The following is a 68,176-nucleotide window of genomic DNA, read 5'->3' on the forward strand; positions in this document are numbered from 1 at the left end:
AGACCTGGATGATCTTATGATCTTATGATCTCAGATCTTATGATCTGGATGATCTTATGATCATCCAGTCCAACCATCACCAATACTTCCCAGTTAAATCACATCCCTCAACACAACACCCAAACTTTTTGTGAACTTCCCAGGGTTGGTGACTCTACATGAGAGAAAAGGGCACTCAGATAAGGGATTCTGCATTTGCTATTAGCAGAGGTGGGATGAGACCGAGCACTGCCCCAGCTCCTGGGATAACACAGAAGGGCTGAGACCTTCCATCTGCTTCCACCCAGGGTCACACAGCAAAGCCGACCCTGCAGGAGTCTGCATCATTCTTTGCATGGCATTGCTAAGAGGAAGATCCCCCCCCTACCCTTGGCTCTACACTCCAGCTGCTGTCTGCCATCTGTAAAGCCACCACAGCTCTCCTACTGGAGTTCCCATCTGCACAGTGACAGCTTGGTTTCTTCTTACTGTCAAAGCAGCCACAGCCTCAGTGCTTCTAAAATCTCCCCTTTTCAGCTGATTTCCTCTTTCTAGTGGCTGGGCAATTCCTCCCTCTCACAGTCATCCCTCTGCCCCACTCTGTGCCCACAGACCCACAGAGGGCACACAGAGCCAGCCCTGTCGCAGCTGCTGCTGCTTCACATCTGACAGTCTCAGGAGCTGAGATCCAGGCCGAGACAGCACTGCCCAGACATGGTTTGTAGGACGTTTGTGAGAGGAAATAGGGAGGTTTGTGATTAAACCTGCCCCCTAAGGAGGAAGGCAATGCTGCCTGCAGCCCCAGCAGGCATTACAAAACATCCCCATTTACAGGAGGGTTTTAAATAGCACAATTCAGGAACTACAACTGCACAAATTCCCGCATGCCCTGCAATAAGTTTGGGAATGGACAAGGTTCTACCACCTGTGCAATGCCATAGAAATAACAATCATCCACCTGTAAACCTCCATCCTCTCCCCTGCTGCACAAAGGGGAGCTCAACAGCAGTGCACAAATGTCCCAGCAATGTCTGAGCACTGCTCTGTGCATCCCAACCTGCTCATCCCATCCACTCCTGGCTGGGCAGCAGGATTGGGGTGGCACACTGCAATGGGCACAGAGGAACATGGAAGCCCCACACATGTGAGGAAGGGGCTGGCTGTGCTCCACACTCACGTTATCAGACGTGATTTACCCTTCTGTGGGGAGCCTCTGCTCTTTCCCAGCTCATCCTCCAGCGTCTGGGACTCCAGGATCTCATTCAGGCTGTTGTTGGCTGCGGGGCAGCTCCATGAAGAGCCGCCCCTCCACCGACCGGCACACAACAGCCGCTCCCGCGCACTGCGGCTCAGCCAATCGGAGCCGGCGGAGCTGCCGCTGCCCGATGGGACCCCCCCCCCCACATATTGACCCCCCAGACGAGGAAGAGGAGGAGGAGAGCGACGAGGAGCTGCCGCAGGAGCTGACATTGGGGCGGGGGGGCAACGCGGGGGGGGGGTCGGCAGTCGGGGGTGGGGGAGGGGGTGGGGCAGCATTACCCCCGGACCCCGTGGACCCCCCCCCCAGCCAAAGTGCTGCTCTCCGACCCCCGCGGGCTCTTTGTGCAGCCGCTGCCCTCCAGTTATAGGACCCCCCCCCCCCCATATTGCGCTTTGCTCACCCCCACCCCCCAACTCCGGAACCCCCCCCCCACTCACCACATCGCCCCCTCCCCCCCCGGGTGGGGTTATGGGGGGTGGGGGTGGGGTCGACGATGTGCTGTAAGCCGCGCCGGGGTCGTGTGACAACCCCCCCCCCCCATCAAGATGAATGGGGAGCTGTCGGGGGGGGGCTCAGCCGTAAGGATAAAGCGGGGGGGTTAATGATGGGGGGGGGCAGCTATAGGGAACGCAACGCAACTAATCTAAGCCCCCCCCCCCACATTAACACCCCATTGTGTGTGGGGGTGGTGGGGGTGGGGCACACAATAACCCCCCCAAAGGCCAAACAGCCCCAACCCCCCCCTCAAAGCCGCTGCCTTACGCTGTGCCCCCCCTGCATGAAGGGGCCCCCCCCATCGATACAGCCCCCCCCAATCCCATCTATAGTTGAGAGCTATGCTTTTTGTAACCCCCCCCTTTTAAAGCCCCCCCCCCCCCAAAGTTGTGCACGTTGTGCTGCCCCCCATGAGCCCCCGACCCCCCCCCTTAAAAGATGGGGTGTGGGGGGGTGGTCTCGGACCCCCCCTCCTTTAAACGATGGGGGGGGGGGGGATTGTCACTGCCCCCCCCCACCAAAATGGACACCCCCCTTTTAAGGGATGGGGGGGGGGTGAAGGTGGTCTCGGCCCCCCCCCCCATTAAAACGGACCCCCCACCTTTTTAAAGAATGGGTGGGGGTCAGTTACGGGCCCCCCCCCGGCGCTGTGTGTGTATGTGGCCCCCTCCCCGTTTTGCCCCCCCCTGTGTCGGAGTGTGCTGGGAAAGGATCTCTGTGTGGAGATTGCTTCTACTAGAGGTAGTTCTATAAGACTGTTATATAGAGCTGTGCAGGGGCTGTAAATCTGTCTGCAGAGGCTGATGATCAGTTCCAAGTGTCTGCAGTCAATGCGCATGGACAGAGCCCGTCTCTGGAATTCCCAGGGAGCGTGCACCTTGGTAAGCACAAAAACCCCATGAGCAGCTGTGTTGGTTCCCTGAAGATGCTTCCTTTGACTTTAAGGATAGCAGTGCATTAACACACCAAAGGCTTTCCTTTATTCCTAGTTCTCCTATCTCCTATCAACCTCCAGCTACCACTAAAGTGATACAAGTTCTGTTTCTGTGACAGAGACATGAATATCCTTATCTTTTGATATCTCACATGTGCAAGAGGCAGAACTTTCTGTAACAGATTTGAAGCATAGAAGTGCTTCTTCCAGCACTCATGCAAAGGGAGAAGTAGAAATGTCCCTATGATTTAATCTTCCATTTCTAATTGAGATCCCAGACTTGCATCTCAAGAGCATTAAGACATCCATGTTGTTCTTCCTCAGAACCAGTCCTGGCTGTGAAATCCCCCCTAACAACTGGTGAAGCTGTACCTGGAGGGGATGCCATGTTTACTATTGACCTTACAACAATGTGTTGCAGCACTTGGTATCTCAATGGTAAAGTCTTACAGGAAAGTGAGACCTGCATCATCAAGAGAACCCAAACTACTCCCAGCCTAATCATAAAGAACGTCACCAAGAACGATGATGGAGCAGAAGTGAAATTTGTTGCCAAAAATGTTGATGTCAGCACCAAGATGAGAGTGAGAGGTATTTGCTTTGATCCTTCTCCTTTCCTCTTACAGTCAAGGCAGAGTTGCTGTGATCTGATGATTAGAACTGGGGCTGCAGGCATTCACTGACTGTACCAAATGCCTGAAACTGCATCCCATGGACTGACGTGAGTCCTGGTAATGACCTAAACATGATAGCACTGAGTGTAGGGTAAGCCAATCTACCCAGCTGCTTGGTATGTGAACCAGATTGCTTCATGCCAGCTGATGAATGTCTGCAGTTCACAGCTATTGGCCAGTGCATTCAGTCACCATGTTTACCACTGCATCACCATAGAGCAGTATTTTCAGCTCCAGGTTCAGATAGCCTTTCTGATTGCACTGGAATAGTTTAGAAGTAGGGGAGCAATCATTCCAATAATATCTCTATCAATCAGCTTTGCATGACAAAATATTACAAATAAACATTCATTATGGGAGGACTTGTTTGTCATTGGGTGGAAACCTCTGCAGAAGCATGTTTAGAGCATTATTAATCAGTAGAAGGAGATGTTTGGTTGATTTTTACTTAGTAAATCCGGCAAGAAGACCAAATGAAATATCTTGAATTGCTCAGCACTGACACAATGATGAGTGCAGGAACAGAAGGTGATACTTTTTCAGAGATCTTGCAGCAAATATTGACCACGTTAGCCTGATATAAATTGAAATAACGAGGCCTTTGCTCCTGACAGGTGCTGCAGTGAGATTTACCAATAAGAGCAAAGATGTAGAAAAGATCTCCGCTCGGCTGCATGTGGAGGCCAAACTGCAGGCTGAGCTTTCAGACACAGGCGCTACTGTGGAGTGGATGAAGGATGGGAAGGAGCTCAAGGCCAGTGAAAAATATGAACTGCACATTGTGGGGAAGAAACACACCCTGAAAATTCACAGCGTCTCAATGGATGATGCTGGAAGTTGTCAGTGCATCTGTGAGGGGGATAAAATGCTCTATCAGCTTTCAGTGAAAGGTATGTGACAGTCTGGGCTGTCCTCTTCCTGCCCAGGGCCAGCAGACTGCATTCACCTGACTCCCCAACAGTCCAGCTGTTGTCAGACAGCATCTGGGCTGTTTTCAGTGGTGTTTTGACTTGAACTGGCCAATCTGCTTTGTAGAGCCATTTGATTTCTGTGTTCTGTCCTATGATTCGTCCTTAAGATATAGAGGAAATCAAGGGAAAGATAGGAAAAAGAGCATCCCAGCCTTCCTGCTCTTCTGTCAGGGTGGCCACAAGAGATGATGTCAACAGCTCTTTTTGTAGCAGTGATCCAAAATGTAGAAAACACCTGTGAAGAGTCACAGGAACTAAATTGATGGAGAGCAGAACTTCCTGCCAAGGCTTGTCAGCTAGTCTTAATTTTGCTTTTCTTCTCTCTCTTTGTCATGTTAGCATGATATTTCATACTGGCAGGTCTGTCCACAGAATTAACTGGCACAGGCTGCCCAGGGAGGTGGTGGGATCCCTGGAGGTGTTCAGGAGCAGTCGAGATGTGGCCCTGATGGATGTTATCAGGGGGCATGGTGGGGTGGGTTGAGGTTGGAATCAAAGGAGGACCCCCATGTATTTCATCAGGAAGCACTACTGGTAATAAGAACTTTGGAGCAAATCCTGGTAGGGCCACACTCAGCTGGTTCAGTCCAGAGGCTGTTTCTCCTTACTGCAGTATCTGCAGTGAAAACCAGCAGCTGCTTTTGTGTGGCTGGGCTCACATCCAGCAGTGGTGAGGGAACTACAATGATAAGAGACAGTTCCTGAAAAAATGAATGAAATTTGACTGTATGATAGGATGGAGTTAAATGTATTGACAGGATCTCAGTCATCCCAGTGTCCATCAGCTGGCTCTCGAGCTCCTAAATACAGGCATTCTGTAGAACGTTGTTGAATTTGTATTATACATGCGTGTTCTTGGAACTGCAGAACAAATGCATGCATAATCCAGACTTTGATTTTAGCAGCTCTGACTGCGCTGTCTCAACAGACCCAACTCAGTTGTGTGCGCTGTTTTGAAATGATATGTTAACAAGAAGTTGGAAAACAAGCTCAATTACCCTCAGTAAAATAGGACCGTGGACTTAGGCTTAAACTTTTGGCTAAGACAGTGGTGAGATTTTGAATCTTTGAAGTCAATTATTCCACTGTGTGTTAATAAGGGCCAGTTTTATCATCTAACTTTTGCACTCCAATTAATTTCCATAAAGGAATTCTGTTTTTCTTTTCAGTCCTAAGTGATATCTCCATCTTTTAGGCTCGATTTGTTTGCCAGGGGGTTACAGTGCAGTAATAGATACCCCCTCCATTGATTTCCTCCTAGTTTGCTTGTTCCAATTCTTTCCTCAGTTTTCCTATTTTAGACATTTTCTTGAAGCCTTGGGCTTCTTCCTTTGGCTCTGTCCCCTGTACAGTGTATGTCCTTCAACTTGTGGAGATAAGGTAATCTGGTACATGGTTTATAAAAGCTGCCAATTTGCCAGCTTCTGAATTAGAATCTAGCAATTAGAACTAGGATTAAACGTGTACGTTTGGTCTTATGATAAATGAATGCCTCATGGTCACCAATGTCCCTGCAGTTCTTTACCATCATATGTATTTTGAGTGTCCATATTTTGTTTCAGCACTGGCAAACTTCGTAATCAAAGAGACAAGTGGAGGAGTAATCAGGGCCGTTGCTGGAAAACAAGCTGAATTTGTTTCTGAGACCTCTGAAGCCAATGTCATGGTGAAGTGGTACAAAAATGGCAAAGAAATCACGACCAGTAAGAAATTCACAATGGAAGATAAAGGGAAACTGCATAAGCTCATGGCTTCAGCTGTAACGAAAGAAGACGAGGGAACATCTGCAAAATTGGAGATGACACTCTGATTTTTGATTGGAAAGTCTCAGGTAAGTTTGTGAGGCAAACATGGGATCACAATCCATGTAAAGCACTTCAGACTTAATTCATTTTATTTGTCCAGCCCTGTGGGTTTCCAGTATTTAGGACAAAGATTGCATAGCTCTATTGAAGCCATTCTGATCTTACTGTTGTCCCTATGCAAATCCACAGGATGAGCAAATAATGTAACTGTGTTGTGATGAATTCAGGACAGCCTTAGCTCCAACTGACGCTGGAGTCACGACTTGAGCCCTCACATCTGGGCTTCATTCTTCCAGTTCATGAATTGCCTCAGCGCTTACATCATCTTTAAACCTCTGACTGAAATGGTCTTAAGTTCTTAGCATTGGAATCCTGTCTCCTCTTTAGACAAATTAAACTCCATATTTGGAGAGTTCAGTGTCTCCTGCTGTACCCGAAGGATGCTGTGATCTCTGAGGTGTCTCCCTGAGGTGCTGTAGGCACAGCCATTAGCTCATAGTACAAGTAAAGCACTGTCAGGTCAAGCCTGGAGGAGTAATGCTTGTCACTGACCTGTTCCTGTTCAGGGTGGAGCTGGAGGGTAAAATAACACAAGAAATTGTCATTGAAATTCAATATCAGTGAAATTCAGCTGGCTGCATTCACAGAACCTGGCATTGAGATCTGTTTTCTGTTTTATATCTTGAGCCTATTTTCCATAACCCAGTCCTCATTTATGAACTGAAGCTCTACTGAAAGCCTTTCGCTGTGTATGCTCATGCTGCAGTGCAGCGCTTGTGACCTCTAACAGCATATTCACGTTCCTCTGATCACAGGATCCTTAAGGTTGATTAAGACCCTCTAGTCCGACTGCTCACCCATCACCACCGTGATGCTCACCATCAGCTTAGCTAAAAACTCAGCAGAGATGATAGATCAAGCACAACACTGGATTTGGGATGGCTAGAGATTCCTAAGATATTGAAGGATTGCTTGCAGGTGGTATTGGCTCAGGTATTCACCCTGCATCCCACCTCCTGTTCTGTTTGGTTGAGAATCATGCATTCTGCAATTTCACTTTGTAATTCAAAGACCCTGGCTTTATCTGTTGAAAAACTGATCTAAAACAAGCCAAGAAGACTCCGTTGGAACTGGTTGATGCAGAACAAAGGCATCCCCAAAGGACAAGTTGCACTGTTTGATGAACATTATCGGATGAGAGCTAAGCTAAGATTTAAAAAGTTCTGGGGCTGTCTCTGAGCATCAAATACAGAGGAAGCCTGCATGATTCTCTGAGAATGGATACCTCCTACTTTGGTGTAGGGTTAAGGGAACACTGGCAGTAACTCCTATCACAAAATGTCACATGGCTCAGACAAAAAAGCCATCAAGAGGGCTTAATTAGGAGCACCAAATGGTCGCAAGATGGTCTTAGGGCAGGGAAGTAATCTATCTATGTGACATTGATTGGTGCTATTAGTTCTTCACAGCTTGACTCTAGAGGGACTGTTCTTCTTTGGTCACCTAGTTTTAAAACAATAGATGTCTCCTGTCTATTACAATTTTTAACGAATTATTTGTTCACTGATGCCATAAATGTGCCTGGCATAGCAGTTGGCTTTGGTATATTCAGTGAATGAAAGCAACAGTTGTTGCTCTAAGAAATGCAGTACTAAGCTAGGTCTGCCTGTAGCTGACAGCCATCAGCTTGCTCCTCAGGCAGGTTCTGTCTGGATGGAATGAAGGGCATGAAATACTGATGTGCTCATCAAATGCTGCTTGTTAGCTTAGAGATAAAGTGTTGAATAGGTTTGTTCATGTATTGCAAACACGTTACTTAGCTACCTTCATTTTAGATTCAGAAGAACATGTGCAGAATACAGAATTGATTAAAAGAAATAAGAACTGTCTGCATAGAACTTACTCTTTCCTTACACAGGAGAATCAAGCAGATGTTTGTATGTGAGTACCTCCAGAGGTGAAACTCGATCACCCAAATGTAATGAGCAGAGACATTACAATCAGTTCTAACTGTATCTTCATGCTGTGCTGAATAAGCCTGAGTCAGGATGTAAACCACTTTCTCTTTTTTTCTTCAGATGAAGCCATTAATTCTGTCAACAAGCCCAAAACGACTCCAGAAATATCAGTCAGTCCTTCTGAAGACCTGGAGCTGGTGTGTGAGGTGTCAGCTGCAAGCGGAGCTGTCGTATGGAAGAAAGATCAAACAGAGGTGAAGCAGGACCAGAGGACAACCATCATCTCCCAGGGGACGCACCTCAAGCTCATGATCAAAAATGTGACCCTGAAAGACCAAGGGAGCTACAGCTGTGAAACAAAAGATGACAAAGCAACATTCCAAGGGAAAGTCAGAGGTGAGAAAATGCTTGAAATCCTGGAGATAAAGGAATGCTTCATTTGGTGTGTCTTGCATTTGGAGGATCAACTTACAGCCTCTCTGGTGCAAAACACTTTGGCTATAGGACTTTCTTGGTCATCTAGTATCATAGCAACACTTTTCTACATGTGCTTTTCCATCGAGGAATGAATTACTGCAACAAACCATAGGCAAGGAGGGTAACTTGTGCAGCTCTTGTAGTCAGCTGGTGTCTGCAGGGTTACAGTGCAAGAGCACACCAGGCATGCAAGGAGTGAGAAAAGGGGAGGTGTTTGAAGAGATCTGGTTACAAAATTTGAATGACACAATTAGGTGGAAAATGCCACTAATCAGACTCATAAATGGCCTGGGTTGCAAAGGCCCACAGTGCTCATCCAGTTCCAACCCCCTTCTTCCTATGTGCAGGGTTGCCAAGCAGCAGCCCAGGCTGCCCAGAACCACATCCAGCCTGGCCTTGAATGCCTGCAGGGATGGAGCATCCACAGTCTCCTTGGGCAACCTGTTCTAGAGGGCCGTTCCCTTCTGATTTACTGGAAATGTAGAGAGACATGAGAAGAAAAAAAGAGAAGGGAGGAGGTTCAGCAGTGCATGCAGGTGTTCTAAATCTCATGTCCAAATCTGCTATCAGACTGCGAAATGTTTAGCTTTGTGATATGATGTGATATGATATGATATGATATGATATGATATGAAATGATATGCTTATCATTTCCCAAGGCAAAATAGAGGGGAAAGTATTTTCTTGTCTTAATGAGGCATCATGATGGTCCCTGTGAAGGGCAAGTATAGTGAAAATGGGGAACTGGAGTTAGCTCTGCAGCAGACTACAGCAAAATGGTGTGACTGTTGTGATGTCCCTGCAGAGAAAGAAGACCTGTTTACAAACAAGGACAAGGTACAAGAGGAGGTGAAGGCTGTACTGACTCGTACTTGTACTGACAAAATGCCACGCTGAGCTGCGAGGTGGCCCAGGAGAAGACGGAGGTGAAGTGGTACAAGGAGGGGAAACTGATCACCTCGAGCAAGAAGTTCAAGGTGGAGTCAGAGGGCAAACAGCGTCGGCTGGTGGTGAGCCAGGTGGAGAAGAAAGATGCAGGGGAGTACAGCTGCGAGGCTGCTGGCCAGAAACTCACCTTCAAGATTCATGTAACTGGTAGGAAACACATTTTGGTTGATATTCTTTGATTATTCCATAGTCTGGCTGTGGAAACGTCTGTGTGAATGTGTCCTCTTGATTCTGCCATGAAACTGTTTTGGGGAGGATGAAAAGAAATGCTTACAAACGTGCAGCTAAAATGATTATTTGTTTTTAATAGTGTTTCATCCAGCTCTTCCCCTACGACTACTTTTATAATGAGCTGTCCATAGATGTCCAACTGTGATTTGTACAATGTGCAACACTGCTCTACCAGTTGATATTTCAACAGTAGTAGTTACAGATCTCTACTGTGGCTGCACTGAGAAGGTTTGGTTGTCGGTGTCCTAAGAACTGTTAGTCAGAGGCATTGCACTTGCCTTTGGCTTGTTGAATCCCACGTTGACGACCATTCGTTCCATGTTCTGTAAATGTAATGACCAGTCATGAATCCATTGATACCTTTCTAATTGTACGTTTCTCATTAGTCTGAGGGTTTAGAACAGAGGCAGATCTCTCACTCCAGCTGCAGTAGGGATTGCTCTGGTGTCAGTATATTTTGCACAAGATCCGGTACATTTTAACTTAGACTCCAGATAGCCATGGGCACATCAGCTGCATTCTGAGTGACCATTAGTGAGCTGGCTGATGACGAGGGTTTGTCTTCTGTTTTATTTGAAGCTGCACTCTACTGGTTTTTGCTCGTAAGTCAGCTTGTTCTCTGTTAACTTTACAGTTCTCGTCTTGTATTCTGAGCTGATCAGGACTGGGTATCTGTTTTCTCCTCTTCTTTCTTATGGCAGTGAACACATTGGAGCTTAATCCTGGTCAAGGTTTGGCATTTGGTCAGCTATGTGGAGGAGCAACTGTACTGGGAGTCTACTGCCTTTCTGCTCACACAGACCTGGTGTCCTTGCAGGGCATAGCTTGCGTTCTGTTCCCTTGTAAAGGTTGCAGTCTTTGCTCTCTCCATCTTGGGGCATTCTGCTCCTTCAGTCCCTGGTGTGCAATATATCTCTGCTCCTGTAGTAGACAGTTTTGCTGCTGCCTGCGGTGTAGACTCTAAACTATCAGCTCTTACTATTCCCAACACCACGTGGATGTGATTCTGGGGCCTTTGGATCTGTTCCGTGAGTTGTGTAGCTCATGCTTTTGGCTCAGGAAACTGGCAGTTTCAGCAAATAGTGGATTACAGAAAGGGTAGATTTGGGAGGTATCTGTCAGAGAAAATGAAATATGAACGATGACAGAAAGACTATGGCAACAGCTGGAATCTACCAAGTTAATCCTCAGCAGCCAAAGCCAGCCCACGTCTTATTGCAGAGGTGTAGGGAGAAAACACAGCAATGTAGTGCTTTTACACTTGAATTTTGCTAGCTGAGGGCTATTATTAGCTGTTTGCCTCAGAAACCAAAGGTTTTCTGTTCTCTTTCAGACCGGATGAGCTCATGGCTGCACAGGGTAATGTAATACCTCCTCCTCTGCCATACGTGGAGAGTGCTTGCCTAGCTACCGTTGCTGTATTTCTCATGTGTACCACTGTAACATGACGTGCAAGTCCAGCCCTCACTGCAGAATGATGTGGTGTGAAAGTCAGGAGGGATTATGAGTACTCTTGGAGTGGTTGGCTCTTTCACTACAGAAATCCTCATCTTACTAGCTTCTCCCAAAGTGCAATGGCTTTCTGAGTCTTAATTTCTCCTCTTCCCATTGCACTCAGAAAGCTTTTCAGGGTTCCTCTACCCCAGGGTTCCACTGGTAGCACAGAACAATCCCATTTTAAGTACATGTTGAATGTTAGGTGTTGAGTGTGACGCAGACGCATTATGGGACGCAGATTAGACCTTCTTGCTTAAAAGAAACAAGTGCTGCACACCTTGGAAACCTATAGAAAACTATAGTAAAAAGGGCTGATTCTGCCCTGATTCTGATTCTGCTGATTCTGATATCTGCCCTGATACTGATTCTGATTCAGTATTTGTGGTGCACGCTGAAATCCTTATTTGAAGTGGGCCAAAGCTCCATTGCATTTGTGAGAAGTTTTGCATCACCTGGTTGGTCTAGGCCATGTTTGTTGTCTTGCTAATAAGCAACCCTTCTGATCTTCATCAAATCATTGTGGTTGGAAAAGACCACAAAGATCCCCACATCCAGCCTCAACCCATCCCACCATGCACACTGCCCACGTCCCTCAGTGCCACATCTCCATGGTTATTGAACACTCCCAGGGATGGTGACCCCACCAGCTCCCTGCAAAGCTGTGCCACCACATCACCATTCCTCTTCAGAAGAAGTTTTTCTTAACATCCAACTTGAACCTCCCCTGAAAATCATCATTCAGAACAGGGGCTGTTGAAGATGGGCGGAGAGAATGATGCTTCTACAGTCAATACAAGCAGGGAGATCAAATGTAGAGTGTATCAACTGCATTCTTGCATTGGCTTGCTGCCCTGCTCCCTCGCCTTCAGTGGACTGCAGTGCTGGTGGTAGAGCTGTGGTGTGAATCCTGGGATTGCACGTACTGCAACGGTCAGCAGCACAGGAACTTGAGCTGAACTTACCCTCCTGGGCAGCTGCTGCCACTCAGAATTCAGACAGCATGCAGAGGAGAAAGCCATGAAGGAAGGGAAAGGGATGGCAGCAGAAGGCTTCACAGAGTGACAGCGGGGAGGAAGGAGATAGGGGACAGGTCATGGAAGGGTTTGCCATGACTGCTGGGGAGCAGGAGCCTTCCCGGTCACCTGAGCTGGGTATGCCTGAATATGCTTTCATGAATGATCTGAATGAGTGGTCTTCCATGTCTCCACTGCAAATAAAAGGCAATGTCAATCCCCCTCACACCTGCTAGTCCTGCATTCATGCTTGGAGCCTCTGTCTTGGTATCAGCATCAGGACCCTGGGATCTTTCCTGGGACCCAAACAAGCATAGGAAGCTTATTCAAAATTGCTCTGCTGTTAGAAGCTGGCTAGCACTAGAGAAGTCCATGATGTAAGTGCGTCAGAAATATTCTGCACTTTTTCAGCCTTTTGTAGGGCAAACCATGGAATAGAAATGGAAGCCCATTTATTTAGGGTTTATCTGTTCTCCCACGCCTCAAATAGGAAGTAGCATGAATGCTCTCAGCAACCAGTTGTTGGTAAAAGGAGAATCAGATAAAACAGTCATTAAAGTAATCAATAAAAGATTCAATGTATCAATCGATCCCACTTAGCAAAGTGATTATCTGAATCCCCTTAACTGAAGTGTGTATGCCTAACTAATTACACTTGATATCTTTCTGATGCTAACTCCGTTTGTTGACACAAAGGGTAAGGTGGGCTTTAAACACTTTCTTCTATATGTGTTAGGTATTAAGAGGAGATGACCTCAGCCAGTTCTCTGAAGAATCAGGGGTTGCTGAGAGTAGAAAACCATGCTTTATGCATAAAACCGAGCTACAAAATCTAATGTAGGCCAAGTATTCACCATATTAAGGGCTATATCATTCCCATAGGGTAGAGTCAAAAGATGGTTTTCTGTTCTTAAATTTCTATGGTTTCCTGATTTTGAGGTCTTCACTTCATAATTGAGCTGTATTTGGCTGATCTCCAGTGCAGAGTGGAGCAATATCAAAAAGACAGACAGATGAAGATCTGTCATTGTCTTCATTAGAAGAAATCTGAAAATTAGGAGTCCGAGCTGATAGTAAAGACTACCCAGAGGGATGGGATGACCACAGGGACTGTGCTGAGGATGCATTATAATGTGTGATAAACACTGTGAAGCAGAGTTGCTCCAGGAAATGGTCCAATACAACATAGAAGCAACTTTTAATGTCTTCCAGTCACAAGTTGCTCATATCTAATGTATATTTTACCCAGTGTTTTCCAGTTCCAGAAGCAGAGGATGCCTTTATCAACAAGCAGAAGGTGCAGAAGGAGGTGAAGGCTGCACCAACAGAAAATGCCACGCTGAGCTGCGAGGTGGTGCAGGAGAAGAGGGAGGTGAAGTGGTACAAGGAGGGGAAACTGATCACCTCGAGCAAGAAGTTCAAGGTGGAGTCAGAGGGCAAACAGCGTCGGCTGGTGGTGAGCCAGGTGGAGAAGGAACGTGCAGGGGAGTACAGCTGCGAGGCTGCTGGCCAGAAACTCACCTTCAAGATTGATGTTACAGGTGAGAGAAATTGTTTCGAATGTATTGAACCCCCCAACAAAGAAGGAGGGGAAAGTTAAGTGGTTTGACACATTTAACCCCAGCATTCAGTGATGTAGACGGTGCTTAAATTCTGTTTAATTTGTGTACATTCCTGTTTGCCTTCTGAAGCTATGAACACAGAGGACTTGGGTAGCCTCAGCTTAAGACAGGCTGGAAATAATTGGGGAATTTCCCTGGGGATCTCAAGTAGATGCAATGATAGCAAAATGAGAAGTCAATAATTACAGGGGAAATTAAAGAATATTAAAGATATCTTCAGGGCACAAGCACACCCCTGCAAATGCTTCTTCCTAAATAGTCTCAGAGACAGCATTTGGTCACAATGCTGGACGACAGCATTGGTGGTTTCTATTAAATTAAAGAAACCTGCAACTAAAAAGGTTTTCCCATATTGTCTTTTGTTTTCTTCTCTATAGCAGGTACAAAAGAAATGCTTAAAAATAGAAAGGCTTCAAGCTGGTGCTTTTCTTTCCAAAATGGAGGAAGACAGGCGTTCATTTATTAGGAGAGTCTGATAAGAAAGTGGAAAAAGGCTTTTTACCAGGGTCTGTAGCAACCTAAGAAGGGGCAATGGTTTCAAAAGTGAAGAGGGTAGACTCAGTTTGGACATGAGAAAAGTTCTTTATGATGAGGGTGGTGATACACTGGAACAGATTGTCCAGTGAAGGTTGTGGGTGACTCATCATTGGGTGTGTCCAAGGCCAGGCTGGATGGGGACCCTGGGCAGCCTCATTTAGTGAATGATGTCCCTGACCACGGCAAGAGGTTGGACTGGATGATCTTTAAAGCTTCCTTCTATACCCAAACCGTTCTATGATTCCATAGGGGAAACCATTTTATTACTGCATCTGAAAACTCAGGAGATATTGGAACTGTTTTCAGAAATAAGTAGGTGAGAAAAATATATTTCCTCACTATGACTTAATCACAAAAAGAATTTAACCTTGACCCTCACCTGGCTTTTGCTGGCAAAGCAACTTACAGCTGTCAGCTTGTTTGGACAATTTAATGCCTGTCCCCTTGTATGAAACAGACTTTTCAATGACTGCGTATGCTGGTGTGCTGCTGGACAGTGGGGAAAGGGGTGTTTTTTAATTTTTGAAGATTTTGGAACATGATACTGGTGGAAATGAAAACAAGTTTAGGGCTATCTAAGCTGTTTTGGTCTGGCAGGGAGGAAGTTCTTCACTGGCAATTGATATAGTTCAGATGTTGGCATTCAGTTCTGGATGGGAGATCACAATGTGAACCACTGATTGATCAGCTGAGGCAAGTGTGGGGTCAGCTGTGGGAGCACAGGTGAAAGTTATGTAGCTGTGCTCCCTGGAGGGGTGGAGTTCAACTCCACCTCCTCTGAGACCTCATTTAAGGGCTGACCCTCACTGAGGCAGCTTCTCTTGGAGATCGCTCACCAGGGAGGATTGCCTCAGCTCTGGTGAGTTCCCTTTTCCTTATATCTTCTGTATTTCTACCATTTTGCTTGTAATTGTTATCCTTGTTAGTACCAGCATAGTTACTGCCAATACATTTGGCGAGCCAGCCAGGAGCCACTGACTGGTGGCTCCTGGTAAGGGGTGTCTGGTAAGACAGGTGTTGTCTGAAATACAGCAGAGATCACTAAGGTAAAATCTAGTTTCTATTATACTGTGATCCAGGTGCAGTAGTCTGTGCTGAGGTTTTTCCCCTATACTTGATTGCCTGGGTTTGTAGCAAGTATGTGGTTTTAGTATGGCACCAAGACCTGTTTCAGTCTGTCTGTAGAATAATAATTACTGATATATGTACAATGGAAGCAATATTCAAGATATTATTCAAATCTCTCCAGTGCCTGAGATCCCAAACTGTAATTCTTGTTCACCGAAACATTTGACTAAGATAAGTATGTGCAGTGAGGCTGGAGTGCATGTTCTATGTGCAGCCTTTCGTGGCAGGAGAAGCAGGAACTTCTCCTAGTAGTACACTGCCTTTTTCCTATGCCTTTATGTTGGAGGCTGCATCTGGATAGGTGAGTCTGCTACTCACAGTAAGAGACCTGGTAGAGCTGACTATTCCCAGAGCTCAAAGTAAGATAGATATCTGCAAATCACGCACAAAGAACAAAGGACTGCGTTGGTGAGCATATTTCCTTTGTGCCTTTGACAGCCACAGTTGTGGCAATGGTAGAGGCCATGAGGAGTCTGTTCAGGAAGCCAGGAGTACTGTTCTGGGTCATGAAAAGGCAGCCAGTGGTTTGACTATCACATGTTTATGTGTTTTGATGTTTCACAGTGGGTCTTAAGCAAAAGGAACTCAGGTTTTGGTTGCCTGCAGGTCAGATGTTCTTTTGGGTTCAATATGTTTGCATAGTGACTTGCAACCATGGGACTGGTGTTCAAGGACCCTCTTGGTTCCTTCAGTTCCTAGGTTCTTTCTTGCCTAGATTTGACACTTTGTTTCAACAGAAGAGCTGATATTCTCTATGAAGGCTATTAGTTTGGGCACAAGTGGTAACCTAAACCTGTTCCAACCTGTACATACAAACCTGCAAGATGGTCTCATTTCAGTCCTTCTGTTTTTCTTTTCTTCCCTCAGAGCCAAAACCTGTGTTTATAAACCAGGAGAAGGTGCAGAAAGAGGTGAGTGCTGCCCTGGCAGCAAGTGCCTCCCTCAGCTGTGAAGTAGCACAGGATCCAACTGAAGTAAAATGGTACAAGGATGGAAGACTGCTTGCCTCCTCCAGAAAGTTCAGAATGGAATCTGTGGGCAAAACACGGCGTCTGGTTGTGGAGCAGCTGGAGAAGAAAGATGCTGGAGAATACATCTGCGAGGCTGCTGGCCAGAAGATGACCTTCGAGCTGGAAACAACTGGTGAGCATTCAGAAATTCTCAGCCAGGATTTTGTAGCCTTGTTGTGAACTGGGTTTTAGGGTGAAATCTCAGTTTTCTTTGCACCTGACAATGTGAGAATTTGCTCTGGCCCTTTGTGTACCTCCCCGGTGCTCAGCTGTTCCTTCCCTTACTTGGGGATAACATCATTTATTCAAGGTGATGTCCAAACGGGCTTGTTAACAGTCCTCCACAGTGCTTTAAGCTGCCATATGTCAGCTAGAATTTATGCATGTCCTATAGCCATTCCTACATGTTGAAAACACTGCACTGTGCTTAAGCTTCAGCATATGTTCCAGTAAGTACAGTTCCATTAATTCTAGGGAATTGGGTGAATTAAGCATAGATCTGAAGGCTGCCTTTGCCCAGTGCAGAGATGGAAGGACTAATGTAGATTTGACTTGATATTTTCCCTTCTAGGATGGGAAGGAGCTCTGTCAAAGTAAAAAAGTGGGCATTACTTCCCAGGGAAATAAGAGAAGTCTCATTATTCACAGGCGGTGAACTCTCATTTTCTCTCTCAGTCTGCAACCAGGCCTGGTTGCTGTTTCAGTACTGGCTGTTTTATGCAGGAACTCTGCTCCTGAGGTTAATCCAAGTTGTATCCAGGCCCTTCAGAAGGAAAGGGAAATAGCAGCACAGAAATATGGTCTGATTCTGACATAAATAAGTGCAGACCTGGAGAGTTAAAAGGGATTGTGTGATGTTCAAGGGACTTTGAAGCGAAGATGTCCCCTAGGTAAGATTTGTGGCTGACATTCCCCATACATTGTGGGCACACAAGCTAAGGAGAGACTAGTGATGAGCATGCAGAGAAGCCAATGATTCAGACAGGTTTGTAGTGACACGACATTGTAGAGTTCTGTCTAGTTCTCCTTGGCATAGTTTGGAAAATGAAGATGAGGTGATGGTGGTAACCAATATGGCTTCATCAAGGTCAAGCCATGCCTGACAAACTTGGTGGCCTTTCATGATGGAGTAACAGCATCAGTGGATAATGGGAGAGCAACTGACATCATCTACTTGGACTTGTGCAGAGCATTTGATCCCGTCCTGCATGACATCCTGGTCACCGAACTGGAGAAAAATGGTTTTGATGGATGGACCAGTTGCAGGATAGGGAACTGTCTGGATGGTCACACTCAGAGAGCTGCAGTCAATAGCTCAGTGTCCAGATGGAGGGTGGTGTTGGGACCAGTGTTATTTAACATTTTTGTAGGCAACATGGACAGTGGAATCAAATGAACCCTCAGCAAGTTTGCAGATGACACCAAGCTGAGCGGTGCTGTTGATGTGCTAGAGGGAAGGGATTCTACTCAGAGGGACCTGGACAGGCTGGAGAGGTGGGCCCTTGGCAGCCTCATGAACTTGAGTGTGGCCAAGTACAAGGCCCTGCACCTGGGTCAGGGCAATCCCAAGCACAGGCACAGGCTTAGAGGAGAATGATTTGAGAGAAGCCTTGACCCTGAGGAGAAGAGTTGGTGTGGAGGGAGATGTCCCTGCCTGTAGCAGGGGGACTGGAACTAAATGACCTTAAAGATTCAGTCAGTTCTATTGTTTTTCTACCCTTAATTTTGCTTGAAAGGTTTTAGAATAAATGAGATTCTGGTTTCCATGAAAACTGTTTGCAGGGAGCTCCATTGTAGCTAGTAAGTCTATCTTTAAGTTCAAGGGCAATAATGCATTGACTGTTGAAAAGGGAAATGACTCAGGAATGGATGATGGTTTAGAATAAAACATAATCCTACTTATTTTCTATGCAAATATGTGTAAGGAAAAGATGCTGCACTCAGTTCTGGAAATACCCTGACAAATATATCTCTACTGTTTCACAGCTGGAGATATCAAGATTGTTAAACCACTGGAAGATGTGGAAGTGAATGAATATGGGAGTGCATCTTTTGTCTGTGAGATTTCACACGATGAGGTTCAGACCCAGTGGTACAAAGATGACAACAAGCTGAAGGCTGATGACAACATCAGAATGCAACAAGATGGTAGGGTGTAAGAGGGGGATCTTTCTCCTGAGTGGGGGGTGGGTTGGAGATCAAGCATATGAGACATCTGAAATGAAGAGGGTTCAGAAGCGAGTTCCCCTTTTGTTTTGGGACTGAGGTTTAGGTGGAACAAGTGACATGGTGGGATGCTTAGTGTGGGAAGTGTGATACTATCCCACCATCCCACACTGCTGGGAGCAGGTAGGAAATGAGTGCAGTTATTTCCAAAGTGTGGGTGAACAGGGCAGTCAGTTCACCTCTCCAAAGAGGTTTTGTCTGACAGTGAGTGTGATCCTTCTGTATCAGGTACTTTGAAGGTGATGACAGCCACATTCGGTCAGTCCTTGTAGAAGCCATGTTTAGATTACGCTTTGGTGGGGATGTGGACGTGGGGGAATGGGTTGTTTCATTGACATGAGAGAACAGGCAGTGATGCTGTGAAACCAGATGGATGATGCTCAGCCTGGCCATGTGCCTCAGAGCTGTTTGCTCAAGGAAGCCAAGTGTAGTTGTGGGTTTGCTCTCAAGAGCACAGTTTGGTAGGGATGAGTTGGTGGCTGGACTAGATGACTTTAGTGGTCTTTTCCAGCCTTAGTGACTCTGTGGTTCTCTGCTTCAGGAAAGAGCTACTCGCTGACTTACACACTTGTCCAAGTCAAGGATGCAGCAGAAATAAAATCTGTAGCAGAAAAGGCAGAATCTCGTGCCCATCTTACAGTTAAAGGTAATTATTCTTCTGATGACGATTTTGATTAAATTATCTTATGTTATAAACCAGCTAACATCCTTTGCTTGAATGTCAAGGAAGTTAAACACCACCAGGGCCTTTCACAGAAATAAAAACTCCTACCTACCTACCTTTCTGCCCACAAAATATCCAGCTTCTCTTTTGGAATTTACTTTTGCAAAGTAAGATGGATTATTTTCTTAGGAGGTTGATTTTTCTACGTTTAGACTTCAGATTTGTGTTTGAACGTTGAGGGATAAAAAACATAGCTTGACCTTTTCTTCATTTTCTCTTGCTGTTTGAAAAGAACACAGGGTTTTGGTTTTTTTTTTTAATATATACAATGTTAGGGTATATATATGATGTTAAGTGTGATAAAGAAAAGGGAGACATTTGAGTTAGCACACTACTCAAGAGTTCAGTCCCCAGCTTTGCCACTGTTACAATTATAAGGGCAAGAACATCCTGGAAAATGAATTTCTCCTAAGTAGAGTCATTACATTTGAGCTACAGAGGCCTTTACTAGGTGAAAACTTGTTGTTCAGAGCTAAGTTGCTGTATTTAACCAAAGTAATTATCAATGTCCGTGTTTCAATGAACCTCTTTTCCATTTCGTAATGCGAGGAGTTTGATATCGGGATGGGAAGGTCATGGTTTGATTTAGATGTTGGACTGGGAATCAGAAGATCTGGGCTCTTTTCAGATTGTCAGTCTTATTGTCTGACTTCTTAACAACATTCTTTTCTTTCTATTATTTTTTAATGATGTTTCAAGGCATTCTGAGCTGATAGGTGTAGTGTTCATGTGCAGTAATGCTGACGTGAGTAAGTGGGGTGATAATGTAAGGGTTTTTTACATTCCTTCTAAATCTCTGCTTTCTCTTGTTCCATCCTTCTTAAAGAGCAATCCATTAATCTAGTAAAGGAGCTGTGTGATGACTATGTGACTGAGACTGAAAAAGCCAAATTTGAATGCGAGATATCCATTCCTTCTGTGAAACCTCCCAAGTGGTATTCCTACGTGGGGAAGTCTTACAGGCTGGCAGAAACTTGATTATGCAGCAAGAAGGCACCATCCACCAGCTGACCATACCGAAAACCACCACTGATATGACAAGCACCATTCAGTTCTCAATTGGCAAATCCAAATCCACAGCCAATCTGCTTGTTAGAGCTAACATATCCAGGCTTGGTTTACATCATGAAGATGAAGAATTAATTAACGTACAGCCTTCATTCACTGGGGTCTTTGAAATATTGTGTGTGTGTCTGGAGGGTCTGCTCCATTTCCAGTTCAAAGTCGTTGGACACTAAATGAGACAGCTGCATCTCAGTAAAAGATCTGTTTGAATAGCTGTGATGTGCTTACTATTCAGATCTACAGAGCTGAGGTTTTGTCCTTGGCTATACCAAAGAAGTCAAATCAGGTGAAATTAATTGTATTTCTGAACTAGACAAGTTTAAGTTTGGTAGCACCTAAATTTGATGCAGTTTGTCATTGATTTCACCTGAAAGAAACTTCCAGGCTTTTTATCTGCTGTTGTCCCCAGCATAAGAGTCTCCATTCACACCCTAAAGTACTTGTTATATTTTCAACTCACTCTTATTTGAATAAAAGCCTCAACAATTGGGAGCAATTTAATAAGCACAGAACAAGAGCTGGACCTTGCATTTGGTAGATACTGTACAGTATTACTTCATAGAAATGTAGTCAATGGCATTCCCTATAGACAATCGTTTGTTTTATCTTTAGAGTCGTTCAAAGAACCATTGTGAACTTGACATTAATTGGAATGGAATACACGCAAGAGACTTTCCTCTTCTTCCAATTGTCCTCATCCTTTCTTCTCTTCCACCCCTGCTTTGCAGATTACCATATAGAAATCACCAGGAAGTTGGAGGACAAGACAGCTTTGGAACATCAATCTGTCATCCTGTCCTGTGACTTCAGGCCTTCTCCCAAGGTTGTGAAATGGTTCAAGGGCCACACACCCATCGAGCCCTCTGAGAAGTACAAGATCAAGAGGGATAAGCATTCAGCAGAGCTCATGATTCTGAAGCTGAAGCCCGATGATGCTGGTGTGTACAAGTGCAAGGCAGGAATTGCAGAGACTGAGGCCACGCTGACAGCTGAAGGTATGAGCAGGGAGGGTGGCCTCTTCCATGTCCTATTTCACCTCAGATTTCTCTTCTTGAGGTTGATTTCTGCCGTTCTCTCCTGCTAACTTTATAAATGTATTATCTTCACTGAGAAGATTACACAAAGATCATCTAGTCTAACCATTCTACCACATCCCAGTATGATTTATAGTAACAGTGGTAACAGTTCACCTTGTTTCCCCACAGCCCGCAATGTAGAAGTAACGAAGCACCTGCAGGATGTGGAAATTGAAGAAGAGAGCTCTGCTGTCTTCTCCTGCGAGCTGTCCCATGATGACGAGGACGTGGAATGGTTCCTGAATGGCAACCTCCTTTACACCAACAATTACAAGGACATCAAGAACGTTGGCAATTGCTGCACACTGACAATGAAGCAGGTTAAGCCTGAGGATGCTGGCACAGTGACAGTGAAGTCAGACAAGGTGTCAGAAAGCGCGTGCCTGAAGGTGATAGGTGGGTCTGGTCACACCCCTCCTGGATGTAAGAGATGCTAAGGAGCACCAGTTCATTCTATTGTGCAGCAGTCCTGCTTCTAAAGCTCACCTCTCTGGGGTGACAAGTCATCAGAGGCTTTCTTCCAGTGGAAGGTTCCATTGCAGCAGATATCAAGGAAGGAGGATGGTTTTGGTGTCCTGCCAAAGCATTCCATTGCTTTTTATCATCATTTTACTTAACACAAGAAGAGTTACAAGAGCACTTTCTTTTACTGCTTCAGTAACATGCAGTGTCAGTGCTGTTGTCTCCAAGGATTTATGACTGCAGGGAGAGATCATTCAGTGTGTGTTTTGCCTCTGGGATGACTAATGACCAGGCTGTGAGCAACCTGATCTAGCTGTGAATGTCCCTTTTTATTGCAGGGGAGCTGGGCTAGATGGCCTTTAAGGGTCTCTTCCAATTCTAAGGGTACTGTGATTCTAATCTGCTCTCCCCAGCAATTAAGCTCTTTTACTCTATGCGCTCAGAGTTTGAAGGATTTCCTCTTTCTCCTTTCTTTTGCATTTGGTGGAAGTTTTTTCCCTAGTATAAACATCTGATGTGTGAAGTAGAAGATAGATAAAAGGAGTCAATAAAACAGGAAAATCAAAAGTGTTCAGCAGCTTATCCTCTTAATCCTGTGGCCTGCTGTATGAGCTCTGCTCCATGTGAGGGCAATGCCAGCTCTCCAGCTTTAGAAGAGCTGCATCCCAATTACTTCATATGATATCAGTCCCACCCAAGGCAATGCAGGCTGTCCCTCCTATTCCCTGTATTCTCCTACTGATTAGTTCAGAATTCCATAAAGTGCATTCAGTCAACACACATGAAACCGCTTTATGTTCTATATTGGTGTCGTCAGTGCTGGTAAAGATTTATTTATCCCTCTTTAAAAATCTGAAAGCAACTGGAAATGTCTCAACTTCTGTATCACATTGTTCTGTTTTGCCCTTTTAATTGCAGAGAAGTCTGCTGTCTTCGTGAAGTCCTTGGATGATGTTTTTGGTGAGGAGCGGGGTGTGATTAAATTGGAATGCGAAGTCTCTAAAGAGAAGGTCAAACCAGTGTGGAAGAAGGACGGTGTTCTGCTCACTTCTGGCAACAAGTATGAGCTGGTACAGTCTGGGAAGACCCTATATCCCCTTATCCATGACTTCGAGAAGTCAGATGCAGGTTTCTATACCTGTGATATTGGCAGTGATGTTGCCAAATCAAAGGTCGGCATTCAGGGTAAGTACTGTGGAAAGTAAAGGAGTGCTGAAAGCACATTCAGTGTGGTCACTATGTCTTACACCTATTCCCCCACGAGCCTTAATAGTTTCTACAATAGAAGTGTATTACTGCAATTTAGCACAGTGATGTCTGGAAAATTCCCATTGCTTTTGATGTAAATGTATCTCATTTTGCCATGAAAATCACCAAACACATCAAGAATGTCCTGGAAATATTTCCTTTCTAAACATCCCTAAAATGGAGAAATGGTTTGAACACCAGTAGGGGTAGGATGGTAACAAATTAGCTAATAGAAACATTTAATTTCTTGTCATAGGCAAAACCCTTTTTCTCACGCAGCATCCTAGAGTTGTCCTCTCTGTTAGGTTGTTCCCTCTGTAGCTCATTGAATCTTCATTCTGCTCCATGGACTGAGCTGCTCGCCTTGTAGTTCTTCCAGAGCAAAGCCAAGAGATTCACGTCTCTTTTTTTTTTATAGCTTTCTGGTAATTCTGAGTGGAGATGTCTTAGAGAATACATCAGTAAGGAATGCAGCCATGTTCTGCAAATCCTGAGTTAAAACACCAGTACTGCTACTCATGTCAGTCACAAATGCCTTTTCTCCATATAAACCTCATACTAACGTATCTCTTACCTTCCAGAGCTGAATAGTGGCATTACCAAACGGCTGAAAACCACTGAAATCCAGGAGGGAGAAGATTGTACTTTTGAATGCATTCTGTCCCATGAAAGCATTGATGAGTTCAACTGGACACTGAATGGAAGCAGAGTGGAAAATGGTGGGCGATTTAAAGCTTCTAACGTGAGTCGGGAATATACTCTCATTATCAAAAGTGTGACTCCTATTGACGCTGGGGAAGTCGTTTTTACTGCCCGTGGTCTAACCTCCAAAGCCTCTCTGTCTGTGAAAGGTAATGAGATGGGAGAGATTCTGGGGTCTGATTCCTTCAACTGTCTTCTGATAAGATTGTCGTGAGAGCTAACTCATAATATGGTTAAAGTGAATAGCAACCTTCTACTTGAACCTCGAAGCACTGAGAATTTCTCTTAAAAATAAGTAAAAGGACAAAACATTTTACACAAATGTGAGAACTACCCAAAGCACTGGGGTAGTGTTGGAAATGGGCATCTCACTACAGCTTGTTCCATTAACAGTAAATCAGGAATGATCTGTTGAGGGAACTGTGGGAGCAAATATCCTCTAAGTATAAGCTGAAGGGATGGCCTTCACATCATCTAGCTGTACAACAAATTCCTATCTAGAACATGTGCATCTGAGAGCATCATCCGAGGCTCCCAGTGTGATGAGTGGAGAGAAGAAAGAGGCAGTTTTCAGACATGGTTCATCATCCTCAATTGGGTAGATTTAAGAGAGAATAAATGCTGCCTGGAATTCTATTGTCTGTACTTTGCAGATTACTGCTGGCTGTAGGATGGCGTCTGTTGCAAGTGCCTCTCTAACTTATCTCCAGCATGTAGATGCATGTATTTTGAGAGAGGCATCCTACCCTAAGTGTATGTTACTCAAAAAGCATGTTTTCTTCCAGGAAAACCTACTGAGGTTTCAAAACAGCTGGAGGATAAGACAGCAGCAGCAGGGCAGGACATCAGCCTGAGCTGTGAGCTGTCAAAACCGGATTTGAACATCAGGTGGTACAAGGATGGCAAAGCAATCAGAAAAAGCCAGAAGTACGACTTGCAGCAGGAGGGAACTGGGGCCATTCTGATCATCCATGACTCTACTGCCAAGGACAGTGGGGAGTACCCCTGTGAGACAGAGGACTCTGAAACAAAAGCCAGGGTCACTGTGCAAGGTGAGTTGAAAAGCACGCTGGGGATGGCATGTAGAGAAGTCGAGGTAAATATCTGCAGCCTGTGGGTGATGTTTTTCTCTTCTGTTTCCTTGAGCAGGATCAATTCTTAGTTTTCAGAAAATACGGTGGATTAAAATCTTTTCCTTAAAATAATCTGGAAACCGAATGATTCTCCAGTGTGATGTGGATCTGGGCAGCCTGGTCTAGTGGTTGGTGGCCCCTTGACAGGGGGTTTAAAACTAGAAGCTCTTTGAGGTCCTTTCCTACTCAGGCCACTCTATGATTCTGTGATCATTCTATGGTTCTATGATCTTGGTTGTTAGTGAGCCAAGAAAAGATGTCAATCTGAATTAGTCTCTATTGAATATGTGTAATCAAAACTATATGCAGTTTATCAGATGATATCCTACCAGCGCATGTATAATGGTATTGAACTTTCCAGATATCTACTGGAATTATCAAACCTATGTAAATGGGTGGACTCTGTGGTCTTCTTAGACTCTTTGCATCTCTATGTGATATTCTGAAATGAGGGCAAAGGAGATTCAGGACACCTCTGTATGCTTGGGACTTGTTGTGGTAACAAATCCCTTTGTCCTACACCCTCATCCTTTTTTTTTTCCTTCCAGAAAAACCTAATTACTTTATCAAGGAACTTTCAGATGTGAAAATTGAAGAAAGTGGAAGTGCACTTTTTACATGTCAGAGCGAGAAAGCCGCATCCTTCGTCATATGGAGGAAAGGCATTGCTGAGCTCAGGCCTGGCAGGAAATACAAGAGGGCACAGAAAGGACGAGACCTGCAGCTGAGCATAAAAAATCTGGAGAAAAGTGACAGTGACGTGTACACCTGTGACATTGGTGATGCCCAGTCCAGAGCCAAGCTGGTTGTACAAGGTATGTGTGAGAGCCATATGACTGCGCATCCTGTTTCTCCACTACCAAGACATTATCCTGGTAGAATTTGTACATTTATGGCAGGTCTTTGGGGCTGCAGCTGTCTGGCCTGAATAGCGGTTCACAAGCCATGCACAGAGCAAGCTGCACGGAAAGGGAAAGAACTACCGACTAGAGCAGTGCTATTGAGAACTTTATGTATCATTTAAAAACCAAAAATGCTGATGTACGGTGAGGCTGGTGACCCAGAAATCAGTGTGAACTTTCTATCTCTGACCTTTCTGAGTTAAAAATAGTCCTCCAGAGTTCTAGGCAAAAATTCCCTTATGCTGCATTCTGGGTAGTTGTCACGGTTTAAACAAAAATCTACCTGTGTCCATGACAGGGGGGCCACAGGCAAGCGAGGTGCTAGAAGGAGCTGAACCTCTGTCCCAACTACTTCAGAAGCAGCCCAAACCCCCTCGTACATGGCTAAGATCTCCTTCTCAGTTGGAGTGTAGCACTCCTCAGACCCTTTATATGCTCAACTCCAAAGTCCCGGGGGTTGGCCTTGGGTTTCTCCTAAAGCTCTTTGCCACAAACTCCAAGTGGGACCTTTCTCTCCAGCAGCAGTGTAGAGGATGTTCTTTACATCCTGTCCTGTCCGTACTGGCCCCAAGGCCACGGCACGGGCTATCTCTTGTTTTCTCTGCTCAAAAGCCTGCTGCTGCTCAGGACCCCATGAGAAATTATTCTTCTTCCGTGTTACCTGATAGAGGGGGCTTACTATGTGGCTGTAGTTTGGGACATGCATTCTCCAAAAGCCCACTACTCCCAGAAAAGATTGGGTCTCTGTCTTGTTGGTGGGAGGAGACATAGCAGTGATTTTTTCAATCACATCTGCTGGGATGTGTCGATGCCCATCTTGCCATTTTACACCTAAGAACTGGATTTCCTGGGCAGACCCCTTCACCTTGCTGCGCTTAATGGCAAAACCAGCTTGCAAAAGAATTTGGATTATCTGTTTTCTTTTCTTGACAATCTCTGCTGCTGTATGGCCCCATACGACAATATCATCAATATACTGCAAGTGTTCGGGAGCAGTAAAATTATTCATGCTTTATATGATGTTATGATGTGGAATACTGATAGCAAAATTACAAAATTATTAAACCATGACACCCTGGTATTTTTCTTTTTTTTTTCTTAAATATTTTCCTTTTTACTATTTAAATGTTATGGGCACATCTTGTAGAAACACAAGGCTGTTTACAAAGAAGTGCATGCTGTGTTGCTGTATGATGAGCAAGATACATCTATTCTTCATCTAGCAGGAATAGTTGCTGAGCCTTAAGAACAGTTTCAGAAAGCTTTGGGAATTTGGGCATTTTCCTTGTTTCTGCAACACAAAATGAAAATTTACGCTGTATTACAAAGAAAAGGGGAGTCCGAACTTGTACGTTAAATTTGAAGGAGATCAATCTGGGGTAATATTTAAAAAAAAAAAAAAAAAAAGGGAGCGTGGTCATCAAATACTATAAAATATATTAGCTGTTACTAGAATGCCACTTATCTTCCCCCCATACGAATCACTGTCGTGTTGTATGTGAATTTGTGAGGTGGGTTTTGAAGCTGAAATTAAAAACTTCTTGTATGGCTGTCTTCATAGTGGCTATCCAGACTATCTGTAGAAATAACAGCTATTATGTAGTCAGCTATTCACCAGTTTTAACTGATTATAAATTACGTTTCAGGGTGGAGAACATAGCATAGTGCCTGACACCTGTGTTGATCCTGAGGGCATTCTTGATTCTGTGCATTATGATGTCATGGATATTAAAGAGCAAGCTGAGGCAGCACATAGTTCCATTGTATCCCTGGGGGACCCGAAGGAAGATACTGGCTGGTTTGAAAAGCAGCTGGAGAAAACTAACTTTGAACTGATGGAGACCAATGAAGAGCTAACAGAGAAAAACACCAAACTACTTAAAACTGAAGAAGAGCTGATGCAGAAGAACAAAGGTGAGTTATGCGATGTGAAAGGTAGAAGACAGAAATAGTTCATTAATCTAAAAGAGAAATAACCAGTTTGAGTAGGAATTAGAGGAGATGTTCTACCTTTGGAACCATAGCCTGTAGATAAGTGATAGTTTGTTCCTTGTGTATATTCAGGTTCAGCAATTCCACGGTTTTTGGTTATTTCTTTTCTTTTTTCCCCCCTCTCCTTTAAACTGCAACTAGCAGCTTTACGCTTTCATAAGTATGGGGTTAAATATATCTTATATATCTATATCTTGATTTTTACTTTTATATTGCAATCTCTACTCTTCTTTATGTCTTGTTGATGCAATGTTTTCGTTCCAAGAAATATAGAAAACTTTTGAATCACTCCCAATAAGTGAAGACCACATGCAAATTAATTAATCTGTTCAAAAGCTACCTAAACATTAGAATATCTGGAAAACTTGATTACTTAATAAACTATCTATTGGCTACTTATGTAATACAATCTTTTCTGTGTGTTACAGACTTTGAAATGCAGATGATTAAATTGGATGAGTCTGATGAGCAACTTAAAGAAGCAACTGAGGTAACTTTATCAAGAAGATGTTGTGTAAAATTGTTTTAATACCAACTTGTGGTAGCTTAAAATGCTATTCCAGTAGGCTCCATTAATAGATTTCTTACCGAGCTTAGCTTAACTGAATTTGCCTTTAATGCATTGTGTAATTCAGCTACTTAACACTCCATTAGAAACTGATGACTGAATTTTTTTTATTTTTTATTTCCAAGAAAATGAATGCACAAAATGAAAGGATTCGAGAGCTAATGGACATCATGGTGCAGAAAGATGACATTATGACAGAGCTACAAGACTTAAAATCTCATTTAGAGGAAAAAGTAAAAGATTATGTGAGTTTTACACATCTCCATATCCTTATACAAAAAAAGAAAAACACTAATTCTATGCTTGTAATCAACACATTTTTGGAAAACTGATTTTCTGTATGTAGCTGGTACTCTCTTGAAATTGTAAACAATTCAAATTTATCTGAAGGTAGTTGTTGTTAACACAAACAACAAAAATATCAGTGTGTTCCACTAACTCCTGCCTCACACTCCTACATCAGAGGAAGAGCAACAGTAAAAGTATGTTGAGTAGAGTTGGAAGTACGAGTATGAATGGTCAGGATATCTCCACATTCTATGCAGTCCATAAAACTTTATCCTGACTAATGTACTGCGAGCTACTGAATATGTGAAGACTAGCTTGATTAAGTATGTGTGCATACCACTTCTGGTGGTTTTTGTTCATTTTTTGATGTTTGGTAGCCTGAAGTAGCTCTGAAAACATTTATAGTTAATTCTGTCACTCAGATCTCTAACCTTGTAAGCTTAGCAACTTGACCCTTCTTAGTCTTTGACTGTCTGCATCACTACAACTTAGTATTTCCATGGTATTAAAGCTGACTGTGATGAGTAGTCATGTCCTCGCCTATTACTTCTTCCAAGAACAAGGCTCCAACTCTATCTGTGAGATTGTGTGGCCTGAACACTTCTGAGGCTTTTCTTTTCATAAGTTACTAAAGATGAATAATCAGTCCTTGGCAGTGCCAGCATGGCTTAACAATCGTCATCTTGTAAGTAAGGAAGCTTCACTTGTGGTCAAGGACACAATCTAAAATATGCGTGACAGAGCTGACTAAGCTTTAAGGTTGGATTCTATCTGTCACGATGAAAGTGATTTTAGCAGCTTAGCAGAAGTGTGATGTGATGAACTTGTATGAGAGCTGACCATTTGCTCTTTGACCATGTTTGTAATTTTGTTGACTTCTTGGAAACAGGAAATTCTTTGATAAACTGGTAAACGCTTGATTGTGTGCAAGTCTTTTACTTTGTAACCTGCTAGGCTCTTGCTTTCCCTTGTATACTCTACCAAGTATTGCACTTGTCATTATCTGAAGGTGTACTTGTTGTGTCTGCTATTGAAATTTGTAACTGATGTCTATAGAGTCACTGGGTAAATATTTTAGCTGTATGGTTTTGTGTAAATATTTGCCTACAGAAGATTACTGAGACTTAAGTGCTCCTTTTGTTAAGCTTCAATGTAACTGATCTTATATCAATACAGGAAAAGACTGCCTACCATTTAACTACCATTAAAGCAGAACCGGCAGAAGAGAACACTAATAAAGGAACTGAAAGCAGCCAATTTTCAGTGCTTTCAGTTAAAGCACTGAAACAAGAGAAAACTGAGTTGGAAGTGGGAAGAAAGCGCAGTACTGATGAAGATAAGCCTACTGTGGAAGAGCCACCTCCAAAGAAAGGTACAGTTTCTTCCATCGTTGAACAGGGTGTCTTCCAAAACAATAAATTGCTTCCTATTCCGGATAGGAAGCAAAAGGCTGTGAAGCGCGTACCTTATGGCATAAGGAGAAAAGCCACTGTGTTAAACTGTAAATAGAAGTAACTGTTATGTAAATATCCCTTTTTCAGAAGGTCCTATGCTGTTCATTTTTGAATGCTTAAGAATAAAAGTTTTTTGCACTATTTTTTTCCTTTTTGCTGCTTTTTCCTCATCTGTTGATGCACTTGCAGATTTGGTAATAGTTTTAAAGCAGTTTCTTTAGGATTGTTTCAACTGCTGTTGCTGATCTTCTGAGTAGCATCAGCTGTTCAAGTGCTTTTGTTTGTTTGTTTGTTTTGTTTTTCCTGAAGCAACTATCAAAATTGTTGACGACCTGCTAATTGCTCGCTCATGGGCAATATTTGAGCAAAATGGTTTGGATAAGCTCTGATGCATTTAACTTCACTTCTGGGCACAGCTGAGCATCAGTGTTCCTAGAATTACGGAAGGCATATACAATGTAGAAGGGAAAAATCTAAAACTTAGCTGTAGTCCCTTCCTTTCTTGTATTCCTCTTGCAAAATATGTGCAAGGGAGAAAGTCAAGGCCTTCTTTGGATGAGATGCTGTTCTTGGATGATTTGTCCCTGCTGCCTTTATTTGGCATAAATATTGAATCCTAATGTGACCACTGAATGGCATCACATATAAGCATCTTACCAGAGACTGAGGGAGGGATGTGGACTCCTCCATACTCCAAATAGTAGTGGGTTTGTTATAATCATATGACCAAAGCTCTCATTTAAAAATTAATGACAGCAATGCTCCACATAGGAATTAAAATGGGTAGCTGATAGTCACAATGTCAGCGTGAAGTTTTCTGTTAAGAAGTACTGAGTATTCAATCATGTTAAAATTTTCTTCTATTTGTGAGTATTAATAGCGTCCAATTTCAAAAACCGCTTAATATATATTCTTTAGCTATGTTAAATATACACAGTAGAACAATGAGCACAGGTATGTTGTGCTGGTTCTTTTGTAGAATTAGTTATATAAGTAGCACGAGCAAAAGTGTTTTAGGAGATGCTAGGTTATCTCAGCTTCAAGTTCAGGGTATTTACACCATTCTCTGAGCTTTTAGGTCTTGTTTCCTATGCTCTGTAATAATGCTTTTTCCCTACTTCCTGTGTAAGGAGCTTCTAGACTGAACATTACACATCTTCTCCCTAGTCTTATTTATCTTGCTTTAGTGCTTGCTTGTTGTTTTCAGCATAAAGTGTTTAGATTACTTATAAATCATATTCCCCTCACTAGCAGTCAAAACCCAAAACCTGGTTTGGGGTGGAATATGCCACTGCTGTTTCTTCAGTATGACTTTTAAATAAGTTGAGGGCTGTATATAAAACTCCTTAGATGAGTTAAGAGGCTGTTTCCATGCAGTACATGTGAATCTGTATGTAATGCAGGCTGCACGTGGGCGCTAATAACTTCTGCATTTCTGTAGTTGTAGTAATAAAAGAACTGTACAAGAATCACCATGGAATATATTGTTGTGGTGACCCAATCCCTAGTAAGTCTTGACTTATTTTTTTTAATACTTAAAGTATGCATATTATGGAATGGACATAACTGGATTCTAAAGCAATGATGAAATACAGCAGAAGTCGCTTTTGATAGAAAGAAAATGCATGTGATTTTAGCTAATTGCTCACCAGTTAAATAAAAAAACAGCCCCAAGCTAATGGAATATTTATGGAAAGTTGAATCTGCAAATTTGTACAACTTTATGCATGAACTTTATATGCAAAAGAGTAAGTGTGGACAGAAGTAGGAATCCTCATATTTTGTTTAGAGATCAACTGAATAAATGAGACAGATATCAACACTTAAGTGATCAACTTGTCCAGGGTTTTATCTTTCTTTTGAAAGTAAGAGGACTGTGAGTTGGAATGAAATTGCTTAGAGAACTGTTTATCTACCATTTAGATGTAGATGGAGTGATTCCTGGCTGCCTTATAGGGATTGCTGAAGCAGGGAAGATAGAAAGAATATAGCTGTGAATTATCTATCTCGTTCCCATGTTTCTTAGATCTAATAAGATTTTCTACTGGTGTGGAGTGGAAGGTTTGAGTAGTGCCATGGTAAAAGTGTTCTTCCAGACTGAAAACCTTTTGCTGTTAATTCTGTATAGAAATCTGAGGCACCTGATTACGTGTTCAGAGGACTTGAATTCCTTTACTAGTATCAAATACTATGTGATGTGAGGGCATGGCTTGCATATTACGACAGTGTTTCACTTAGAAGTTGCTACTTGGTGTTGTGAACTGCTATGTAATAATGATTTTAATCAATCTGAGCTACATTCCTTTTCCCTTTTTTTTGTTTGTTTGTTTGTTTGTTTTACAGTAGTTGTAAATGAGAGAAAGAAAAAGAACACTGTAGAGCAAAAGAAAATTGAACACATGAAACAAAAGTGCTCCGCGTACCGAAAGGAAGTACTAGCACTGAGGGAAAGAACTGAAATCTTGGAACGTCATTTAACTGTGCTTGAAGAACAATGCAGAAGAGAAAAAAATAAAAAAGAAGATTTCAGTAAGCAGGTAACAAGCCTGCGTATTCAGCTTTCTTTTTCTGAAGAAGCAGCTGATGCCCTCCGTGAACAAATTCTGCAGGGTCAAGCTGACTATCGGGAAATTGCTTCTGAACTGGATGAACAGAAATCTATAAATATGACACTAGAAGACAAAAATGCCCAACTAACTAACAGCATAGAAGTTGCCAAAGAATATATAATTGATAAAGTGTCACAAGTAAAAGAAATGCGGACCAAATTAGATGAATTATACAAATGTCACTTAGAGTTTCACGCCATCGGTACTGACTTTGTCAGTGTAAAGGATTCCTCAGACACTGAAAAAGATGAGACAGGGACATCTCAAATTAGTTCTGCATGCATTCAGTCACAGACTTCTTCCATCTCAGATCTTGTGCAGGACCTCTCCTTTAACTATAGTCTTGAAAGGATTTGGGAAGTATGCAGAAGTATTGTTGATGTTTCCTCACAAAAAAGTCAGCACATCAAAGCACTGCTTCAAGACAATGAAAACCTAAAGGCGGGACTGAATAATGCTGAAAATCATAATCGTCAACTTGTAATGAAGCTATGTGAGATTACAACTCACACTAGTCAGGAAGATGATCTTGTGAATCAGTTACATGAGCAAATAGAAAAGAAAACTCAGGAGATTTAAGAAAAGACTGCAGAAGATCAGAGAGTGATTGCACAATTTCAGGAGGAAGTTGCCAACTGGGAGGTAAAAATAAGAGAGCTTGAATATCGCCTGGAGGCTTACAAGAAAATGGAAGACAATGTGTCAAAACTCAATGAATTACTTAAAGAAAAAGAATCTATTATTGTTAATCTGGAGACAGTTACAGCAACTCTGCAGGAGAAGTCTGCAAATGCAGACAAAAATTTTGAAGAGTTAATTAGCAATGAAGCAAATCTGATTCAAGAAGTTCTGCAGCTGAAAAACAGCTTGGAGCAGATGAAACACTCTCTTCGGGAAAAGGAAAAGAGTGAAATGGAGAAAGTGCAACGTATAGAATCGTAAGTAACCACTGAGTTAACTTAGAGCCCTTTGAGAATGAACTAGAGTTAAAAATAGTTAATGGGAACAACCCTTCGACTTAATGCATCTGCATGCTTATCAATGGCCAAACTACTACTTTAGGATGCTTTGGTATGCTACTTGAGTTCCAAGGGAAAACAGGAGTGTGCAAGGAAATAAAGAATAATATGGGGATTTCTGGTGGTTTTGTTGTACATCCCTCAGAATAGCATCTAAATAATTTATTGCTTCAGAATCTGATTATGAGAAGCAAGCTGAAATTCAAAAGTAATTGTTTAAATCTTGTCACTGGTCTAGATAGGTTTAAGAGTCTATTTACAAATAGAAACCAACAGGCAGGGCATGGATTAAGCTGTAATTGCTGTTTCCATGAGATGTGTAACAGTAATGTTCTTTGTCTCTTTATTTTTAACATAAGGCTAGAAAATATTCTTTCTGAGAGTTCTGCCCTTGTACTGAATTTGAAAAAAGATTTGCAGAGGAAAGAAGAAGAGTATGCAGATCTAAAAGACAAACATTCAGATGCCAAGAAACAAATTCAGCAAGTACAAAGCGAGGTTTGTAACTCCAAAGCCTAAAACCTAAGTCTTGTGAAAAAACGCTGATAACTGGGAAGAAGAATGCTATTTACTTGAAGAGAAATAGACTAATTTCCAGAGGCTCTTTAATATAAGCATGTATATTTTTTTTCTTCAATTTCAGCTTCAGTGATGTTAATAGTTAAAATTTAATTATTAAACAAGAAGATATCTTAAAACCCATTTTGCAGGATCTTAGTCTGAAAGTTTATTGGGTGTGCTTGGGTTGGAAAATTGAAGCTTAAAAATGAATTCATGTCTTCCTTGGTAACCTTGCACTTGCTGTCATTTTCCTACTCAGCACTTGTTTGTGAATTCCTCTTTATTTAACAAAGAAGTATTTGGCCAGGTTGGATTACAGAAGTCTTTTAATGAACCGTGAGCTGTGCTTACATTACAGGTGTCCACGATGCGTTCTGTGGAGGAATCCCTCAGGATCAGGACGTATGAACTTGAAAGGGTTATTAACTATTTTAAGGATGAGCTGGATTATAAAGACTTCTATATCCAACAACTTAAGCAGGTATTTTTCTTGCTCTTAATTTTTATTAAATGAATGATGCAGGTTTTCCAAGCAACAGGAAAAAGGTCAAAAAAAAAAAAAAAAATTGGAGCAAAATGAAAGTGGCCAACTGAAATTAGTGGTAGACCATGAAAGATATTCAAATAATTAGTCACTACAGAGCACTGGCAGATTGCTTTAAATACAACAATCTGCATAGTAAATACATATGTAATACATGCATATAACCTGATCTTGTTGAGTGACATCACGATATGTTAATTGAAATGTCTTACCATAAACTTTTTATCAGCTTGAGTCCTTATTTATGCTATATGAAAAACTTATTAATTCTAGGCTGTCTTAAAGATTCTGCTTGTTTTTACTGTGTATGCTTTTCTTTCAACATGAAATACAGGAGCTGGTGGAAAATGAGAGGATGGAAGATATCTCCAAAGACTATGACCAACTATGTGACGGTCAGCCATTATTTGTGTGTGTGTGTGTGTGTGGAATATCCGTGTAAATGTTGTCACATTGCTAATGACTTTGAGTCTTCTGTGTTTCGATTTTAAAACATGTCTGCATATATTTGTATGTAAATATTTCAATGGAGATGCTCTGTTTCTTTTAAAAGAGCTTCTGGTCATGGGAGAATCTTGATTTGAGAATAATGGGAGCTAGTAGGGAGTTCATCTGTAAATTTTCAAACCTTCAGATCTGTGTGCAAGGGATAGAACAATTGAAGTTATGCGGATGACATTAGAAGAACAAGAGGAAATGCAGCTTGAACAAGATGAAATGCTTCAAGCTCAGTTAGAAGAGAACCAAAAATTAGCTTCAGGTAATCTTTCCAGGGAAAGGGAGCAGGGATGCAAAAGGGGTTTAGACGTACTGTGATAGCCACTTCCATTTTCATGTGACTGTTACTTAGGCATTAACGTTCCATAGTAAACAACAAATCTCTTGTAGTTAAAGGCTTCTGTTATTTCTTTATGCCTGTAGCAGATAAAACTGAAGCAGCTTTAGTAAAAAGTCATTGGTGTGGTATTTCAAATATATATTTGAAATGATATGCTATCTAACCTCATTTTGTGTATTGAGTAGAACTGATTGCATGGAAACAGAAATACAGTGAACTGGAATACCAGAGCAATAGTGACTGGCAGGAAAAGAACAACGAAAGTGATGAGGCAAATTTGAATGAAAACAATACAGAATTAATAAAGCTGCAAAAAGAGCTGGAGGTAACTTAACTTCAAAGTTGTAACTTGATAAAGTAAACTGTTATATTGATTACAGAAACTTCCTGTAAAAGCTGCAGTGCAACATGCAATAGGGACCAGGTGCAGCTTTTTTGTGGTACGTTAAGAATGGCATCACTGATGCCCCCATAGTATAGGAAGTGTAGCCTTCCCTACATTATGCTGCCATGAGCAATGCTTCTTTTGCTGGCCTCTGAACAGTTAGTTGTCTTATCCCATCTGATGTTATTTTTTGTTGTTGATGTTTGTTTGTTTTTTTAAATAAAAGTAATGGGCTGGCAGTGGGAGTTTTCTAAGTGAGTATACAATAGGTTCCATCCATTCTGTTAGTGGAATGGTTCTGAGCTTCTTTCCTCCTTCACCTTGAGTAAGCTTATTCATGATATTTTTTTTAATGCGCAGAGCTAATTCACTTTTTCAAGAAGAGGGGAAAGTTGAACATTCATTGCTTCATTCTATACCACGTCAATGTGCTATAAGCAGAGTATACTTATACAATTGTTGTTTGCAAGAAAGGAATACTAACTCAAAGCAAATTGTAACTTACGGTGTATTTGTCAAAACTGTTTTCTGTTAGTTGCTTGGGCAACTAATATAAGCTATCGAAATCATCATCTAACTTTATCACCAGGAAGCCTTTTTTGTTGGGCTGCGGGTCTACTAATTTTCCTTGGTTAAAAGACTTTTATTTTTTCCAAGCAGTTTCTCAGGTGCTCTGTCCTATATATGAGAATGTCTGCCAGTAGGTTTGATAGGAAAGGAGACTACTCCTACAGTGTAAACTGTGTTGCTTTTCTTTGTCTTTCAACCCTGAAGGAGCTGCAAGTTTTTCTACAACTGCTGCAAGGCAGTGTAAAGTGTTAGAAGTTTTTAAGTTAAAAGAGTTTTTCTTATACTGACTTTTGGTGTAAGTTCTGTAAAGCTTGTGTGAACATTTATAAAGAAAAAGAGATGTTTTATGGAGGCTCTCCAGTCTGAATAAGAAATACTGGAAATGATTATTTTTTAATGGAAAAGAACTAATGATTATCCAATACCTGCCTCTGGGAATATTCTGTAGTAAAAACTGCTAATGTTTCTGTTATCTTGCAGAAACAAGTCTATTTAATGATGACCTGGCTTTTAAGACTTTTATTCCTTAATGACTCACTATTTCATTTTTGGTTTCTTTGAAATAGGAAAGTGAGACTAAGTATCAAACTGATAGAAAACAGTGGCTGGAAGAGAAAGAAGAGCTCCTAAATTAGATAAAAGAAGCAGAGAATCTTCGCAACAAAGAAATGAAACAATTTGCTGAGGACCGACAACATTACGAAAAGCAACAAGCAGAAACTGTAAGTGATGAGGTCCTGGCAGAGTTGTCTGGTGCCTGTAGTTTGGAGACAACTACATACCAAGTATTAACAGTAAGGGTGCATAAGAGCAGCTTGTCCAAGTCCCCTTGCTTTCTTATGCGCCAAAGCCCATATGAGAACTGCTTGATTTGGAAAAGGAAGGAATGGGGGGGCCACAAAAAGAAAGATCCTTCATAAGTGCATAATGAAATGTCACATATGTGGGACATCAATAAGAAAATTACAGTTGAAAAATAGATCACTATTTAATGAGGCTAAGAAAGTATTTTGTACAATAGCTTTTGTTTGTTCTCTTTTCTGCAAAGCAGAAGGCCTTTAAGCCTTTATAAGGAAGAAAAGGCAATTGAGTTTCTAAAGAAACCCCACAAACTTCTCTCCAGATACTGAATAAAAATACTTGGTCAAACGGCCACAGTTTTGCTCCTTTATCACTTTCCAAATAGTGACTGATAACAAAGTCACTTGAGTTACTTGAGCTGTTTGCTGGGCTCTTGTCATGTAACTTCTTAAACATGTGAATCTGTACATTCTGCAAAGCTTTTTTTACATCTGGAAGTAGTTAGTCCCGACTTTCTGGACCTGCGAGCAGCATAGAAGGATGTGAGGAGCTTAGTATTATTATCACTTTGTGACTTTATTTTCCTAAAGCTCATTAGTAATCATTAAATGAGCAAATTGAAGTTCTTAAATAATACTAATATTTTTTCACAAGGAGAGTAATGTATGTTGTCTAATAGAAGCATGGTTTTGCTTCTGTAAGTTTGTAGTGCAACTAGTTCTAGAGCTCCTGTGGATCTTGAAGAGATCATACATTTACTAAGACTGTAAAACGGTGCTAACTACCGAAGTGTTAGAACAGTTCACTGTGTAGTAGGTGATGTTCACTGTTCATCTGTTCTTCTTTTAGGAAAGACTTGTTGCCCAGCTGGAGGAAAAGGACCGTAATCTTCAAAAGTGGCGTGAGGAGAGAGATCAGTTAGTAGAAGCTTTGGAAGAACAGCTCAAAAGTTTGGCTTTAAATGAAAGCTTGGAGCAGATGAAACACTCTCTTCAGGAAAAGGAAAAGAGTGAAATGGAGAAAGTGCAACGTATAGAATCGTAAGTAACCACTGAGTTAACTTAGAGCCCTTTGAGAATGAACTAGAGTTAAAAATAGTTAATGGGAACAACCCTTCGACTTAATGCATCTGCATGCTAATCAATGGCCAAACTACTACTTTAGGATGCTTTGGTATGCTACTTGAGTTCCAAGGGAAAACAGGAGTGTGCAAGGAAATAAAGAATAATATGGGGATTTCTGGTGGTTTTGTTGTACATCCCTCAGAATAGCATCTGAATAATGTATTGCTTCAGAATCTGATTATGAGAAGCAAGCTGAAATTCAAACGTAATTGTTTAAATCTTGTCACTGGTCTAGATAGATTTAAGAGTCTATTTACAAATAGAAACCAACAGGCAGGGCATGGATTAAGCTGTAATTGCTGTTTCCATGAGATGTGTAACAGTAATGTTCTTTGTCTCTTTATTTTTAACATAAGGCTAGAAAATATTCTTTCTGAGAGTTCTGCCCTTGTACTGAATTTGAAAAAGGATTTGCAGAGGAAAGAAGAAGAGTATGCAGATCTAAAAGACAAACATTCAGATGCCGAGAAACAAATTCAGCAAGTACAAAGCGAGGTTGGTAGTCAACTGAGCTATTTTTTTCTGTAAGATTATGCTTGGCTTTCTGCTGTTAAAACTTCTCAAACTTTAACTATGAAGCTGGAAATTTCACACTAGTGTGGCTAGCAGCAAATCTTAGGTAAAGTTGCCATTGAAGCTCTAGAGGGGACCAGAAGTTAAAACATGGTTTCGCATAGATAACGAACAGAGGAAAGTAAAGTTGATTGGTAGTCTGGAATAAGGTTTGTGAAGAGAATAGCTAATCTGCCTCTGGAGGGGACTTGTTATTATCTCTACGTTACTGGTGACTTGCCATTGGTATCCGTGGTAACTCCAAAGCCTAAAACCTAAGTCTTGTGAAAAAACGCTGATAACTGGGAAGAAGAATGCTATTTACTTGAAGAGAAATAGACTAATTTCCAGAGGCTCTTTAATATAAGCATGTATATTTTTTTTCTTCAATTTCAGCTTCAGTGATGTTAATAGTTAAAATTTAATTATTAAACAAGTAGATATCTTAAAACCCATTTTGCAGGTACTTAGTCTGAAAGTTTATTGGGTGTGCTTGGGGTGGAAAATTGAAGCTTAAAAATGAATTCATGTCTTCCTTGGTAACCTTGCATTTGCTGTCGTTTTCCTACTCAGCACTTGTTTGTGAATTCCTCTTTATTTAACAAAGAAGTATTTGGCCAGGTTGGATTACAGAAGTCTTTTAATGAACCGTGAGCTGTGCTTACATTACAGGTGTCCACGATGCGTTCTGTGGAGGAATCCCTCAGGAACAGGATGGATGAACTTGAAAGGATTAATAACCAGTTTAAGGATGAGCTGGATTATAAAGACTATACTATCCAACAACTTAAACAGGTATTTTTCTTGCTCTTAATTTTTATTAAATGAATGATGCAGGTTTTCCAAGCAACAGGAAAAAGGTCAAAAAAAAAATTGGAGCAAAATGAAAGTGGCCAACTGAAATTAGTGGTAGACCATAAAAGATATTCAAATAATTAGTCACTACAGAGCACTGGCAGATTGCTTTAAATACAATAATCTGCATAGTAAATACATATATAATACATGCATATAACCTGATCTTGTTGAGTGACATCACGATATGTTAATTGAAATGTCTTACCATAAATTCTTTTTATCAGCTTGAGTCCTTATTTATGCTATATGAAAAACTTATTAATTCTAGGCTGTCTTAAAGATTCTGCTTGTTTCTACTGTGTATGCTTTTCTTTCAACATGAAATATAGGAGCTGGAGGAAAAGGACCATAATCTTCAAAAGTGGCGTGAGGAGAGAGATCAGTTAGTAGAAGCTTTGGAAGAACAGCTCAAAACTTTGGCTTCTATTGCCATACAAAAAGAGACAGAAATAGCAGAACTGAGACAATCTGCCTTAAAGGATTCAAGCAAGGTCAGCTCTCCTTTCCTCCTACCTGATTAGCTACCCATAAATTCTGTAAGACTCCTGTACCTGCTCTTTGTATTCTGTGTGTGCTTCTGTTCTTGAACACTGTCGTATTGACATCATGTGCAACTAACCAAAAAAAAGCACCAGATTTTATTTTTGTTCTTCAGAAACAGAATTTCTGTTAATTACTAAAATTTCAATTTTTTTTCAGTAGTTCAGATAAGCAGATGTCAGTTTGATGCTTATGATCCTACAATCAGACTGGACATCTGTAGCTTTTTCTGATAATTCACAGCATTTCCGGATCCCAAGCTAGGCTCAATACTAGGATGGTAGTTCTGTCTCAGGTTTCTTACTTTCTTTGCTTTCTCTGAGGTAGTATCTACAATGGCATGAAAAGACAGAAGGGGACGTGGAGAGAGATTAAGGGAAGCATCAAAAAGCAGAGGGGGGATGATCTCTGGAAGTTGCATTTCTTATTTCAACATCCAGCTTTTAATCAGGATAGCCAATCTAAGCCGTAGCATAGAATTTCAGAAGCTAAACAGAAGACTAAATGAGTTGTGCTCTTTTGAGAATGTTTGGATTCACTTTCTCTGAGAAGAAAGATGTTCTCATAGCAAAACTTCCCCTACAACTGCCGACTTTCTCACAGTACCGAGGATTTGGGAACAAATAAAAGCTCGGGTTATTATATCTTAAGAGAGATGAAGGCTGAAGCACGTAAGTAAAATAGAAGAATCAAAATATATTGTATTACAACTTCCCAGGCAATTCTGTGACTACTGCACTTGTAACAGTGACCGTACAAATCCGTGAAATGTTACTGTTCTTGAATAGTTAAGTGTTCTAGCCTGCAATTCTAAAACTGATGCTACTAAGTAATTGCAATACTGCTTGTGTGTGTTAATTCCTTTTGCCAATCCCACAACTCAGCAGTTTTTACTGTTTATTAGGATAATGCAACTGTGATAGAAGAGTTAAGAAAAGAACTGGCTGACAAAGATGACTTTATAAAGGAATTAAAACAACGCATTAACCACAGTAGCCCTCAGTGTTTGCCAGAAATACCTTTACTTGAAGAAAGACAAAGTAGAAGGAATGACTCTGTAAATGAAAAGGTACGATTATATTTATAGAAAGTAAGTACTTAACATCTTGTTAACCCCTTTTGTTCTTCTGTTTTCCTAGGAGATACTGGAGCTAGAATCATTTTTCTTAGCATATAGTCCTTTAACTACATATTGAGTGATGAGTACTTGTTGGTTCTTTTTGTCTTCCACTCAAACATGAGCTCTCATCTTCTCAAAACTATTTTATTTACTAGGACACCATCTCTCTGTGTACATTATGGAACTTTTCCATGCAGTGTTCCATGTATTCGTATGTGGATGCTGAAGATTAGGCAGAGGTTTAGCCTTTGGTGTTCTAACATAGCAGCTGTGAGCGTGCAGAGTATGGGGGGAATGGATGACAAAACGACCAGCGTTACAGATTTTGTCCCTAAATAATGTCTCGCTTTCTCTCTTTTGGAGGCTGAATACTGCCTGAGACTGTTAGTGAGACCCAGTAGGGTGTATCTGAAGATCACACAATGAATAGATGTTACTACCTTCCCACACTTGTGCTGTGTTTCAGCTTACGTGTTCATGTGGCGTCTGAGCTTGAGGTTTTACACTGTAACTTTAGAAAACTCGAGATATTTTGGAGGTCTAATGCATAGCCTAATCTTTACTCCTTTTAAATATTTACAGCCTAGGAAACAACAAAGCAAAACTAAAACTGGAGAAAGTATTCCATTAAGATGCAAAGCTGAAGACAATTATTTGTCACGTCGATGTACTAGGAGCCTCACTTCATTAAATGAATCTGAGGTTAGTATGAAACTTCAGATCTGAAAATGTTGTGATTATATTGCTTTTGATAAGGAATGAGTAGGAAAAGATCTCATGTTCTCTAAACAATTCCCAAGTTTTAATTTATTTATCCCTTTCAAGGTGATCAGATCACCTGTTTTTATAGCCTTTGATAGGAATAAAAGCTGTTGAAACAATTGTGTGATGAATTTTTGTCAGGTGCTGTTTAAAACTCTCCTCATGTTAATGCTTATGAAGTGGCTCATGATTAGATAAGTTACTTGGAAAAAAATCATGGAGCCACTGAAACGGGCACAGCAAATTGAACTTATTTTCTTCCTCTGCAGGATTTCTGGATATTGTTTTGTTAGCAGATGATGTTAATCATTCCTATATAAGTTTTTAATTGCTAACTTTCATAAAATAGCAGTTACATATATTTTAAAAACAAAGTACTTATTAACCAACTGTCACGGGTTACTTAGATTTACCTATGCCCGTGACAGGGGAAGCCACCCCACGCCCCCCCCCCCGGGGCCCGGAAAGGAGGGGGAAAAGGGGAGTGGGATAAAACAGCGACAATCTAAGGAGGAAAAACTTATTTTACTAAATATGATATCGAAATACAAGATAACACAATATAATATAATTAAGGCTAACAAAATCGAACAAAACAGAGAGAGAGAGTCTCCGAAAACCGAGAGGCCTACTGTGAACTCTAGGCGACACGGCTGGAACGCTTCCCACTCTCCGAGAAGTTCGAGAGAAGAAGGAGGGCACTCCAGCCTGGGAACGAGATTATATAGAGTCCTGGTCCCGTGACTTATTGTTACTCCTGTTGTTCTCTGGGATATGTAGTCTTCTTCTGTGGACTGCACATTCAACAGAAGTATCCATACTTGACATGATGTTATGATGTGGAATACTGATAGCAAAATTACAAAATTACAAAACCATGACATTCCACCCCTTATTCTACATTATTACATCATGGTTAATATATACATATATATACATATATATACACGTATGTAAAATTGTGATAGCTAAATAGTAGAATTGCATGTAACATAACTAAATGTACAACTATAATAACTAAAATACACTACACATGCAAACATATATATATATATATATAGATACATAAAATTATTGACTGCACTCCCCCAGCATCAAATTCCCTTGTGGCACACATTGAACATCCCCATCCTTCTGCATTACCCACCAAGTGCACCCAGGTCCCTGGGCAAAGACAGTTCCACGGATAGGTTTGCCCTTTCCAGAAGCTGGAAGGACCCAAACAGCTTTTCCCAACATGTTCTTTACATGTATAACAGGGACCTTATCTCCTTCTACAGTGTGTAGGGGGCTAGATTGACTAGGACCATCACGATTGACAGATCCTCTAGTATTGACCAACCAAGTGGCTTCTGCCAGATTCTTCTCCCAGTGCTTAAATGTTCCACCACCCATTGCTTTCAACATAGTTTTCAACAACCCATTATATCGTTCAATTTTACCAGAAGCTGGTGCATGGTAGGGAATATGATAAATCCACTTAATGCCATGATCTTTGGCCCAAGTATTTATAAGAGAATTTTTGAAATGTGTCCCATTATCAGATTCAATTCTTTCTGGGGTGCCATGTCGCCACAAGACTTGTTTCTCAAGACCTAATATGGTGTTTCGAGCAGTTGCATGGGGTACTGCGTATGTTTCAAGCCACCCAGTGGTTGCCTCTACCATAGTGAGTACATAACACTTACCACTGCGAGATCGTGGCAAGGTGATATAATCAACCTGCCACGCCTCCCCATATTTATACTTTTGCCATCGCCCTTCCTCCCAGAGAGGTTTCATCCTTCTGGCTTGTTTAATTATGGCACATGTTTCACAATCATGAATAATCTGCGCAATAGCGTCCATGGTTAAGTCCACCCCTCGGTCTCTGGCCCACTTATATGTTGCGTCTCTTCCTTGATGGCCTGAGGTCTCATGAGCCCATCGAGCTAGAAATAATTCACCCTTATTCTGCCAGTCCAAGTCAATTTGAGCCACCTCAATTTTGGCAGCTTTATCTACCTGATGGTTGTTTTGTTGTTCTTCAGTAGCCCGACTTTTGGGCACATGTGCATCCACATGACGCACCTTTACAACCATATTCTTTGTTCGGGAAGCAATGTCCTTCCATAGTTCAGCGGCCCAAACAGATTTTCCCCTCCGTTGCCAGTTATTTTGTTCCCACCGCTGTAACCACCCCCATAAGGCATTTGCCACCATCCATGAGTCAGTATAAAGATACAGCATTGGCCACCTCTCCCGTTCAGCAACATCTAAGGCCAGCTGGACAGCTTTTACCTCTGCAAACTGACTTGATTCTCCCTTACCTTCAGTGGCCTCTGCAACCTGTCGTGTGGGGCTCCACACAGCAGCTTTCCATTTGCGATGCTTCCCTACAATGCGACATGATCCGTCAGTGAATAGGGCATATTTCTTTTCATTTTCTGGTAATTCGTTGTATGGTGGGGCCTCTTTAGCACGTGATACCTCTTCTGCTGGTGATGTTCCAAACTTTTTATCTTCAGGCCAGTCCATGATTACCTCTAGGATTCCTGGACGATTGAGGTTTCCCATTCGCGCTCGCTGTGTAATCAGCGTAATCCACTTGCTCCAGGTGACATCGGTAGCATGATGGGTGGAGGGAACCTGTCCTTTGAACATCCAGTTCAGCACTGGCAGTCGAGGTGCCAAAAGGAGCTGTGTTTCAGTCCCGACTACTTCGGAAGCAGCCCGAACCCCCTCATACGCAGCTAAGATCTCCTTCTCAGTTGGAGTGTAGCACTCTTCAGACCCCTTATATGATCGACTCCAGAATCCCAGGGGTCGGCCTCGGGTCTCTCCTGAGGCTCTTTGCCACAAACTCCAAGTGGGGCCTTTCTCTCCAGCAGCAGTATAGAGGATGTTCTTTACATCCTGTCCAGTCCGTACTGGCCCCAGGGCTACAGCACGGGCTATCTCTTGTTTAATCTGTTCAAAAGCCTGCTGCTGCTCAGGGCCCCATGCAAAATCATTCTTCTTCCGCGTTACCTGATAAAGGGGGCTTACAATGAGGCTGTAGTTTGGAATGTGCATCCTCCAAAAGCCCACTGCACCCAGGAAAGATTGTGTCTCTTTCTTGCTAGTTGGTGGAGACATGGCAGTGATTTTGTCGATCACATCTGCTGGGATGTGACGACGTCCATCCTGCCACTTTATACCTAAGAACTGAATTTCCTGGGCAGGTCCTTTTACTTTGCTTCGCTTAATAGCAAAGCCAGCTTGTAGAAGAATCCGGATTATCTGCTCTCCTTTTGTGAAAACTTCTTCTGCTGTATCACCCCACACAACAATGTCATCAATGTACTGCAGGTGTTCAGGAGCACCACCCTGTTCCAGTACAGTTTGAACCAACCCATGGCAAATGGTTGGGCTGTGTTTCCACCCCTGGGGCAAACGGTTCCAAGTATACTGAATGCCCCTCCAGGTGAAGGCAAACTGTGGCTTGCATTCTGCGGCCAAAGGAATAGAAAAGAAGGCATTGGCAATGTCAATGGTGGCATACCATTTGGCTGCTTTTGACTCCAGCTCGTACTGGAGTTCCAACATGTCCGGCACAGCAGCGCTCAATGGGGGTGTGACCTCATTCAGGCCACGGTAGTCTACTGTCAGCCTCCATTCTCCACTGGCTTTACGCACTGGCCATATGGGACTGTTAAAAGGTGAGTGAGTTTTACTGATCACTCCCTGATTCTCCAACTGGCGAATCAAATCATGAATGGGGAGCAAGGAATCCCTGTTGGTGCGATACTGCCGTCTGTGCACTGTCTTTGTAGCAATCGGTACCTGCTGCTCTTTTACTCGTAGCAGCCCCACAACAGACGGGTCCTCTGACAGGCCAGGCAAAACAGACAGCTGCTTAATGTTGTCCATGTCTACAGCAGCTATCCCAAAGGCCCATCGATACCCCTTAGGATCCTTGAAATGCCCCCTTCTGAGGTAATCAATACCCAGTATACATGGAGCCCCTGGGCCAGTCACAATAGGATGTTTTTGCCAGTCTTTGCCAGTGAGGCTTATTTCAGCCTCCAGCACAGTCAATTCTTGAGAGCCCCCAGTCACTCCAGAAATATGGATTGATTCTGTCCCTTCATGACTGGAGGGCATTAGGGTGCACTGTGCACCGGTATCCACCAGCGCCTTATATTCCTGTGGTTCTGATGTGCCAGGCCATCGAATCCACACAGTCCAATAAACTCTATTATCCCTTTCCCTCCCCTGACTGAGGGCAGGGCCCCTCTATTGGTTACCTGTGATGACTGGAGCAACTCCACTGGTGGTTGGTATGTCTAGTAGTTCTTTCACCCGTGCTCGTAGTGCAGACGTGGGCTGATCATGCCACTTCCTCATGTCTTCTCCACGGTCACGTAGGTAGCGCCACATGGAAACACGCGGTGCAATCGTACTGTTGTTCTTTGCTCGAGCTGGGAAGCGTGTGCGTTTAACAGCTGAGACTTTTGATGATGCAGGTGGGGAGTAGGACTGGACTAGTTTGATCAGATCCTTCATTAGACCTGGTGGCCCGTACGAGGATTGACCTTCATCAGTTGTTTCTGATACTATTACGGGATCATTACAATTAGTTGATGGAAACAATTTCTTGCACATTTCATCTACTCGGTTTTCTAGCCGTGAGATGGCAGAAACTGCGGCATGCAGTTGGGGGAGCTGCTGATCGATGGTTTGAAGCATTATAATCAGCTCAACAACTCGGGGCCATCTGTCCACGAATCCTTTAGATCCTGATACCAATGACTGTGCAATTCTCTCTGGTGCTGTACTTGTGATTTTCTGCCACATGTCAGGATCGGCCCTCACTCTCTCAGGGTCAAGTTCGCTTGGATCAGGGCTGTACAACATTTTCGCCATGGCCAATTCCCTCAGGCGCTGAATACCTTTTTGGACGGTATTCCAACTATCAAATTTAGGCTTCAAAGCATCCTTATAGGGGTACCTTTCTCTCACGGCTTCTAACAGCCGCAACCAGAGAGTAGCAGCTCCATCCGAACATCTGCTAATCCCTCTGTCGATACCTGCATCTTGGGCAATGCTTCCTAGTTGGCGAGCTTCATTACCATCTAGAGACAAGCTGTTGGCCCCGTTGTCCCAGCAGCGAAGCAACCAAGCAAGGATACCTTCATCTTGACGCCGTGTAAACTCCTTTCTTGAGCCTTGGATTTCAGTCAGCTTCAGAGGTCGACAATAGGTGATTTCCTCCTCATCATCAGTCTCTTCTTCATGCCTCTTGGTTTTTGCCTTTGCTTTTTTCGGTACTGCTCCATGCCCGGCACCTGGGTCTTCTGCTGCCCCCCCCTGTGCTTCTCCTTCTTTTCGTTCTAGACGCGTGGACACCCGTTTCCATTTCTTGCCTTCCACAGGGGCAACTGATATTGCTACTGATGCCTCCTGTGACTGATCAGAATTAACTTGGGCTTGAATCTCAGATCGGAAACTCTCTCTCTCCAGAATAGTATGATACAAAGCACGGTATGCATAAGCCAAACCCCACATAAGGTTTACCTCCTTAGATCTCTGACCCAAATACTCACTTAATTTCTTAGGGTCCCTTAGGTGTTCAAGAGTGAAATCCCATGACACTGCGGGTCCCCATGCTTCTAAGACTTTTCCTAAACCTTTCCATATTCCCTGCCAGTCATCATTCTCTGGTTCTGGAGGAGACTTCCGCATAGAACGAATGCATAGGAACATATATGCATGCATTGATAGTGATAACATGAATGCAAGTATGAACCCTATCTCAGTTATTGAAAAGCGTGTGGAAATCTGAGAGTACAACCTAAATAAAAAGGGTTTTTTTAGCCTGTACAATGAATTAAACATGGTGGTGTTTGTAAAATTGCCTGTTCCATCTGGGATGCAAGTATTTGTGAAATTGCCTGTTCCATCTGGGATGCAAGTGTTAGTAAGATTCACAATTGCATCTGAGGTGTAGATGCCAAAATTCTGACCATACCACATCTCGTAAAAGTACCAGGCAGGTGTCTCCATCAGTATCCACCTTATTAGGCTATATATCTGCACAATTCCACAACACCAAATTATGGTGTTAATAGTTGACCAATACTTTAAGAAGATCATAATTGCTTTCAATCCCTTAAACAGAGCAACTGGGATGAAGAGTGGATTCATAGCTGGCAGGCTCTGTAAAAGTCAGAGCTAGCTAGCTTTGCTCTAAGGGAGAAAGAAATCCCTTTGTTTTCTACACAAAAGTTAGATAGCAATGCTGAGAATGTGCAGCAGCCCTTAATGTTGACAATTTGTCTGGTATTTCAAGGTCACGTTCTCCGTGAGCAGCTACGGAAAGATAACACTCCCAACACTCCCGTAACGAAGCTCTTTAAGAGCAAAGAGAGAGTTGTTCTAAAAGCTAAAAAGCTCTATGCCCGCATTCTCCACCAAAAAATCTGTCACGGGTTACTTAGATTTACCTATGCCCGTGACAGGGGAAGCCACCCCACGCCCCCCCCCCCGGGGCCCGGAAAGGAGGGGGAAAAGGGGAGTGGGATAAAACAGCGACAATCTAAGGAGGAAAAACTTATTTTACTAAACATGATATCGAAATACAAGATAACACAATATAATATAATTAAGGCTAACAAAATCGAACGAAACAGAGAGAGAGAGTCTCCGAAAACCGAGAGGCCTACTGTGAACTCTAGGCGACACGGCTGGAACGCTTCCCACTCTCCGAGAAGTTCGAGAGAAGAAGGAGGGCACTCCAGCCTGGGAACGAGATTATATAGAGTCCTGGTCCCGTGACTTATTGTTACTCCTGTTGTTCTCTGGGATATGTAGTCTTCTTCTGTGGACTGCACATTCAACAGAAGTATCCATACTTGACATGATGTTATGATGTGGAATACTGATAGCAAAATTACAAAATTACAAAACCATGACACCAACTTAATTCTTGGAAATACAGTGGGTGGTGATACTCCATTCAGATTCTTAGCAGAGCCTGATAAAGTGGCTCTGACTACTTTTTGTCTTTCTACAATCTTTGGTAACTTTTTGAGAGGAAGAAGACTCCCCTCAGAGGGTCGGAACAGTGTAAGTAGTAAAAGCTGCTAGTCTGTGTTTGGAACACTGGAGTTTGCTAGTTACTAGCAGCAGTAGAAGTAGCCATCTACCATTTTCTGATGTCCCCAGCAGCCTGTCTTCCATGTGTTCAACCAGCATCTGAACTCATTTTTGATACGCTAGCTGAATTCCCGCCATAGAGAAGGAGGAGTCCAGGTGATCTCAGTTCTGACTTTGTTGTTCCTGTTGAGAAAAACAGGATTGGGTGGATTGTGGACAGTAAGTGCTGCCGGGGAAATGCATACTGACATTTCCCTGTCACTTAGCTGTGCATTTGCTGCCATTTGACCATGAGCAGGTACATGATAGCCTTCAGCTTAAGTACGGTGTCATTGCTTGAATGTCTGTATTCTCTCCAGGGAAAAGATAGCAATGGAGTTCTTTAATGACTTGTACTGGGCTTGCACCTTGCCAGCTGGACCTTACTTATGTAAATAACATCTCTAGTGTAGAAGAGGAAGGGCAAATTCCCTAAGATTAAGCTGGAAGTTAATCGAACACTTGAATCAAATGCTCCTGTTCCTGCCCAGTTCTGACACAGCAGAGTTGAGATGAAGAAAATCGTGCCAGTTCTACCACCATTCTCTATTAAAAAAAGTGTAGTTGTCTGTGCCCTTGAGAAAAAATGACTTGTAAAGTATCAGGCTCAGTTTAACATGGAGAACTTTTTTTGTGATCATAGATTGGAAATAATTTTAAATGTAACAAGTTCTAGGAAAGAAGGGTAAAACTCTGCTGTAACTGAAATAGACTCCTTCTGTTACAAGTGTTCTTACAGCAGGAAAATTGAATGCTTACATATCCTTTTCCAGATGCTTTATAGCTTTTTAATCTCATGGCTACCTTAACACTTGCACTTAAAATTCTTCTGTGCTATCAGGAGCATTTGGAAACTGTCCTCGACTCTTCTGGAGTGTCCGCAGAAAATGGCAAAACTAGTCGGTTCCCAAAACCGGAGCTGGAAATCCCACTGACACCTCTGCAACCTGATAAGACGGAGATAAAGCAGCACGGCAGCATGATACCTTTAGGAGTGAAAATGCCTAAGGCAAAAAAGAAAAGAAGTGATGACATGGATGAGGTATGACCTAGACCCAACAGAAAACAAAATATCTGATGCCTTTTTACCATTCTCATTTAAGCATTAAAAAAATGCTATTTCTACCTCAGTAAAGTAGTTGAAGAATTTAATCAATGAACTGCTTTAATGAACAAAACTAATAGCCAAGCTCAGTGATAATGGTTTAAGAGAAGGGAATTTCTCTTAACTCCATTGTGTATTTTCTTTGAAACCTGTAGACATAAATCAGCTTTTTAGACATCATGAGATGTCTAATACTGATATCTTAATGTCCTGTTTTTATAATTGAATGCTTATTTATTATTTGATTTACAGTGGAATAGTTACCACTAGCAGATACTTCCCTACTATTAGCAAAAGTGTTTAAAGTGTTCACTTTTGTGACATCAATTGTTCTTTCCAAAAGAGTCATGGCTGAAACTTGTCTTATTTTCCCAGGATTTTGTGAAAAGTGAGAACACGAAAAATACAAAATCTGTCATGGCTTTTAATTCACCCTCTGCAAGTGACGAGAAAATGGTTGTTTTTTGTTCTAGTTTTGAAGCTAGCTTGGGACTTGCTGTAATTGTGTGGTCACACAAAAGAAGCAGTGTCTTATCCTTATGTGTATACCTGAATGGGAATCTTACATGCTTATGAGCTCTTCCTATTAAATTCCATAAGCTAACCAAAGGGCAAGTCAGTTTGTCCCCAGAGCGTGTAATGGCTGTACTGTGTAATGATTTGGAGGGAAGGATATTGCACACTGAATAGTTGGGAAGAGAAGCTTTAGTGTATTATCGTGTGCTTTTGTAAGTGAAGCCCTTGTATTAAACTAAGGTTCATATCATTAATATGCATGGCAGTTTTTAAAAACAGATGTTCACATGTGATAGCAGTATCCTTGGCATGGTCAGAGTAGTAGATTTTTCCCATCTGTTGTTTCACATGTTCACATCTCTGTTGAACAGAAATCCGGAAAAGACTACTTCCTGAGAAAGCGAGTACATGCTTCAAGACTGACTAAAAAGAAGGATGAAACACTGCAAAAAGTTGGAGATTTTATTCAAAGCTCTCCTTCTATTATACACTCTAAAGGTTGGTGTAGAATAAGTTTTATTCCATGTTTTCTAGACATTGTAGAATGGCTTGTTTCTGCTGTAGGCTATTAATGTATGTGTTCTTAGACTTGTCTGCCATGTTAAGTTGTCCTTTGATTTATGAAGTAAATGCATTTATTCGTCTCTTCAGAGATTCATTATTACATTTGTGAAAACCTACAAGTATACAGAGAAAGTTGGTTCTGTCTTGTGCTTCTGTCAGCACGAAAGTTAGGCCTGTTGTTTAACTCCTGCTGAAGTTTCTGACTTCCAGTGACTTCTGAGCCATGATTGTCTTTCATACTCCATTTTAATGCGTGCTTTAAGCTGCCATACCTGAACCTATAAACTGTTTCAGCTATAGAAGCAATAAAGAACCTCGATGAACAAATACAATTTCTGAGTATTTTCACTTAAATTTTACGTGTCATTTATAAACCAAGTTTGTTACAAAGCTTTTTTTGCATTCAGTGATTTAAAGACTCACAAAACCAGTAAGTTGATTGGTTTATGTATCAAAACAAATTTCTTCTAGCCAAGAAGCTGATGTCAGCAGTAAGTTCTCCTAAATCAAACGAACCTGAAAGTCTCGAAGAAGGAGAGACCAAGCCAAAACGATGCAAAAGGAAGCTGTATTCCACTGTCGTTTCTGGCCCTCTAGATATACCTGCTTCTTCGGTAAGTGATTGTACTGTAGTCTTGGCTTAAAATAAACTACTAAGGAGTCCAAACAGACTGGAGGTTTCATCTATTTGCAGGAGGAGGTTGAAAGTACTGAGGTATTTCTTTATTCTACCAAGTAATTCTTGTTGGTCTTCCTGCTGTTCTGTTTTAGTTTGTCCTCAAAGATCTCTGTGTTTGGCTGGCTTACAGTTTACTAAGTAGGTGATGTAGCAATCACGAAGATGTCTTCTAATTTGGAATCATAGATAATTTCAGTGTGTCGGAGTGGGATTATTCTACTACACGCTTTTCTAGAGCACAACTTAGACAGCTTTTTAGGTATGCTTAAACTATGATCTCCTGTCTAAGCCAACTTGCAAAGGATCTGATGTGCCAGTTTCATGACTCTGTCGGCAGCTATTGTGCTAAGAACATTCTTGCTCTGTTGGAACTGCATCATTTAATTATATTAGAGTCCTTTTTCTGTTCAACATAGTGATCATTTGCCCATACTGTAATATCCCTCTGAATTTTTTGATGATTTGACGAATGATAGGGGCAGAAACCAAAATGTTATTTTTTTTGTTAGAGGATGAAGAAGATGAGAATTTCTTTTCTCACTGTAGTTCTGAGAACATGGAACTGAACCGAGAACTGAAATTCTGGGCAAGTCATAGCTACAGGGATTGAGGCTAAAAATGTTTTCTGAACGCTTCATGTTTCACAAAACAAGTATTATAATACTCTTTTGAAAACAAGCATTTCAAAATGAAAGCTGCCTTCAGGCTTTCCTCAGATGTGTGTGCTTTTTTAAGATAAACAGGATTTTGTACATTCTCCATATTTGTTCCTTGTGATTAAGCTGCATTAAAATGATCTCGGTATCCCATAGTTTTCTGAATAAAATATAATAAGCAAATTCCATTCTGAAATCCATTTAGGGGAAGAAATATGTTTGCGTGGGTCAAGAAGAGCTTGTGTGAAAAGATGAGTAACTTTTGAAATGTTTTCTTCAGGAATCTGAGCAACAAAAGAAGGAAAGTGATCATCTGATCATCAAGCGACGGCTGAGATCCAGAACAGATAAAAAACCTTGAAGAAGTGTGTTTGTTCCCCTTTCTCAGGACATACTTTTATCGTATTATTAAAACTGGTTGTTAATAAACAGTAACAGTTACTCCGTTGTGTTCTTAAATTTGTATATAGGTGTTTGTTGCAGAACGGCGGGAGAAAAGCAGATGACCACACCTGTCATTGACATATGATCAGCGAATCTCATTTATTCCTTGGCTGCGTGTACCTTTATAATACGGATAATTAGCTCATACATATTGCAAAAGTGGAGCTCATCATTGGTTCCCAATTACATACTATCCCCGAGTATCTTAACAGCTTGTTGTTATCAACTGAAAGCTACTCCCTTGCTGAGTTCCCAGAACCATGGCTAGTTTCTCACCATCCCAGGGCATCCTGTTGTTCTTGCTGTCCTTGCAGGTGTTATGGCTGCTTGCTTAGCTGCACCATGTTTACGACCCTTCTCAGCTAACTAGCTGTAAAAAACACTCTCTACATTTCCCCCGTTTTCTTTTAGGCTGAAAAAGGGTTTGATTTAACAACCGATTAATCATATTTAACAAGCAGTTCAGTTCATTTGTTCAATCAGTTCTCATGTAGTTTTATCATGCTTCGTAGCTGCTGTTCTGTGAACTTCTCATCTCGATCCATGACGGACACTCCGTAGAATTCTTCTTACAATACTACCTATAGAATAGCAACACTACTTAAATTAATAACATAACTATTATAACTCAGTCAAGGCCTCGATTGACAATACTCTAAAAGTGAAAAAAGAGACAAGTCAAATACAACATAACAACATTACTGTTAAACCCACTAAAAAGAACAAACATGTTTGTACTGCAACCTAAGTTTCTGTAACCTGAAAATAAATCCATGAGGGTCCCATTGTGTTAATGTGTAACTGATCAGGAAAAGTCTTCAATTTTCATATACTCTGATATATTGATTTTAATGACCACTAAAATTTGTGCAATAAATGCTTTTAAGATGCTCATAACCATGCTCTACCGACTGAGTTATCCGGGCTAATAATTGATTAATGATCGTGCAATTTTATGAAGTAGCATGTCAAATAGAACCAATTTTAGAGGACAAATGTACTAAAGTATCACTAGGGGCTAATTAATAGGCTAATAACATCATAACCAAACAGTACTAAAACATTAAAAGAGCTATTCCTGTAGATTCTAGTATTGATTAGATCAAATCCTGTTTAATACACATCTGATCTATTACTAAAATAGAAGAAGCACACAACATCCTAGCTAATGCCTTAAATTCTAAATCTTGAGACTGCATTGGTAAAACAGAAAATCACACACTATGTCAAACTATTACCAATATTATCTATAACACAGCAAGTTACAAAGCAATATCACTAAGTAAGAAACACACAATTACAATTACTATGAAGGCTGGATGCTATTTTCTGCCTTCAGATGAGACCGAAGATATCATTCTGGAACCCACATAGGGCCAGTCCCTGTGGAAATACGAGCATATTCACGACCCCAAGTTGTCAGTGGTAGGGAACAGTCCCAAAGTCCTATGGCCATATTCCAAACATTAACCATAGGCTGTTCCTTTAGCACTGGGGAAGCCTCAAAATGACGATCCACATAAGCTGTATCTCTATGATCACGATTCAAAAAATTCAGCACAAACAAAACAAGCAAAACCTTACATAATATTTTCAAAAAATTCAGCACAAGCAAAACAAGCAAAACCTTGCATAATATTTCTTGTAGCGTGTCTCCCATATTCCCCCTTTTTTGTTTAATAATAATAAGAATGGATTTCAATGTTTGATAAATGTGCTCAGTGATAGCTTGTCCAGTGGGAGAATGAGCAATGGCTGTAGTATGTTTAACACACCCTTCTTGGAGGAAAGTTTGAGTGGCCTTAGAGGTATACGCAGGCTCATTATCTGTTTTTGTAGCATGTGGGATTCCCATAGCAGCATAAGCAGATAACCAGTGTTTACGGGTGTCATGACTGTGTTCACCTGTATGTGCTGTGGTAAATGCGTAAGAAAAATTAGTATCTATTGTTACATGTGCATATTTTAGACGGCCAAATTCAGGAACGTGAGTGACATTTGTCTGACACAGTTGAAGAGGTGCTGTGCCACATGGATTTGTCCCAGTTTGAGGCAAAGAGGTATCAGTCAAATTATGTAGCTGGTATTCAGAGACAAAAACGGTGTATTGCGTAGGAGAGATGATCATCCTTAACACAGTTTTCCAATCGTGAGGGGTCATAGAGTAACTGTCACTGTTTGCAACCAAAAGATTGTATGTAAAGGCTGACTGAACTCCGTATGTTCTCACTGACTCCCTTAGCTCCTTCACTGCCTCACAAGGCAGGGATTCCAAATGGGGGACCTGATTAGGAAAGGTTTGCAACGTGTCAGCATCACCCCTTAATATTGTTTCTTTTCTGCCTTGCTCTAAGACATCACAGTACGCTGTAGGGAAATTTGTCGTTCCTGCTCAAAACAAAGTATCATCAGGAGGAAATGCATCCGATTCTCTTTCTGGATCTACAGGACCGGGGTCACAACGATCCCCTGGTTTCGGTCCGTCCGTGTCTTTAACCACGTTACACGCAGGCTGCACAGACGCAGCCGCGCACGACGAGGGGTGGGCGGCACGGCGAGGCGCAGAGAACGACGTAGGCGGACTGAAGGGCGGGGGGGCTGTAGAGGCCGACAACGCGGCGAGCGACGTGGGGGGGGCGGCAGGCGGCCGCTGGCTGGGAACGGCTGGTTGTGTCGGAGCGCGGCCGCTGTTCTTTCTCCCGCTGGGCTGGAGGTTTCTTGACCGGCGACGGCAGGTGACGGTGTTGTGGTTGTCCGAGCGACAGTTCTGGCACCACACACCGACAGCTTGGCAATTCCGTCGCAAATGTCCCTTAACGCCGCACCAGAAACATTTAACAGAGGTGCTTGGGCCTGCACTGGTTACCGCAGACGCTTGTAAGGGTGCAAGAGCTGCTGACACTTGATTCTGAGAAGCCTCAGCCTGTGCCTTTAATCCTGCCCCTAGCTCTCTAATAGCCTCAACTATGAAAGCCTGAGCCCCAGTGGGAACGCTTGATAATCTGTGTAATGCCTCCTCTATTGTCCAGTTACTCCTCAAAGTACTTAGAATGCCACGAGCTGTAGCATTACAATTCTAAAGTGCACAATGTTTTAGCATTATTTCCCTCATGTACTCTGGTACTCCAGCCTTCTCTATGGCTCCGGCTACCTTATCTAGAGGCGCTCCAAAATCCTCATTTCTTCCCTGCTGGGAAGAAACTTGTTTAGCAGTATCTTCACCCTGTTCATCAATATACCATGAGAAAAGACCTTTCATCTCATCTCATTTGATGTATGTATGTTGCAGAACGGCGGGAGAAAAGCAGACGACCACACCTGTCATTGACATATGATCAGCTAATCTCATTTATTCCTTGGCTGCGTGTACCTTTATAATACGGATAATTAGCTCATACATATTGCAAAAGTGGAGCTCATCATTGGTTCCCAATTACATACCATCCCTGAGTATCTTAACAGCTTGTTGTTATCATCCTGAAAGATACTCCCTTGCTGAGTTCCCAGAACCATGGCTAGTTTCTCACCATCACAGGGCATCCTGATGTTCTCAGTGTCCTTGCAGGTGTTATGGCTGCTTGCTTAGCTGCACCATGTTTACGACCCTTCTCAGCTAACTAGCTGTAAAAAACACTCTCTACAGGACTCCACAGATTACCTTCAGAATTCAACAGTTAGTTCTGTTTCCTTTCTGAGTGCATAACAACCTGAGCAAATGAATTGAATGACGTGGCTCTTTAGTCTGGTAAAAACTCTGCTGTTCACTGAAACCTGGTCCATTTGTAAGCAGGACTTCGTCCATCTCTGCAGGACAGCAGAAAACCCTTTGTGCTAATCATGATGCCAAGAAGCAGAATGCAGCAAATGGCAGATGATCCAACTGTTTCAGGTGTTCATTTCCTTAAAACTGCGAATAATTTTGGACTGAGAGTTTGTAAGAAGAACAGAGCTCTTAAAGCTGTCAGAGATTATTTCTGCACTGTTCAATTCTATCTGCATAACATACATACGATCTCAGAACTGCATGAAACGCAGGCACCTAGGCACTGTTGTGTAACTGAATTTCACACATGATGGGTCCTGAAATATCCTGGAATCTAAAACTCTGACTTGTTTTAAGTCTGCTGCTTGAGTATAATCAGGGTCATAGTGTCTGTGTGCAGTGTTTCTTTCCCTGTAATGCTCCACATCTTTTCATTTTGGGAATATTGAAGGAAATGGACTGTGTGCCATAACTGTTGTTAGAACAAACTATGCCTGGTGTGATCTTATGCATAGGTTCTGTAACTGCTCTTCACAGCTAAGGTGTTTGACCTTCCTTTTGGTGAAGTGATGAAATACTGCTGGTTTCTCTTTGTGCTTCTAGGCACCTTGAAGCTCTTAGGAATAGAACAATTGTCTCCAGTTCTTTTCAATGATATCAGTAACAGCTTGAGTGTTGCTGCCCACTAGGTAGACCCAAAGAAGCAGATTACAGTGAAACAACACACGAGCTGGACCTGCACGAGGATCACTTTCAAGACAGTGGCTCTGTTGCTTCAAGCCTACTTGCTTCTTCCTGCCGCCACTCTATTACCAAATATCAACAACCTTTCATGATTCAACTTGCAAATGTTTGAAACTAATCCTTGTGTTTCTATGCCTTCCCAGGTGATTCGAGCCCTTGTCAACCCCAAAGATCCAAACCAAGTAGTGATGTGCAGTGTGTTTCCATCAATGGAGAGTTCTTATTAAGCACAAATCGCTGCAATTCGGATGACAGCCTTCCACATGGTAACAGTGATGGACACAAGGGGCTCATCCACGTTCATGCTCTCATATCTCCTGGCTCTGCTGAAGCTCCTGACCTGAGCCTGCCAGACACAGCAGTCACCTGCCTGGATTGTGACCCAGCGCCTTTGCAGTGCTGCCCATCCCAAGCACAGCCCGAGTGCCCCAACAGCAGCACCACCATGCAGGAGCAGGTCAGCATCAGTGAGGTGAAGCTGAGCATCTTAGATGGGGACTTAGAGTCAGGCTGCCAGTCCCAGGCACCAGGCAGCAGCACCAGCTCTGAGCCACTCTCATCTTGACAAGAGGAGTCCCATCTTCACCCTTGACCTCTCAAGCCCTCCTGTCTTTTATTGAATAAAGTCACTCTCATGCTCAGTCATCGCCTTGACTGCATTCCGAGTCTTCATTCACAGGGATTGGGATGAATGCAACAAACAGCAAGGCAGCTCAGCTTGCAATGCTATGGCTGTGGGGTTCGTGCAGGCAGAGCTCTGGGTTCCCATTTTGCATGGCTTTGGGATGTCTGCAGCAAGATCTCTACCATTTTGTATGGCAGCAAATAATCTCTAGCATCCAGGTTGCTGCTCATGATATATCCCAGTCTTCCTGGCTGTTGCTTTGTGATACCTTTCAAAGCCTTTTGATACTCTTTGATGCCTTGGCTGCTCCCTAACACCTCTGTCCTCCTGCCATGTTGACTCACGTCTCCCACTTTTAAGCTGGCTTTGCAGATCATCTCCAGCCCTGTCATCATCACGCTGCAGCAGGAGGTGCTCACCTGGCCCAGTGTCTGGCAGTGCTGCTTGTTCTGCAGATGAGCAGCTGCCTCCTCATCTCTTCAGCTACAGTAGTTTTTCTCAGGGCAGTTAGATGCAGTCATGCTCCTCTGGATTTGGTGTGTTAAATCCATGCTGCATGGCAGCAGTCAGTGCAATACAAAGGTGTTCTGTGTGCCACAGCATTTCTCCAGGGGCTGCCAAAGGTAGAAGCACAACACAGCACCATCCTTCTGACAGTAATGTCTGTGAGTGTTAGACATGTGAGCACTGCATCATCCCCAGCGTGTCAGTGCTTTTCCACACCAACCTGACTCTCACACTCTGCACTGAATGTAACTCTGCTCTTGTGGAGACAAATGCTTTCTGTCACATCCTCCATCCCTGCAACCATTTGCCGGTAGGCAGCTCTTGCCGAAGAATCAAGCAGCAGAACCTTGTGCTCACCCTACAGCATGCAAATGCTATGAAAGCAGAAATAACCTGGCGTGCTCTGGGTCTGCAAGGCTGCACAGATGGGAGAGGTAGATTGTGTTTTTGCAGTGGAGGTTTCCAGTATTTTCAGTACATAGTGTAGGCCCTAACTGAATGTATAACCCTCTTGTAAAACAGTTGTATAAGTAGTTTTTCCACCAAGAAAGTTGCTGAACAGAGTTAAGTTCAGACTGGGGGCATTCTGACATGGGTAGAATTGAGACAAGCACAAGATAAATACACAGGGTGGGTAGAGCCCAGCACAGGACAGAATGAATGTACTGACTTTTGGAAACATTGCCCTTCTCTCTCCGCAGAAAAGTACAAGGCAGACCTAAAAACAAGAGGTTGGTAATTGACCTTATATGGAAATAAATCCTAGCAACAGTCTTGAGGAGTCTGTGAGCCTGAGGTGCTCAACCAATGAGAGGCATGAGAGCATCACCTGCATTGGGTTTAGGGCACAGAACAGAATTGATTTCACTGACTGGTGTGCAATTTCTCCCTTGCCAACAGGGGATGTGCGCGCAGTATTGCAATAATGAATAAGCACTGCTGCTATCGCTGCCATCTTTGCCTAACTAGAAATCTTTGACTTTGACAGTTTCTCACACAAGGGGAGAGGGTAAGAAAGTAAAGAGGCACAGAAAACTAAGGGAAACTGCTATTCTTTATCTTATCTATAAAAATTGATACAATTGATGCTGTCGTGATTTTTTAAAATTATTTTTAATTTTTACCCAATGTCGGTTAGATTGTTTTAAAATATCCACACACCAAAATCTGACTACCAAGCAAATTTAATGAAAATGAAATGAAGGTGAGTTAGCGGAAAGCACAAGGCCATATTATATCAGGCTCTAGCAAATTTACAGGCAGTCACTGCACGAAGAGGTAGATCTGAGTTGCACATTATATGATTCCCACAAAGATTAAGGAAATCTGAAGCTTTCAATATATTTTTTTAATTCTTTTTTCATTTCATTTTTAAACACCTGACCCAGACCCCAACCCTCACAGGAGCTGTAAAGATAACAGCATTAACCTGCAATGTAACTCTAATCCTAACCCTTACCCTGATTCTAAAATCATCTCTAACTCCAAATGTAACAACAAAAATGATGCTACAAGTTTGTAGCAAAAGGAACCTTAACCCTGATCATAATCCAAAAAAAAAAAATCATTATGGTAACAATAATCTTTACCTTAAGAGTAATATTAATCAGAGCCCAGATGATGCCTGCATCCAATCAGAAGCATGCTTTGCATTATTTAAGAGTTGTATTTTTTCCAATGAACTCTCTCTATTATCACGTTTATAAAGTAACAGAGTCTGTTCTTCTTCTCCTGACACTGTGCCTTACTCCTGACATCCCCTGGAAATGACCCAGATAGGGCACCATCAAAGTAATGCTAATAGTAATGTCAATCCTAAGGGTATCTCTAGCCTCAGTGTTAATGGGACGCTAACAACAATCCCAACAGCCTTAAACATTCTGGTGGTGTGAAAGAGGTGCTGCCTTGCACATGCTGGGCAGTCCCATTGCCTGTTAAATGCAGGCGGCAGCGTAGAAACATGATGCCCGTGGTCAGAATGCCCTGTGGCAGATCCTGGCACCGGAGAACTGACCGGAGAACCATGAGAGAACTGACAACAAATCACTCGACATCAGAACCGACCCAGTGGTTATTTACAAGCCTTGGGTGACCCAGACAGGATCTCAGAGTGGTGAATGTAGGTACAGAAGTTGTTACTACTCTGTTTTCTTCTAAAAGCTGCTCAGCTGCTTTGCGTTTCAGACCATCCCTGGCTTCACTGTGTGCATCTGTCCAATTGATACCAGGTGTTTTTTCATCTCGGAAGTTGGGGGGGGCGGGGGAGAGGGGAAACAGACATCAATTCAATTAATTACTCATTTATTTATTGACAGACATTCACGTTTGCTACGTTTAGAGAAGTTTTTATTTGTTTGCTGTGGTTTTTTTTTTTTTTGTTTGTTTGTTTGATTTTTTTTTCCCCCTTCCCTCCTCTTCCATCTTTGTGTTCTTCCCCTATAATCAAAAGAGAACGGATCCCCAGGGTCTGTCCCGCAGACGTTCTTTCCGTGGTCTCTGCTGCCACCTGCTGGCCAATACACGGAACTGCCACTGTTGGGCGTTTGGTGCCGCAGGAAGCACAACGCAGATCTGAGTTCTGACCGGTCTACGCAGCAAATCCGCCAATCTTTATTGTGATAAGCCCTCCACATGGCATTGCACATGCACTCGAACTCGCAACAGGCATAGATTTCTCCTAACTCCTTGAGGAGCAGGCAAGCAGAACAACTGAGCGCACCACTGCTTGTGATTGGGCCACCCCCATCATAGAGATGTGTGTTAGATCTTTTACCCACCCCTGGACTGGCCTTGTTGTTTAACGATAACCTCTGAAATCTGAGTTACTACCACCTGTAGTGTAGAATAGGTAGCCAATAAATGCTTTTCAACTGTGATGTATCTTTATTCTGCTCCATGCCAAACCTGTGACCAAAACCTCATAGGGGTTCACAAAGAACTCTGGCTCTGCCAGAGCCCCCATCCAGACCCTTCTTGAGTTACATTCACATCTAGTTTGGCTGAAAAGGTTGGTCTATAAATACTCAGTGCTTGGGCCTGTTTAACAGATATTTTTTCCTGATTATGCTGTCCATCGATCTTTTTAAACTGAACTCCTGCTCTAATCTGGTCTTTAAACATTTGTTGTCTCAAGACCCTAATGGGTCCAGACTGGATTACCTTAGGGGCTGGACGCCTAAGTCATGGCAGCAGATGGTTCTCTGACCTTTCCACCACCATTCAGAGCCTGCATCTGGCCATAGGCACTCTTGTCTCCCCATCAATTGGGCAGCCTGTTGTATTACAGCACCTGAGGGCCACTGGGGGGTTCAGTATGGATAACATAGACCCATCCTGATGTAAAGGTGATGGCTGTAGGATGAGATCCCTCGTTCCTGATGAAAACTTTATTGACTGGGCTCTCAAAATCATCTTCATAGATTGCCTCTTTCATGCCTAATTCTCTAATATAATTTTGTTAGTCCTCCATAGAGGACCACAGGATCAAATTTAATGGTATGTCATTCTTATTTGGCCATGTTATATGACACACAGCCAAAAATCATTCACTGATCAAATGGCTATCCTCATTATGTTGGACAGAGCATACAGTCTTTGCCTGAGGGCAGGGTGAGTAGTAATGGATGTCAGTTTTGAAATTTCCAGTCCGTTCACCACAGCGCTTTCTGCCTCCATGTCCCATAACCAGAGCAGCTATGCTGGCATGCTCTCTTGGTTTCTGTCTAAACCACTGTACTATATCCAACAGTTCAGCTGCTGTATTATGGGCAGCAGGGTTGGGGGGTTGGACACTGGTCAGGGCACTCCCACCAGCCTACCCTGCATTTTATTTTATTTTTTTTTTTTCATTTTTGGGTTACAATCAGTCAGATCTCAAATAGATCTAGTCCAAATGGAACCTCAAAATCTGACCTTTTAGTGCCTTCATTTACAGAGTCCATTTTATACAGATTCCCTTGTACAGGGTCCCCATGGTCTTCCAGAGAGATGTTACTGATCTTCCATAGGAGAATGATTGAATTAGGTTTTTTTCCCATCAAAACTGCCACCTGTCTTTCCAGTTTTTCAACACTGTCATTCAATAGCTGATTTGCATCAGCCTGAGCCTCTTCAGTTATGTTCAGACAGTTCAAGGCCATCAGCAGTGGCCATGCCACCATGAACGCAGCTAACTGTCATTCTCAAGTTGTAAGTATGTCTTTGCTAAGACCATGGAAATACTCAGTCAGGTGTGCCAGGGACTCATGGACCCTCCCTCCGTCCCACACAGGGCCCCATTTTTCAGTGACAGAAGCAATGCTGCATTTTGAGGATCCTAGGAATCCCAGGACATGCCCTGACAAAAGGTCATTCAAAGGGGTAGTCTTTCCCCATCCAAACCACCCCATGATATTCACAGAATCGCAGAATTGTAGGGGTTGGAAGGGACCTCCAGAGACCACTGAGTGAAACACCCCTGCTAAAGCAGGTTCCCTACACCACGTTGCACAGCTCGGCATCCAGGCAGGTCTTGAATATGTCCAGAGAAGGAGATTCCACAACCACCCTGGGCAGCCTGTTCCAGTGCTCTGTCACCATCACCATAAAGAAGTTATTGCATACATTAGTGCAGAACTTCCTATGCTGTACTTTCATCCCATTACCCCTAATCCTGTCCCCACGCATTACTGAAAAGACACCAGCCTCGCCACTATGACCCCCACACCTCAGGTATTTATTAACCTGGATCAGGTCCCCTCTCAGCCTTCTTTTCTCAAGGCTAAACAGACCCAGTTCCCTCAGTCTCTCCTCATAGGGGAGATGCTCCAGGCCCTTCACCATCTTTGTGACCTTCCGCTGGACTCTTTCTAAGAGATCCCTGTCTTTTTTGTACTGGGGAGCCCAGAACTGGACACAATATTCCAGATGAGGCCTCACCAGGGCAGAGTAGAGGGGGAGGATCACCTCCTTCGACCTGCTGGACACGCTCTTTTTAATGCACCCCATAATGCCATTGGCCTTTTTGGCTACAAGGGCACACTGATGGCTCATGGACAATGCGTCGTCCACCAGCACGCCCAGGTCCCTCTCAACCCACCTCACTGTCCGCTCATCTATCCCATACTTCCTCAACTTTGGTATAAGTATGTCATGGGAGACTGTATCAGTTATAGAGGTTATAGAGTTCAATTCCTGTAGTCAATTTGGCGGCCCAGGTGGGACCAGCTCTGTTTGCTGCAGGACCAGCTGAGAGGGAGACACTTTTGGCGCACCCTGAGATTTCTCTGAAGGACTCCCTTCCTCACCTGATCACTGCAGGGACAGACAAGGACCACCCACAGGTGGACCAGGTATGTGTATGGTAAGTGGAGCCCATATGTCTTGAGGAGACATCCTACACAGTTTACAGCCATACGTGCTGCTCCCAGGGAGGTGAGCTCATGGCTTTGGTTGCCAGCTGGGGTAGGAAGACTCCTTGGGTGAGTTCCTATGAAAGGGAACTGTATGTCATATGAATGGAAACAAGCCGAGTCCCAATCCATGTTTCCTTCCTCCTGTGAGGGAAATGGCCAGACACGGACAAAGTGAAAGACTGTGTTGTCTGTCCACTCATAAGTACTTTCTCCTTTTATGTAAGAAGATGGGAGTTTGTACTCTGTAGATTAATAAGATGGTCCTGAGGAGGGGTGTACATTCCACCCGACCAATGAGTGTCAACCCATTTATGTAATACTATGTACTGCTTGCGAGGAAGTGTGTGAGGGAGGTGGTTCAATCAGTGCTGGTTCTGTGGCACAGTGCTTATAACTGAAGAATACAGACTGTATTAAGGGAGTTTATTGAACAGAAGAACTGTATTGTTTGACGAATTGTTTTGATGGTATAAGAAAGTGTAATTGTTAATGATATATGAAAGTGTAGTTGAGGGAATGTGGAAGTGTATCTGAGCATAGAAATAGAGGAAGCATTTACAGAGGAAAAAGGATTAAAGTGAGTTTACCTGCATTGACATGAGAGCAACACCCTGCCAGACCGCTGCCCTGTGAGCTGAGCAGAGCAGAGCAGAGACACAGTCCCCATGTATCAGGTAGTGTTATTCTGCTTACCAAATGAATGAGTTCACTACAGAAGAGGCAAATCTTCCCCTCTGATCCATTTGTGGCATACTCTGGAGTTCAAGACATTGCAAAGCTATGGCACATCTACTTTCTTTCAATGATGACACCTTAGTGTGCTCTGGGCTCTCATTTCAATTGCATCTAAAGAAGTCTAGGGTCATGCCAGCTGACAGGAAGCTGGCAAATGTTGTCTCGTTGTAAGGAAGAGCAAGAAAGATGACATGGGCAATTACGTACCTGTCAGTCCAGAGCCTGGTAAAATTATGGAGAAAATGATGGTGGGAGTTATGGAAAAACAGCTGAAGGACAATTCTGTCATTGGTCACAGCCAACACAAGTTTGTGAGGCGAAGGTCCTGTTTAATTTAAGCTCATTTTGTGACACAGTTATCCGTTTAGTTGACCAAGGGAAGCCAATTGATGTAATCCTTGAGGATTTCAGTGGAGATTTTGATACTGTTTCTCACAACAACCTTCTGGACAGAATGTTCTGCATATGGCTAGACAGAAACACAATGTGGTGGGTGAGCAGTTGGCCAGTAGGTCAGTCCCAAAGGATTATAGTCAGTTTTTTCCATCAGGCTGGTAGATGGTCACTGTCGGGGTCCCCAGGGTTCCATTTTGGGGCCATTTTCCTTTCATGTTTATGCAGATGACTTGAATGCAGGACTAGAAGACGTTCTGAGCAAGTTTGTTGATAAGACCAGATGAGGAGGTGCTGTTGCCTCCACTGAGGGTGGAGAGGACTTGCAGAGAGATGTGGACAAGTCAGAGAAGTGGGTACCAGTTGGTACTAAGCACCAAGTGCATAAAGTATAACAAGAACAAGTGCCTGATTGTGCACCTGGGTAGGGGCAATGCTGGACATACACACTGACTGGATATGGGACACTGGAGAGGAGTCTGACTGGAAAGGGTTGGGGTGCTGGTCAGCATCACACTGAATGTGAGTCAGCAGTGTGCCAAGGCAGCCAGGAAAGACAACAGTCCCCTGGAGTGCATGAAGCAACTTATTGCCAGCTGGGTGAGGGAAAGGATCATCCCTCTCTGCTCTGCATTGCTACTGCCTCACTAGCAGCACTAGGTGCACTTCTGGGCACCGCAGAACATAAAGGACTTCAAACTCTGGGAGAATGTGCAAAGGAGGGCACTGGAACTGAGAGATGTGAAGTTCAGAGTTTCACAGGGATTGACTGCTTGTTCACACTGGGCCCTTCTCACATCCCTTCTCAGATCCTGCAATGAAACATAGGTCTCATATGGGACATGAACCTCACAGCGTCCGTGCACCACATGTAGAGCCTGGGATCTTCTGTCCCCATGTCTTTCATTTAACATCATACAGACCTCCAACCCATTGCCCCAGGAAATGCCCTGAGCCAACATGAGAGACAGGATCTCTCTACCACTGGTCTTGTAATCAGGGCTTGACCTGTCTGCTTCGTAAGGCAAAGGAGAGGTTTCTTAGCATGCCAGTGCCTTTGCCTGCCTGTAGTCATGGCTTCCAGTTATCTTCTCTAACAAGTCCCTTGGGAAGCTTGCTTGGTAATGGCCCTCACTGGGCCCATTAATACTCCAAGAAACTTCACTGTTACTTCTGACTTTGTCTTGTTGAGCACTTTGTGCAAACTTCTCTCTGCACTGGAGGCTGATGAACTCAGCATCAAATGCACCCTGGGACCATTATAAACTAAAGAATCTCCTGTGCCTTATGCCATCTTGTTATCAGAACTTGTTCAGCAAAAAGGAGGGATATCTGGAGAGAGATTAAAGAGATAGAATCCATTATAAATTTATTTTCTCTTTATTTATATCTGGGTTTAAAGAAGCACTGTGCAACTGATACCAATCCAGGATGTCCCAATGAGTTCTGTACTGTTACTGTGTTGACAAAGGTCCTTCTCAACCTCCCCACCCAATTTCTGCTCACATTGGACCTATGGGACTTGCATCACTTTTCTTCACATCACTCTTCTCCTCTGCATTCATCCGCTCAGTGTTAAAACTGCTTTGCACCAACTCCCACTGGCTTTCCTCAGAGAACCAGCTGCACATGGAAAAGGAAAGATTTCTCTTTTTTATCTGGCCAGCAAATGGAAGGTAAGGTGATGCAATTGAATGAACAGTAAAACACAGTGTTCAACTGCATGCCATGTTCAAGCGGCAACTATTGAAGTTTGTCTTTCATATGGAATACTTTTAAAAGAAATGATTTATCCTGAGGTAGGATAGGATAGATTGAATCACAGTGAAGTAGTTGACAACAGAGGCCATCAGACTCTGGGAGATGGAGCAAATTCCAGTAATCTTCCTGGGATAGATCAGCCAGGTAGTTGAGAGGTATCAACTTAAAATTGATCAGGACTTGTGAGTATTTCACACATTGAGATGGGTTAACACATTCTCATTGATTTATATCTTTGTCTCAACTCTGTTTTTCACTTTTACTGACATTAATGAATATCTTTCAGACCTCGTGCCTTAATAAAAAAGAGACACTGATTGAGAAAAAGAAAAAGTATAAGAAGAAAAAGAAAAAGAATAGAAAGGAAGGGATAGATCAAATCACAATGAAGGAGTTGACAACACATTCCATCAGACTTTGGGGAGATGGAACAAATTCCAGTAATCCCCCTGAAAGTCAGAAATCAGACA

General features: G+C 42.6%; 3 protein-coding genes and 2 long non-coding RNA genes across 5 annotated transcripts; all 5 read left to right on the top strand.

Annotated features, from left to right (window-relative positions):
* The first annotated feature begins 5,918 nt into the window (after nt 1–5,918).
* On the top strand, nt 5,919–8,466 carry LOC146755213 (uncharacterized). Its single transcript, XR_014938303.1, has 2 exons — nt 5,919–6,145; nt 8,198–8,466. It is a non-coding gene; the product is annotated as an uncharacterized LOC146755213 (long non-coding RNA).
* A 5,682-nt stretch (nt 8,467–14,148) lies between these two features.
* On the top strand, nt 14,149–21,610 carry LOC146755214 (obscurin-like). Its single transcript, XM_085526277.1, has 4 exons — nt 14,149–14,167; nt 18,527–18,688; nt 21,284–21,550; nt 21,597–21,610. The coding sequence occupies exons 1-4, from the start codon at nt 14,149–14,151 to the stop codon at nt 21,608–21,610; spliced, it is 462 nt and encodes a 153-aa protein (XP_085382403.1).
* Nucleotides 21,611–27,742: 6,132 nt separating this feature from the next.
* LOC146755215 (uncharacterized) lies at nt 27,743–32,546 on the top strand. Its single transcript, XM_085526278.1, has 5 exons — nt 27,743–27,992; nt 28,499–28,560; nt 28,764–28,883; nt 30,103–30,387; nt 32,538–32,546. Exons 1-5 carry the CDS (start codon nt 27,800–27,802, stop codon nt 32,544–32,546), a joined length of 669 nt encoding a protein of 222 aa, XP_085382404.1. The 5' UTR covers nt 27,743–27,799.
* A 2,385-nt stretch (nt 32,547–34,931) lies between these two features.
* Nucleotides 34,932–41,868, top strand: LOC146755216 (uncharacterized). Its single transcript, XM_085526279.1, has 9 exons — nt 34,932–35,050; nt 35,448–35,508; nt 35,748–35,873; nt 37,473–37,628; nt 38,557–38,747; nt 39,188–39,326; nt 40,056–40,178; nt 40,571–40,732; nt 41,686–41,868. The coding sequence occupies exons 4-9, from the start codon at nt 37,575–37,577 to the stop codon at nt 41,866–41,868; spliced, it is 852 nt and encodes a 283-aa protein (XP_085382405.1). The 5' UTR covers nt 34,932–35,050; nt 35,448–35,508; nt 35,748–35,873; nt 37,473–37,574.
* Nucleotides 41,869–50,239: 8,371 nt separating this feature from the next.
* On the top strand, nt 50,240–53,784 carry LOC146755217 (uncharacterized). Its single transcript, XR_014938314.1, has 3 exons — nt 50,240–51,940; nt 52,478–52,620; nt 53,622–53,784. It is a non-coding gene; the product is annotated as an uncharacterized LOC146755217 (long non-coding RNA).
* Nucleotides 53,785–68,176: the final 14,392 nt, after the last annotated feature.

The sequence above is a fragment of the Coturnix japonica genome, chromosome 35 (genome assembly GCF_054131305.1).
Source record: "Coturnix japonica strain WE chromosome 35, WE-NBRP24, whole genome shotgun sequence".
NCBI classification, from domain to species: Eukaryota; Metazoa; Chordata; class Aves; order Galliformes; family Phasianidae; genus Coturnix; species Coturnix japonica.

Bases quoted from the DNA above. Each gene is read 5' to 3' on its own strand.
- LOC146755215 (XM_085526278.1), top strand. From the start codon at position 27,800: ATGGATATTAAAGAGCAAGCTGAGGCAGCACATAGTTCCATTGTATCC. The intron at 28,561-28,763 runs GTAACTTTATCA...TTTATTTCCAAG, and splicing joins AACTTAAAGAAGCAACTGAG to AAAATGAATGCACAAAATGA. The intron at 28,884-30,102 runs GTGAGTTTTACA...ATATCAATACAG, and splicing joins AGGAAAAAGTAAAAGATTAT to GAAAAGACTGCCTACCATTT.
- LOC146755216 (XM_085526279.1), top strand. From the start codon at position 37,575: ATGAAACAATTTGCTGAGGACCGACAACATTACGAAAAGCAACAAGCA. The intron at 39,327-40,055 runs GTTGGTAGTCAA...CTTACATTACAG, and splicing joins TTCAGCAAGTACAAAGCGAG to GTGTCCACGATGCGTTCTGT. The intron at 40,733-41,685 runs GTCAGCTCTCCT...ACTGTTTATTAG, and splicing joins CCTTAAAGGATTCAAGCAAG to GATAATGCAACTGTGATAGA.
- LOC146755214 (XM_085526277.1), top strand. The intron at 18,689-21,283 runs GTAGGGTGTAAG...CCTGCTTTGCAG, and splicing joins CATCAGAATGCAACAAGATG to ATTACCATATAGAAATCACC.